This window comes from Rattus rattus, chromosome X (genome assembly GCF_011064425.1).
Source record: "Rattus rattus isolate New Zealand chromosome X, Rrattus_CSIRO_v1, whole genome shotgun sequence".
Classification (NCBI taxonomy): Eukaryota; Metazoa; Chordata; class Mammalia; order Rodentia; family Muridae; genus Rattus; species Rattus rattus.
The window spans coordinates 101,033,826-101,105,914 of record NC_046172.1 but is presented as its reverse complement, the minus strand read 5'-3'; the positions used below and the strand labels follow the sequence as shown (position 1 = coordinate 101,105,914).

Below are 72,089 nucleotides of genomic sequence, written 5' to 3'. Positions count from 1 at the left end.
TTTGTCCTTCCCTGAGTGTTCTGTCTTAGTGTCTTTTTTTTCTCCCCCATTTTGAGTTTCTACCTAGAGGACTCATTTTAACAGTTTGAGCTTACAGAGCAGGCAGAACAATTGAAATGACACAACATTCACTCAGGCACTCCAGCCAAGGCAAGGAAATGCTGTATGAGACCTCCGAGAGAGGAGGGAGAAAGAGCGGACAAAAGAAGCTACAGGTAGAAGTGCAGCCTGACCACCCTCTTGACAGCGAGCCCGTTAGAGAGTTAGAGAGGCAGCAGCCTCGCCAGGTTAAAGTCTGTTCATGCAGTCTAGCATTCGTCTCCTCAGAGGCCTTGCGTTTGATGATTCAGCTGCTTCCCGGCTGCCAGCAGAGGTTTGGCCAACTGTTTGAAAAACACTGTCTGCCTCAGACCACACTTGTTTTTATTCTCTGCCTGTTGTCAGGGGCCTCTTCTGAAACGGAACACCCCGGGAAATCAGCCTCAAACGCCAAGGAGTTTATTCTTTCCGACTCTTCTGCTTCCCTTTCAAAGGCGATTAAAGCAAAAAATAGGCATTGTTTGCGGCCAAGTGCCTTTCTAGTGATGTTGAAAGCAGATAGTGTGCTATCAGGAAGTGATCTCTCATTACGTTGCCTTCAGATCAAATGAGAAATGTGGTGTGCTAGCAGTCTCCTCGGACATGAAAGGCACAGCTGAGGACTGCCGTTGCCGAACTCCCCATAGATCAGCTTGTTCAAAGACGCGGGTTAAAGGGTAATGGAGACAAGCGTTTGGGGGAAGAGATTGAGCAAGAGCCTCAAGTGCAAGCTGGACCCTTGATCTTCACCACCGGCTTCTGAAAAGGCTTGGGGAGCTTTAGGCCTAAGCAGTTACGAAAGAAAGCTGATCCTGAACGTGGACTTCCTGGGGGAGCAATGAACCTGGGACCTTCATGGTAGCATGGCAGTTAAGAGATGTTCTTTGGAGTCAGGCTGCTTGGTTTGTAGTTCAGCGCACTGCCCCTTAGTTCTGTAAAATGAGGTGGCTCAGTGTCTCTTCCGGGGCCCGCTTCTTATTGTAATGCAGGGTCACTTGTACGACCTTCTCTGTGGGGCTGCAAACCCGAGAGGACGAATGAGTTGGTAAAAGTGTTTCAGATGGTGTCTATGATATGCCTATGTCTGTGATAAGCCTTTAACAATAGTTTCATTTGCCAGGCCAGTAAGAGGGCTCAGTGGGGAAAGATGCTTGCCACTGTACCTGACAACCTGAAGTCAATCACAGGGGCTCAAATGGCAGAAGGAGAAAGCCGATTCTCCCTAGTTGTCCTTGAGCTTCCCACATGCTGCTGTGGTGCTTGGCGTGCTTTTACACACACACACACACACACACACACACACACAGAGAGGGGGGGAGGAGACAGGATAAATGAATGTAATAAAAAATTAAAAAATAACATCAACTACTATTATTGTCACCCTCTGAAAGGCATTATAGCCAACATCTCTCCTATGCCCTATGGCAAAGTGATTGGGACTCTAGCACTTACTAGCTATTTGGTCTTGGATAAGCTATCTACCTTCTGCTAGCCTAATTTCCCGATTTGTAAAATGGGGGGGGGGTAATAACTTTCCACATTGCAGAAGGTTGCTGTAAAGATTAATAACCTATGGGATAACCAGGTACCATGACTATGCCCGGAGTCATGCACTTAGGGAGACTGAAGCAGGAAAACTGCTTGTTTATAACCAGCCTGGGAAACTGAGTAAGACTTCATCTCGAGATTGAATGTAAAGCAGGTCTTGACAATATAGCTCAGTGATAGAACACTTGCTTAGCGAGGGCAAATGGCCTGGGTTCAATTCTACTGCCTGAAACAACGTGAGGAACTATGTACAATTATTAGTGCAGTGACTGGTTGCTGGTAAGCGTTAAATATATGCTAACTAATAATATCGCATGCCCAGGACTCACTGTGACTCCAGAAGCCCTGTGCCTGTTGTTTGCTTGGCCTTTTGTTGCTGTGGTTGCTGGCAATGACTCTGTTTCAATGCCATATCGTATTTGAAAGATTCATACTGTTTTGATATCCATTACTAAAAGTGCAGGCTGAAAAGCCATTATCTTTATACATCAAAGCAACTCAGAAGCATAGAAAATGTCCTCATTAACACTGCATTCGGTCAAAACCAAATCTCACTGAAAAAAGCCAAGAAATGGAAACTGGAGCTCCCTTCTGTTTAACTCTTTGATGCTTATTTGATCTCAGCAGTTATTTGAGTCGGTCGGTCAACTTGGGAAGGAAACTCATTGGCAGCAAAACCTAGTAAAGTAGCAGCTGGTAGATGCTTTCTTGGTAATGAAAATGTTTGGTTATTTGTCATGCATTTGTCCCACTTCATATTTCTCTGTTTTCGTTTTAATTCAATTAATCCATTCTTACTGTGGAGGTTTCTCATCATGAAATTTAGGCTTGTCTTGAGCGTGTAATCCTCCTGCTTCAGCCTCTTGAGTTGCTGGATTACTGGCTCATAGCATTGTACCCAGGCCAAAATCCTTTTTTATTCCTAATACAATGAAGTGTTCAGGTGAAAGGAATTAGAAGGAAGAGACTCCCCAGCCACTGTCACCTGTTTAAGGCAGGGTGCTCGGGCAGGTCTATTGTATTCTATTCTCAGAAGGCTGAGAAAGAAAAATTGTTTGACCCATGGATCTCCAGACAGCCCAGGTAATATGGAGAATTTATGTGAAAACCAAACCAAACCAAATCAAACCAAACACTCCTACCTGTTTCCCAGCATCAAGTGTGGTCTTGTCTTTACAGATAAGATACTACTTCCCATTGAAAAGAGAACCCAGTCCACTGCATACCTATGTATTCTCCCAGGAAGCAGACTCAGGAAAATGTGAAGCTGCAGGCTACTCACGGCTATGTACCAAGCTCCTAGCTAGCCTGTGCTACCAAGTGAGTCTCTGTCTCAAGTTGGAGGAGGAGGAAGAAGAGAAAAGGAAGAAGAAAGGGAATAAGAATATGTGGAGTTGCCATACCACACAATTCCACTGGCGCTCGCACTCCAGCCTGAGTCAGCTGAGAAACACTGTGGTTTAGAAATAAGCACTCTCCCTGCCCTCCCTGTACTTGGTCTGCAAGCATGTAGAAGAGCCCAGGGCAGCACTGATCTACCTCCATCCTGGGACCCGGAGAAGCTGGGTCCTAGTCTACAGAATTTTTAAGAAGTGACTAAGTTGTTGGAGAATTTGTCTCCATAATATAGCAACCGTGTTGTCTTTGTTACATTTCTGTTGCTGTGATGAGACACCATGACCGAAGCAACTTATAAAAGAGATAATTTAATTTTGAGACTCACAATTCCAGAGGGTAGAGAAGTCCATAACCATCAGGGCCAGGAGCATAGCAGCACCATGCAAACATGGTGTTGTGGAAGGAACGGAGGAGGAAGAAGGAAGCTGACTGGAAAATGCCATGAGACATCTCAAAGCCCACACACCCTCTGACAAGGACACATACTCCTAATCCTTTCCAAACAGCCCACAAAATCCAGACGAAACATTCAAATATATGACCCTCCTGAGACCATTCTCATTCAAACCACCACACTGACCTTTTCATCAAATTTCTAGCCTTACACTTGTCAAGGAACTCCCTGTTCTGTGGCAGTGAAACTGTAAAGTCCACATTGATGCATTCCTTTTTTTGCTAATGATCTTTAGAATGGTTTTGAAGCTGCTTCAGTCATAGCTCAGTCATAGAAGGCTGCCTAGTACAAGAGACTGTAGTGGCAAAGAAATGTTAGCAACCCCCCGCCCCGGAAAAAAAAAAACCTAGACAGGAGTTGATCTGATGCAACTCACAGCAGGGTCTTTATTCTAATTGAGCTAGCTCAGGTCCCTCAACTCACCACCAACATGCAGGATGGTTTTTAGTGGAAAGAGGAGCCTAGAATATCTATTGGGGTAAGGCTTTATACTAAGCAGCAAGCAGGGGCGTGCACACAGCGGGGTGGTGAGGGTGTAAGTGTGAAATCATCTAATTGGAAAGCTACTATGGCCTTTAGCATAATTGGCTGGTGCTGGCAATCAAATTGTAAACTTAATTTCTATTTCCCTCTGCATAGATGGTCGTTAGGCAGGGGGTGGGCTGGTAACCTGGGGGTGCAGATCTGTTGGGGTAATAACCTGCCAAGCTGTTCTTGTTAGGGGTGCAACCTGGAGACAGCAGGTCTTGTTGGGGGTGAGCCTAGAGACTGGAGGGTAACTTGGAAATTAATGCACCAGCCTGTTAGTTTGCTTGAGTTTAAGTTCGCTAAAATGGAGTCTGAATTGAAAAGATTTGGCCCCTCAACCCTTTAACTCACTTGTTCTCACTTCTCTCATAGCAGCGTCTTGGCCAGTTCTGAGAGCATAGGTGCAATTAAATCCCTTCCACGTAGCCTTGTCTTCTTTCCTGCAGACACTAATTAGCTAATTGCTCTCTCTCTCTCTCTCTTTTTTTCATTTTAAGAGGAAAACATGCATTTGTGCAAGAGCAATTTTGTGCTGTTACTACTTAGAATGGCAGAATACTATTAAGCCTTCTCACTTGTGGTGGAGGAGGTTAGATTTGGAACATTTTAATAGTTAAAAAGCATCCAACGTTACTTGCTTGGTCACTGCAAAGAGGAGCCCATTAGGCTGTTTTTTATTTTTATTTTTTTTTCATTGCCATTTGCTGTACACAACAGAATATGGGAGAGAGTACTCTGGGAGAAAGATGTCTATGACTTAACTTCTGTTGTGCCAGGTCCGTAAACCCCAAATGACCACCAGGGAGCCGATTCCTATGAAATCACATTAGGGCCTCTTTATTCAAGCTCGAGCTTGGGCTCCCTACCTACCCTGACACAGCAGGAAGGTGGAGCCCCGAGCCTAGTTTAAGGCATACATTTATAGAGGCTAAAAGGGGGTATCTAGCCTGATACATATCTGATTGGGGGAGCATTATGGCTTTTAACATTATGGCTGGTGCTGGGAGGCAAACCATAAACTTAACTTCTGTTTTCCTCCTGATTGGTGGTTGCTAGGAAGTGGAGTGTCAGAGGCGGGCTTGTAACCTTTGGGTGCAGATTTGTCGGGAGGTAACCTGGAAACCGGTGCTAGGTACAAGCCTGTTAGTGAACTTGAGTTCAACCTTAGGTCAGTTTCTCTAAGATGGAGTCTGAACCCAAACGATTTGTTCTCTCACTTCAGTGGTCTGTGATGTATGGTCTATGAGTCAACCTGAGATGCCATTAAACGCTTGCTGGACCGCAGTGGAAATGGCATATGCAGGCTGTGGTGCCAAGGTATGTATGGCCTGGGCAGAGGCTTCTCAAGGACGCATGGGGAAGGAAAAGACCAAAAGATCTCAAAGGTAAAGTGTCTTTCAGCTCTGTGATTCCCAAATCCTGAAAGTGTGTTTACTCGAGGCTGATTTATCCCCAGAATAGCTTCCAGTGACTCCAATCTATGTTCTACCAACCCCTGTGTTGCACTCCACTGTCCATTGCTCTCTGCTCAGACCAGCTCTTTGGTCAGGATGTCGATCCACAGAAACGCATACATAGTTCCATGTGCTACTGTGGTATGTATATTTGACTGATAGGAGATCAGGAGAAAATAGCTCAGGTGGCCATAAGAGATCATTTCAGCTCTACTACTTGAACATTTCTAGAGCCATATCCACTGACCTGAACTCGGAATATCCTCTCCCCAGGAAATGCTTGAGACGCTTAATAGAAACAGACCTATAATAACTGTATTTTCTGCCTTCCTTGCCAGCAATGTTTAGTAGAGACATCCACAACCCATATAACTAAGTACAGATATGTTCTCCACAACAATTCACCAAATTTTCTAAATCAGAAAAAAGTCCATGAGAGCAGGCATTGCTGCAGTTGGAAGCCAGGCTCTCTGCTTACACTCAGCATGTGAGTTACCGTTGATCTGTACATTCCAGCTCGCAATTCTCCGATAAAAGTTAGATGCCCTTGTTTTCATGTAACCCAATCAGGACAAGTGTGGACCTCCTATGGGAAGTCCTTCCAGTTGCCACTAATCCTTCCATAATGCCTGAAAAATCCATGTTCCAGCGAAGCAAAGGATCTCTTTCTTAAGCTAGGTGCCTGTGGCATCTTGGGGACTAAATAACAATGAAAGCAACAGTTAGGACTTGAGAGCAACAGCTTTGGAAGAGGGATTTAGAAGTGGGCAGCCTGAGTGGTAGACCATCCAAGAGGTCTGGGTGGGGGGGTCTGGCCAGTCAGTTGACTATTAATTCTGTTCTAAGCCATTTCTTTTTTTTTTTAATCTTTATTAACTTGAGTATTTCTTATTTACATTTCGATTGTTATTCCCTTTCCCAACATCCCCCAACTTCCCCCTCCCCTTCTCTATGGGTGTTCCCCTCCCCACCCTCCCCCCATTGCCGCCCTCCCCCCAACAATCACGTTCACTGGGGGTTCAGTCTTAGCAGGACCAAGGGCTTCCCCTTCCACTGGTGCCCTTACTAGGATATTCATTGCTACCTATGTGGTTGGAGCCCAGGGTCAGTCCATGTATAGTCTTTGGGTAGTGTCTAAGCCATTTCTATCCCAAGCACACATCACTCGCCTTATCTTTCATCAGCCCTCCCTTCCTTGGGTACTTTTCGACAATATTGCTCTAGTAATGTGGTAAGGTTAGTACTGTTCCACTTACCCATTAGTAACTTCAGAGCATATAGCATTTTTCTTCCTCTCTCCAACTCTGTGTATCACAGTCTGCACACTAATTATTTTCCCTTCACAGTGCTTCTCCAAAAGCCATTCAAGGAAATTTACCTGTACTCCAGTGCAACTTCTCAAGATAGGAAACTCATGCTCTTCAAAATAGATTTTATGAATGTCTTGATATCACAGCTACATGAATTTCTGATCATGGGTGTGTAAAATGTACCTCATTGAAATATCAAGTCTTTAGGCAGCATCATTAAGCGGTGGGTGATGGTCCAATCAGTGATGTGCTTGTCGTGCAAGCATGCAACATGAATTTGGATGCACATTACCCATTTGAAAAAGCAGGGTGTGGTAGCACGTACCTGCAATCCTAGCCCTGGAGAGATGGAGACAAGTCTAGCCACATTAGTGATCTACAGGTTCAGTGAGAGACCCTGCCTCAAAAATATGAGGTAAAGAGCAACTGAGGAAGACAATGTACATTGACCAATGGCCTCCACATCCACACACATGCATGTTTGTATATTCAATAAGGAACTCTAATAACTATATGAAATCGGAAAGATAAACAAATTATGTAATTTACAGGGAGGGGGCACAATATTTCTCTGTTTTAGGAGCCTTATGTGATGGAAAAAGAACTAAATGAGCAAGAATGTGTGTGTGTGTGTGTGTGTGTGTGTGTGTGTGTGTGTTTGTGTATGATGTTTCATGTCACGTATTTTCCACAAGAAGCCTAACATTTGGCCGTTTAGTGATTGTGCACCACTGTGGTCAATAAGATTGTTTTCAGTGGTGCTGCATGGATTGGCCCATGTTTATACCTCTATTAAAAACTTGTATCATCATTTTCAACCATATTAAGTATATAAAGTAGGTGATATGCCTGCAGGATCCTTGGTTTTGTCTACATGCCACAGAGAAGCCTAATAAAGTGAAGTGACCCCTTTGTGCATGGTCTCAGTGTGTAGCTCATGCTAGACATGAGTTCACTATGTCTCTCAGGCTGGCTTTGAATTCCTGACCATCTTCTAACTTCAAAAATAACAGACATGAGCTAACAGCATGTGGAAGCTGGTAATCTCCTTCCACATGGGGGACTCAAGGCTCTTTCTCAGCTCCAAAGGCTTGGGAGTTACCCACTGAGATAGCTCACTGGCCTGAGTTCCCTTCTCTTCAGCTCTTATTCTTTAAATCTAGGAGCTTTAGGCTTATCAAGTGACATATAATAGTGCCAGAATTCCCCCTTTCCCTCCTTCTGATTTATTTCATTTTCCTGGTGCTAGGGATTAAATCCAGGGCCTTGCAAGGGTTAGCATTGTGAACTATATACCCACAACCCATCTAATGAATCCCATTCAAGCTATAGAATAATGCCACAGAAATAAGTATTTGATACTTCAGTGATTAAAAACATGATTTGTATTTAAAATAGATTTCGATGGAAATCTTACACTAAAGATGAATATGCACATTGAAACAAAATTTAACATCCCATGTTGAAGCAAAATGGGTATGTCTGTTTTCTACAGGTTCTGTTTCAAACACTCATAGCATCTCTGGAATATCCTGCTCAAGATCTAGCATCCATTGGATACAGTGCTCGAAAATAATTTCTAATGTATAATCTACACCCTCACAGACAGATGGTCCTGAGTCATGGAGAATGATATCAATTTGCCTCATCATAGAGGGAGAATTGGGATTAGAAGGCACACAACTTTCACACAGTACAGTAATCTCTCATCCCTGCTTTCAGTAGAGACGTGCTATGCTTAACATATAGTGTCTGAATACTTTGGATTCATGTGTTTTGATGTGAGGGGATACAAGTCTAGGCAGTCTAACTTCTGAAATTCTGTCCTTCATGTTGTAAAAGCACATGCCATAGTATCATTTACACAGTAGATGTTAAATATATGCCAATTCTTTTCTGGTCTTCCTAGAAGTGAGAAATATTTTAAGTCGGGGAAGTAAAGGAACCAGAAAGAGGAAACTAAACATTTGGCCACAGAATCAGAACAGATGGAGAGGCAAACATGGAGTTACTATTCCTACTCGTAATCACCTCCTCTATTTCCTTCTTAGCATCTCCCCCCACCCCGGAAAATCATCCAGTTGGATCTTCCAGTCAATGTACTAGAGAGCTGGCTACCTTCCCACCCAGGACTTCATCCAAACCTACACCCACACAAACCATGTGTCTACTCCCTCCTGTATCTCATTAACGGCAATGTTGATGATCCAAACAGAGTGGGGAAATGATGTTTAAGAAGACACTGGATGCCTGGATGCACTTGGCTCAGGCCGAATTTGCCTGTCTGCAGAAGTTCTCTCAGATGAAAGCGTGAAGTCCTCCTGCCTTCTCAGGGCACACCCTGTAATAAAGTGACGTTTGTGCTGAACGGTATCCTCTCTAAAGGGCTTCTGCAGATGATATCATTGGAGATCCTTACATGGCACTTGTGAATGTGGCAGAGCTGGTTCATTTAGTATTCAGTGCATCCTACTGTATGCCCGACCTTCAGCTCTCCCTGGATTAAGAATCTGAATAAAGTGAATACGTCTTCCTTCCAGCTCAAATCAAACCTCGCTCCACCCCCAGAATGTAGCACCACCACTCACTGATTTGTTTTTTTTTAATGTATGTGTTCTGTGTCTAAGTGTGAATGAATATATTCGTGCACGCTTTGGGGCCAGAAACAACATGGCAAACATCTTCCTCAGTAACTTTCCATCTTGTTATTTGGAGATGAAATCTCTCACTGAATCTTCAGCTCACCAGTCCAGCTTGACTGGCTGGTCAACAAGTGCCAGGAGTCTTCCTTTCTTCACCTGTCCAACCCTAGGATTTTAGGTGCACCCAGGACCACAGCACACAGCTTTCTATATAAGTTCTGGGAGTTGACCACATGTCCTCATATTTGTGCCACAAGCGCCTTACTGAACGGTCTCACCAGGTCCTCTGATTCTACTCCTCACAGGCCTTTGTTATAGTACAATTCTATTGCAGATTTTTTTTTTTTTTTTTTTTGGAGCTGGGGACCGAACCCAGGGCCTTGCACTTGCTAGGCAAGCGTTCTACCACTGAGCTAAATCCCCAACCCCCTCTATTGCAGATTTATTTATTGGTTGTCTGGCTCTTCTGTTTGCATTGTAAGCTTCAAGAGGGTGAGGATTTCACAGTCTGCTAAAGGGCAACAGACAGGCACACCCAGAAAAATAATAAACTTGTCCTGATGTCTTGGCAAAAGTCTGTTTAGAGCAGGGGCCTAACAGCAGAAGGAAGAAATTTTCTTGCTCTTTGTCAGAAACAGCCTCCCTGTGGGGGTTAATCTGATTTGATTCATTAAGTTCTTATAGGCGGAAGACTCATAAAAAGAAAAAGCAACGCAGAATCATAAGGAGTAATGAGACAACAGTCTACATTCTGGACATTTTGGACTTTTCTTGAATGTGTAAGATTATAGTATGTGAATTAGTGAGAGAGGAATTTGAAGAAAACACCTAGTCTGGGTATAGTGTGTGATGCATACTACCAATATTTGGGAAACCAAGGCAGGAAGATCACTTAGATCTTGAGTCCAGGCCCAGTCCAGTGAGTTCTGGGACAGCCTGTGTTACAGAGTAAGACCTTATCTTTTTTTTTAATTGGACATTTTTTTGTATTTTCATTTCAAATGTTATTCCCTTTCTCAGTTTCCTGGACATAAGCCGCTATCTCATCCCCTCCCCTTTTTCTATAGGGGTGTTCCCCTCCCCATCCGCTACACCTTTCCGCCCCCTGACATTCCCCTAAACTGGGGTTCCAACCTTAGCAGGACCATGAGCTTCTCCTTCCATTGGTGCCCAACAAGGCTCTCCTCTGCTACATATGCAGTAGAAGCCATAGGTCAGTCCATGGGTAGTCTTTGGGTAGGAGTTTAGTCCCTGGGAGCTCTGGCTGGTTGGCGTTGTTGTGCTTAAGGGGTTGCAAGCCCCTTCAGCTCTTTCAATCCTTTCTCTAATTCCTCCAATGGGAGTCCTGTTCTCAGTTCAGTGGTTTGCTGCTAGCATTCGCCTCTGTATTCGACATGCTCTGGCTGTGTCTCCCAGTAGACATCTATATCCAGTTCTTGTCAGCATGCACTTCTTAGCTTCATCAATCTTACATAGTTTTGGTGGCTGTATATATATTGGCCACATGGAGCAGGCTCTGAATGGCCGTTCCTCCAGTCTTTGCTCCAAACTTTGCCTCCATATCCCCTCTTATGGATATTTTGTTCCCCCTTTTAAGAGGGAGTGAAGCATCCTCATTTTTGTCATCTTTCTTCTTGAGCTTCCTGTGGTCTGTGGATTGTATCTTGGTTAATTCGAGCTTTGGGGCTAATATCCACTTATCAATGAGTGCATACCATGTGTGTTTTTCTGTGATTGGGTTACCTCACTCAGGATGATATTTTCCAGTTCCATCCATTTGCCTATGACTTTCATTAAGTCATTGTTTTTGATAGCTGAGTAATATTCCCTTGTGTAGATGTACCACATTTTCTGTCCATTCCTCTGTTGAAGGGCATCTGGGTTCTTTCCAGCTTCTGGCTTTTTATAAATAAGGCTGCTATGAACATAGCGGAGCATGTGTCTTTGTCGTATGTTGGAGAATCTTTTGGGTATATACCCAGGAGTGGTATAGCTGGGTCCTCAGGTAGTGCAATAGTGAGACTGTATCTTAACCAGCCATAAAAACTTTGACCTACAGTTTCTCCTGCCTGCAGTGTTCTGGGACCACTGGAGCCTAGCAGAATCATCATCAGAGAGATCAACGAGACTCCACCCAGCAAACAATGGGAGCAGATGCAGAGTACCACAGCCAAATAGTAGGCTCTGGGAGTCCCAGAAGTGTGAGAAAAAGGATTGTAAGAACTAACGGTCTCTGAGATACTACAAGAACATGACCCACAAAATCAACGGACTGGGACTCAAGGGAACTCACAGAGATCAGGGAGCCTATAAAGGTCTGACCTAAGTACTTTCCATACATGTTGTAGCTGAATCATCTAGTGTTCTCTAACTCCTTTGCCTCTTTTCCTCCTCCTGGACAAGCCTTGATGTGGTGGTATATGCCTGGTCTTATTATAATTAATCGATGTTCCTGGAAGGCCTGCTCTTTTCTGTAAAGATGTGAATGTTGTATATTCTAGAAGGAGAGGGGAAGTCAAGCTGTAAAATATGAAAGAAGAAAGAAAAGTTTTTTTTAAAGACAGTTTCTAGAAGGTTTCCACTGACACTAAATGACTCCCTTACTTCCTGTCTGTGTCTGGCATTTTTGGTAATAACATTATTTCTATATTTGAAGTGGATGCTTACGAAAAGTAGAAGGAAACCTATAAGATCCATTATGTGTTGTTTGTGAGCCCACAAGATACTGCGCAGGAACAGCCTTGACACAGGCTCTTTGCCCTCAGGCTTCCTCTGTCTGGTGAAGTAACTACACTGGTGCCAGTTGATCCATTTGTTATTTTCTCTTGGGCTCAGCTGCAGATCAAGCATTGTCCACAGCTCTTTCTGAGTTTTCTCAATGGATGCTTCTGGTCATTGTTGATTCATAGTGGTCAATGATGGTACATGGATAGGAAGTGGTCCTCAGCTTGTCCTTGCTCCTGATCTCTCACCTCCATTGGGGTGGGGGAGTTCTTCTCATGTTTCCTCTTTATAATAGCTTATGGACGTGCTCCCTTTATTTAGAAAAAAAAGAACAAAAACACAAAAAAGGAACGAGATTCCCAGGCCTTTGAATGTTGTGCTTTTCAATGTAAACTGTACTTTTCTTTTTCACACTGATAGGAACCAATAATGGGGAATTTTCATTGCAAATACAATTAATCATGGGTAACAACTAATAACTTTATCTCCAAACTTTGAATAGATTTTCTTCTTTAAATCTTTTATTTTAAAAATATGTACATATATGTAAATGTGGGGAAAAGTCTATGATGAGTTTAGTTGTAGTCATTATTCAGCCTCGACAGCCATCATATGCAACTCTCAATGCATGCCAGTTATTTTCATGTCTTTGTCTCTATTTTCCATTACTAATTCTTTTTTGTTTGTTTGTTCATTTGTTTGGCTTTGGATATCTGACTTAGGGCCATGCTACGTGCCTAAGTTTTACAGCCACCTCTCATTTCTGTTAATAGTTCACCCAGTAACATAAAGACTGGGTAAATTAAAAGTCAAGAGGTTCAGTTTGACTCCTTGTTGTGTTAATTAATTAATTCATTAGTTTTGCCATGCTGGATAGTGAAGCTAATGTCATGCAATTGACAGGTAAGGTCCCTGGCTTGAACTGTATTCCCAGTCATTCATCAGTCTTTCTTTCTTCTCTCATTCTTTAGTGAAAAACAATTTGTTTTATTTTGAGTTGAGCTCACTACATGGTCTGGTAGTTCTTGAACTTGTGATCCTCCTGCTTCAGCCTCCTGGGTAGTTAGTACTATATGTTTGTATCTCCAGGCTGAGGAGTTTATGGCCTTCTTGCTAGAAGACTTCCAAGACAACCTGATTAGAGCCAAAAGCTCATATGGGATATGGGACCTAACAAAACAAGATTTTATAGAAGACCATTTATTCAGGAATAAATTAATCCATGCTAGTGGTAGAATCCTGAACACCTTTTTTTCCCAGAAAATTTTTTTATTTATTCACTTTACATCCAGATCATAGCCCCCTCCTCTCAGGCTTTCCTCATACATCCCCTACCCCATCACCCTTCCTCTTCGAGTTTGAAAAGGAGGAGGCCCCTTAGGGTACCAATCCACCCTGGCACTTCTAGTCTCTGCAGGACTAGGCATCTCCCACTGAGGCCTCTCCACAATCAGGCGATAAAGTCAAGGTAAGGCCCCAACTCCAATTGTTGGGGGAACTGCATAAAGACCAAGTTCCACATCTGCTACATATGTGGAGGGGACTTATATAGAGTCCATGCATGCTTTTTGGTTGGTGGCTCAGTCTCAGGGAGCACCCAAGGGCCCAGATTAATTGACTCTATTGGCCTTAGTCCCTATCCTGTTTGAGTCCCACAATACTTCCCTTAACTCTTCCACAAGACTTTCAGAGTGATTGTTTAATGTTTGGCTGTGGGTCTTTGTATCTGTTTCAGTCAGCTGTTGGGTGGAGCCTCTCAGGAACAGTTAATCTGGAGGCTCCACTCTACTAGGCAGAGTATTATTAATAGTGTCAGGGATTGGTTCTTGTTCATGGGATGCGTCTTAATTTGGGCTGGTGATTGGTCAGCCATTCCCTCAGTCTCTGCTCCATCTTCGCCCCAGTACCTCCTGCAAGCAGGACACACTTTGGGTTGAAGAATTTATGGGTGGGTTGGTGTCCTTATCCATCCACTGGGGGTCCTTCCTGGCTATAAGGACGTTGCCACTCCAGGCTACATATCTGCCATGGCTAGGAGTCTCAGCTAGAGTCACCCTCATAGCCTTCCTGAAGCCTCTCCCATCACAAGTCTCTGGCACATCCTAGAGATACACCCCCCCCCCAGCGCCACACATAGCCTTGAACAAGTTGGTACAGGAGGTAACATCCTGATCAGAACAGCAAAATACAGAGACTAAGATCAACAATTAATAAATGGTATTTCATGAATCTGAAAAGCTTCTTTAAGGCAAAAGATACTATCAATAGGACAAAACAACATCATACAGAATGGGAAAAGATCTTCACCAATCCTATAACTGACAGAGTGCTAATATCCAAAATATATCAAGAAGATAACCCCAACCATCCAAATAACTCAATTACAGAGAATTCTCAACAGAGGAATCTTGAATGGCTGAGAAGCACCTAAAGAAATATTCAAAGTTCCAAGTTATCAGGGAAATGAAAGTCAAAACAACCCTGAGATTCCATCTCACACCAGTCAGAATGACAACTATAAAAAACACACGTATTGTTGGGGGGAGGGAGGTAGTGGAGGGAGGATGGGGAGGGGAACACCCATAGAGAAGGGAAAAGGGGAGGGGGAGGGGTGAGGGGATGTTGACCTGGAAACCGGGAAAGGGAATAACAATCGAAATGTAAATAAGAAATACTCAAGTTAATAAAGATGGAAAAAAAAAAACCACACATGATAGCAGATGCTGGCAAGGATGCAGAGAACAAGGAACACTCCTCCATTGAATGGTGGGATTGCAAACTGGTACAACCATTCTGGAAATCAGTCTGGAGGTTCCTCAGAAAATTGGACATTGAACTGCCTGAGGATCCAGCTATATCACTCCTGGGCATATACTCAAAGGATGCTCCAACATATAACAAGGACACATGCTCCACTATGTTCATAGCAGCCTTATTTATAATAGCCAGAAGCTGGAAAGAACCCAGATGCCCTTCAACAGAGGAATGGATACAGAAAATGTGGTACATCTACACAATGGAATACTACTCAGCTATCAAAAACAATGACTTCATGATTTTTGCAAGCAAATGGATGGAACTAGAAAATATCTAGTAACCCCCCACCCAAAAGACATGCATGATATGTACTCACTTATAAGTGGATATTAGCCATAAAGCACAGGGTACCAAAGAAGCTATAAATAACAAGGAAGGCCCAAAGGATGCCTGAGGAGTCCTCTTAAAGGGACTCCCTTCTCTGCCTCTTCCTGTCAATAGGCATGAAATCTCCATGTGTTTCCGAGAAGACTGTATTCACAACCAGCTGGGACTGCATTGCCTAAGAAAAGATATCCTCCCAAACTTAATGAAATAAAACCAACATAACATAAAAATAAAACCAACATAGCTTGTGATCTGGTGAGCTAAAATAGGAAGTTCTGATCCCTAGCACCGTCTCAGGCTATTCTATTGATAGGTGGGTTGGCCTGGAGGCCCAAAGAGCTCCATTTTCAATTCCATGGGTTGATGGAAATAGAATATCTAAATGGAGGACTTTGGCATAGTAGTCTCTACACAGACTTCTTATGGTTTCTTTCTGAACAGGATCCCAAGAGCACTCAGTGGGAGTTCCAAGACCTGATCTGCCCCTGTTTTAGAAGACACACAACATACATCCTCTTCCACGGATTATGAGTTATTTCTATTCTTAGACTTTTAACCATTCATGCATGTCTCTTCTATACTCTCTTCATCTCCAGGGATTGTTCACAACTGAATAGTGTATATCACCTTTCTGTCAAACTTCCTGAAAATACGGATTTACTTAATCATCGTCCCATTCTTAAAAGTCCAGAATTTTAATCAACCTTCTATAAATGAGGGAACAGAAACCATGATATTTGGTTTCACTTGTCAAAAACCACAAGACCAGCAGGGCATGGTGGCCCATTCCTATAAAATTGGCATTTTGGAGGTGGAATCAGGAGGATCAAAAGTTCAAAGCCAAGTTTGGCTACACTAGGTTCCATTTTTATTGTTTTATTTATTTAAGTCACAAAACTAATATGTGTTTCAGACATGACCTGATTTACAGACTATGCCCTTTTCATATTTCAGTTTTATAATGGGGGTTCCTAGGGAACTATAAATAGTGAAATATATAGGCATTGCTTATTGAAAAGAATTTCCTAGCTGTAATGTAGAAGGAAGGCATATTGGAAAGGGCCAGAATGGACACAAAATCAACTCAAAGGCTGTAATTAGTCTAGGTAAGTCCTTCTAAAATTTTAATGTGCAGATGAATCACCCAGAGATCTTGTTAAAATTCAGATTCTGATTCCAGAGGGCTGGAATGACGCCCAAGATCCTTTCTCTAACAAGCTGCTGTTTGGCTGAAAGCCACATTCTGCAGAGTATGGGTGTAAGCGGGGGATGATGGAAAAACAGACTGAAAAGACAGGATGTATAGGAATGGTATGCCAAGACATTGTACCACTCTCAGTTTTCAATGGATTCATAGGGAGCGTTACAGGAGTTCGGATAATTATACTCCTAGCTAGTGACTGTGTAGCTTCATTTTGACTGGATTGAGAAACACGTAGGAGATAAAGCACAGTATTGATCAGAGCATTTCCAGGAGGACTGACTAAGAGGGAAGACCCGCCCTGAATAGGAACCACACCTTCCATGGGCTTGGTGGGAAAGAAATAGATTGAAAAGGAAGAGGAGGAGATTGCCATGGTGGGGTGTTCTCGCACAGCTACTCAGGCCACCAGTAGTGGGAAGAAGACACTCTTCTAGGCGCCAGTCCCACCCCTTAGCTGAGCCTAAACACATAGGGCTCAGTGACTCAGCACTGAACTCTCTGAAACCTTAATTCAAGACAAATCCTTCCTTCAAGCGTGTAACAACAGAGGCACATACACTTAACTAAGGACAACTAAACTAGGGCTAGAACCCAAACCTGTCAACTTTTCATCCAGCTCATCTGACATTGAGGGAATCCTACAGTGCAGTCACAAATTTCCTAAACATATATTTCCCTATTACAACCCAACAACAAACATCTTGCACCTCACATGTTTTAATGTGCATTTGTTCTGTTTAAAGCTTGGTGACCTTATGTATAAATTTTTTGATTTTTCTAATTGGCACCATTTCTCTAGCATAAAGTTGACCATTCAATGAAAAGTCATTTGTTTTATTATATAAAGTTAAAAGTTAAGTAAAGAGGTATTTTCACACACACTCCTCCATTGTTGGTGGGATTGCAGACTGGTACAACTATTCTGGAAATCAGTCTGGAGGTTCCTCAGAAAATTGGACATTGCACTACCTGAGGATCCAGCTATACCTCTCTTGGGCATATACCCAAAAGATGCCCCAACATATAACAAAGACACATGCTCCACTATGTTCATAGCAGCCTTATTTATAATAGCCAGAAGCTGGAAAGAACCCAGATGCCCTTCAACAGAAGAATGGATACAGAAAATGTGGTACATCTACACAATGGAATATTACTCAGATATCAAAAACAATGACTTTATGAAATTCGTAGGCAAATGGAGGCAACTGGAAAATATCATCCTGTGTGAGGTAACCCAATCACAGAAAAACACACATGGTATGCACTCATTGATAAGTGGCTATTAGCCCAAATGCTTGAATTACCCAAATGCACAACAAATGAAACTCTAGACGGATGATCAAAATGTGAATGCTTCACTCCTTCTTTAAAAAGGGAAGAAGAGGAGGGTGGGAGCTAGAATAAAAAAAGGGGAACAAGATTTACCTTTGGCAGGGAATAGGGAGGCAAAAGTTTAGAACAGAGGCAGAAGGAACACCCATTCAGAGCCTGCCCCACATGTGGCCCCATGCATATACAATACCCATTAGACAAGATGGATGAAGCAAGGAGGTGCAGGCAGACAGGGAGCCGGATGTAGATCGCTCCTGAGACACAGCCAGAATACAGCAAATGCAGAAGATACCAGCAGCAAACCACTGAACTGAGAACAGGACCCCCGTTGAAGGAATCAGAAAGGACTGGAAGAGCTTGAAGGGGCTCAAGAGACCCCCTATGTACAACAATAATGCCAACCAACCAGAGCTTCAAGGAATGACCACTACCCAAAGACTATACATGGACTGACCTGAGCCAACCTCATAGGTAGCAATGAATATCCTAGTAAGAGCACCAGTGGAAGGGAAGCCCTTGGTCCTGCTAGACTGAACCCCCCAGTGAACATGATTGTTGGGGGGAGGGTGGTAATGGGTGGAGGATGGGGAGGGGAACACCCATTCTTAAGGGGAGGGGGAGGGTTAGGGGGATGTTGGCCCAGAAACCCGGAAAGGGAATAACAATCGAAATATAAATAAGAAATACTCAAGTTAATAAAGAAAAAAATGTTAATATGATCCCCACCTTACAACCTCGCCTATCTCCCAGGAGACCTGCTCTACCCAGGGATACAGAGATACAAGTGATACCTCTGCCTGGATATTCCCATCTGCTGGGACCACACAGAGTCTTGCGGACATGGGCTCTGCCCTGCCCTGTTGGAGCTCCATCTGCCTACTTGTCCATACCTCCACCTGCACTAGATGCAGATGTGAGACCAAGGAAGCATTGCAAAGCTTGCTGTGTAAGCCAGCCATCACCGTCTGTGCTGTGATAAAGAAATCCTCTTTAGACTCCCCCCAAGCATCACATGTCCTTCCGTGGGTTTTGCCTCAGCAGAACACCACGTGAGTCTGTATCCGCTGACATATCTGGAAACTTCCACTTCATTCTGCCAATCAGCTCAAGTCTGAGGAAGTCACAAGAAGCCACCAGAACACCACCAAAATTTTTTTGGTGTTTCTTTCTATGAAGTCACAAGAATAACCACGGAGGAATGGCAAGGTGTACCAATACCATCCAGTGTCATCCACCGTCTGTTGGGTTATATTTATATCCTTCTTAAAGTCATGTGTCCTCTTATGGGCTTCCTTTAGCAGAACAGCCTTCCACCTGTCTGCCCCAGTGAAACATTCCTTCACGAGTCTGCTTTAGCAAAACATCCTTTCACCTATGTGCCCCAGCAAAACATTCTTTGACATAATTGTCTTTCCAAGGAAACCAGAAGTATCCACTACAGATGATGGTTGCCTATGAAGAGGATATAAATAATTCCTTTAGAGATACAGGAAAACACAATCAAACAGATAGAAGCCCTTAAAGACATACAGGAAAATACAGTCAAACAAGTGAGGGAAAGGAGCAAGGGCTCCAAGAACTAAAAATAGAAATAGAAGCAATAAAGAAACCACATATGGAGTTAACCCTGAAGATGGGAAACCTAGGAAAGAGAACAATAGCAACAGATGCAAACATCATCAACAGAATACAAGAGACGGAAGAGAGAATCTTAGGTATAGACGATACCGTAGAAGGAAGTCTCAATTCTGAACATCTATGCCCCAAATTCATAAAAGAAACACATTCATAAAAGAAACTTTACAAAAGCTCAGAAAACACAGTGAATCTCATACAATAATAGTAAAAGACTTCAATACCCCACTCTCACCAATGGACAGGCCATTGAAACAGAAACTAGACAAAACCACAGTGAAACTAACAGAAGTTATGAGACAAATGGATTTAATAGATAACAACAGAACCTTCCATCCAAAAAAAATAAAAGAATATACCTTCTTAGCACCTCACAGAACCTTCTCCAAAATTGACTTCATCAACAACAGAAACACTGGAAAGACTACAGCATTCACGGAAACTGAACAACTCTCTACTCAATGATAACTTAATCAGGGAACAAAGAAAGAATTAAAAGTCTTTCTAGAATTAAACGAAAATAAAGACACAGCATACATAAACTTATGAATGATAAAGAAAGCAGTGCTAAGAGGAACATTCCTAGCACTAAGTGTCCCCATAAAGAAATTGGAGAGATCTCCTATTAGAAATTTAACAGTTCACCTATAAGCTCTAGAACAAAAAGAAGCAAACACACACAATAGGAGTAGATGGCAAAAAGTAGTCAAACTCGGGCTGAAACCAATCAATTAGATTCAAAGAGAAAACAAGAATCAACAAAACCAAGAGCTGGTTCTTTGATAAAATCAATAAGATAGACAAACCCTTAGCCAAACTCACTAAAAGGCACAGAAACAGTATTCAAATTTACAAAATCAGAAATGAAAAGGGAGACATAACATCAGAAAATGAGGAAATTAAAAAATCATCAGGTCTTACTTCAAAAGCCTGTAGTCGACAAAACTGAAAAATTGGAATGAAATGGCTGATTGTCTAGACAGATACCACATACAGAAGTTAAATCAGGAACAGACAAACCATTTAAACAACCCCATAACTCCTAAAGAAATAAAGGCAGGCACTAAAAGTCTCCCACCCAAAAAGAGCCCACGTCCAGATGGGTTCAGTGCAGAATTCTATCAGACCTTCATAGAAGACCTCATAGCAATACTGTCCAAACTATTCCACAAAATTGAAACAGACAGAGCGCTACCAAATTCCTTCTATGAAGCCACATTTACTCTTATACCTAAACCACACAAAGACCCAACAAAGAAAGAGAACTTCAGAACAATTTCCCTTATAAATATCGATGTAGAAATACTCAATAAAATTCTTGCAAATTGAATCCGAGAACACTTCAAAATGATCATCCATCATGATCAAGTAGGCTTCATCCCAGGGATGGGGATGGTTCAATACAGGGAAATCAATCAACGTAATCCATTATATAAACAAACTCAAACGTAAGAACCACATGATCATCTCATTAGATCCTGAGAAAGCATTTGAAAAAATTCAAGTCTTCTTCATGATAAAAGTCCTGGAAAGATCAGGAATTTAAAGCCCACACCTAACCACAGTACAAGCCAAATACAGCAAACCAGTAGCCAGCATCAAACTAAATGGAGAGAAACTTGAAGCAATTCCATTAAAATCAGAGACTAGACAAGGCTACCCACTCTCTCCCTACCTATTCAATATAGTTTTCGAAGTCCTAGCCAGAGCAATCAGACAACCAAAGGAGATCAAAGGGATCCAAACTGGAGAGGAAGAAGTCAAAATATCAACATTTGCAGATGATATGATAGTATATATAAGCAATCCCCAACATTCTACCAGAGAAATCCTACAGCTGATAAACACCTTCAGCAAAGTGGCTGGACACAAATTAACTAAAAAAACAAGAACAAGAACAAGAACAATAAGAACAACAAGAACAAGAACAAGAGCAACAACAACAACAACAACAACAACAACAACAACAACAGTCCTCCTTTATACAAATGATAAATGAGCTGAGAAAGCAATTAAGGAAAACAGCTCCTTTCCAATAGCCATGAATAATATAAAAAATATCTTGGTTGGTGAAAGACCTGTATGTCAAGTTGTTATTGCTAAACACAAATGACCGTGCAGCCCCCAGAGCCCCGGAGGTAAGAGAGGAGGCCTGGATTTACTTAGTTCAACTGCTTGCTAGCCTTTGAGTCAGGGATAAGTTATTAAACTCCTTAGCTTCAGACTTCTTTCCAAAACAACATAAATCCCAGACATTTTATTACTTTTCAAAATTAAAATTCTATGACCATTCATTCCTTTTGTCCTAGGGATATGTCAAATTTAAAAGGGAACAAATGTTTGATATTCCCCACTTATCTGACAAGGGAAAGTGGCTTGGGGGAGCATTAGTTAGACCTGTGGGGGCAGAAGTATTGTTTAGGGGTCTGAATTACCCCCGCCCCTCTTTGAGCAGCTGCCAAACATATTCTCTAAAGGCTGCTCTTGAGGACAACTGTCAAATGTGGCTCTGAGAAATGCCATTAATGCTACCATTCTTCTTGTTTACAAAGTGTCAAAAGACAAATTAAACAGCCCCAAGATCATCTGCCTAGATGAAACTGGGGAACAGCCCTGAAGAGCAGCTACTTTACAGTTTCCTTCTATTGTCCACTTTTGTAGTATCCAATGTTTAATGATAAAAGGACTATTATTATTATTATTATTATTATTATTATTATTATTATTATTATATTATTCACTTAAAGATTTTCATCATTAGGTTCTAAGTTAGGGCCAGGCTAATTTTTTTGGAGGTCGAATGCCGCCCTCTGCTGGCACTCTTTCAGACACAACAAAATGCAAACCCCACACAGCCACGTGCTCAGAAGTGAAAGCCAGAGTTAACATAATTTTACCCACAAAAATGATTACTTCTTTTATGATGTAAGTAAAATACGATTCTTTTAGAAAAGTATAAAATGCGAATAAGGAAACCTATAAATTTCCCATCACTCTTCAGTCCTACACCTTGTTGAATTTTTTCTTTTCTTCTTTCCCTCTTTCTTTTCTTTGTCCCCCCCCTCTGTGTGTGTATGTGTGTGTGTGTGTGTGTGTGTGTGTGTGTGTGTGTGTGTTGTTTTGTTTGCTCGCTTGTTTATTTTGAAGTAGAACTTTCTATATAGCTGAGGCTGACCTTGAAACTGTCCTTTCTCCTGTGTCGGTCGGCTTCAGAGTACTGGGGTATCAGGACATCACCACTCCCTGCCACGCAATCTTTATGTGCTCATTGAACTCAGTAGATGCTGAAATAGTACTTCACTATTAAACCCACCTGTTTTTTTTTTATTTTTTAGATTCTAAGACAAAAAGCATAACTTTTCTTGGTGGTCATGACATCTCATAGCTCTAAGCACTCAGGAGGTAGGGGCAGGAGGATTGCCATAATTTCCTCATCTCATGGCAAGTTTGAGGCCGGACAGACACACATAGGGAAAAGGCGTATCAAAGCAAAAGCAAACTCCACTATGAACGTAGAAATGAGTGGAAGAGCGCTTGATACATTGTTAGCTTACAACCTCCTGCAACTTCAGCTCTAGGGACTCAACACTCCTCCATTCCCATATCCACACGCACCAACATCATTCAAAATAAAGCTGTTCTTTATCATTAGACATGAACAGATTGAGACAGAGGGAGGACACAGAGCCCCACAAAGAGACTTTAACGTCTACCATCCCAGGCACACTCTCAGTTGCTAATCATAATCATTGCAGTGTGTCATCTGAGAGATTAAGTTGTTTTTTTTTTTTTAATGTGGGATTCTGAGGCCTGTAACTGGAGTCTCTTATTCAAGACATAGGAAGTGGTGCTTTGGAACGTGCAAGTTCCCACGTGATGCTGTCAATACTGCCTTGATGACCATCCTTGGAACATTACGTTCAAATGAGACAAGCATCGGAAATCGAGTTACTGTTGCTTTGTTCATGTACAGACAAGTGGAAGAATGCTTGGCTCTTTGGACTGTTCAATATTATGCTTTGTATTCCCTTGCTACTGTGTTAGTCAAGGCAAATAAGGAGAGACTTGTAAGTGAGTGACGCGGCTGAGGTTTAATCACTCATTGGTAGCAAAATCTACCCTTTTTAGAAGTAGAGCTGTCTGTTAAATAGGTCAATCTTTCAGAGCTGCCATTTATTATAATATATAGCATTGTACACATCCACCATTTGGTCTAGCCGTCTTCTAGAAACTAACCATATAAAATGAACTAAACATGTGTTGCAAATATATAGTAATGGAACTTCTCTATGAGCATAATTTAGCAAAAATCACTCTGGAAACAGCTTTGCAGTCCAGCAATGGGAAATTGGATACATGCAATGGAGAACTTCATTGTGAAAGAAACCTCAGTGACAAGAAAAGAAAGGCGAAAGTAGAGACAGCAAGTGGTAGATACTGTCCCCTTCCTTCCTCACTGCTCCCACATCCTGTGATGCCATAGGCAATCACTAGTTGTACACAGTACACAAGAGTGGCAATGGGAAAAATTGTAAATTGGTGGTATGCTGTTTCTTACTCAGTGCTGCCATTCGTGTTTGATGCTCTCCTGCCCCCAAAACAGATTTTACTTGTGGGAAATTAGATGCATTATATTGTGGATTCAAGTACTCTAGGAACTAAAATGTAAGAGAACATTATGCTGGAAAACAGGAAGGGCTGTACAGTTTGCAGATATCAACTATGTCCTTACTAAAGAAAATGGTAGAATGAGTACCAGGCTGGTGGCTGTCACACTGCTGGAACATGGAGATAGGGAGATAGCTATGACATATTTAATGAAAAGGTCCCTATTACTTCTGGGTTTGCATAAATATTTAGTTTGGTGATCTTTGAATTATGGTTTAAATTTCAAACTTGTTACTCCCCTCTCATACATAACAGAGGAAACTTTTGTTTTACAAGTCAGACTGTTAAAGGAAAACCTTTGGAGATGTGTTTTGTGGACTGCTGTTGGATCTCATTCTGCAGGCCAACAAGGTCGAGCCACAACTCTTCCATCTATGAGACAGAAATTGCCCAGCAAGAACTCTTTACCTGCATCCCAGAGATGTTATCCTGTTTGAATCCTGGCGTAATCTAATGATGCTTCCCAGGTATGATACTCAAGGTGAGAGGATGGAGACTTGACATACATAAACCCTGGGTTTGATCCCCAGAATTTTACAAGTGTGTGTGATCTTGCAGACCTGTATTCACAATGGCAGTAGGAGGTAGTAGCAGGAAAATCAGAAGGCCATCTGTGGATACATAGCAAATTCATAGCTACAGGGGAAGGAGAGAACCTGAGCTAGGCATGCCCCTGCACCCTCACTCACACTTGTCAATACAACACCCCAAAGCATGACAACATCATTTTTTTTTAACAGTGAGAAGGGGCCAGTGAGATGGCTCAGGGCTTAAAGAATGTGTCAGGCAAACCTGGAGACTTGAAGTCAATCTCCAGAACCCAATAAAGGTAGAAGGAGATTAACTGGATCTGCCAAGTTGTCTTTTGCTCTCCCATGTGAGTCCCGGAAGTATTCACACTCTTGAGAATATGCAATCCCCCCCACACAAATAATAACAATTTCAACATTTTAAAAGTGTTAAAATTTCAGTTTGAAATCTTTGCATCTTGCAGGAGAAAGTCTGAAGGACTTCATGCACTGGTCAATTATCAGTATTAATAAAGAAAAATAGACACAAAGTCCAGACGCGGAGAAAATGTCGTCAGGGGTCGAAGCGGCAGCCGAAGTGGCAGTGACAGAGCCCAAAATGGAGGAAGAGAGCGGCGCGCCCTGTGTGCTGAGCGGCAACGGAGTTCCGGGCCTGAAGGGTGAAGAACGACCTACTCAGAAAGAGAAGAGGAAGGAGAAAAACCTAAAAAGAGGAGGCAATCGCTTTGAGCCGTATGCCAACCCAACTAAAAGATACAGCGCCTTCATTACAAACATACCTTTTGATGCGAAATGGCAGTCACTTACAGACCTGGTTAAAGAAAAAGTTGGTGAGGTAACATACGTGGAGCTCTTAATGCATGCAGAAGGAAAGTTAAGGGGATGTGCTGTTGTTGAGTTCAAGATGGAGGAGAGCAGGAAAAAAGCTGCCGAAGTTCTAAACAAGCAAAGTCTGAGCGGGAGGGAGGCCACTGAAAGTCGAAGAAGATCCTGATGGTGAACATGCAAGGAGAGCAATGCAAAGGGGCTGGGAGACTTGGAAGCACAGTATTTGTAGCAAATCTGGGTTAGAAAGTTGGCTGGAAGAAACTGAAAGAACTATTTAGTATGGCTGGTGCGGTGGTCCGAGCAGACATTCTGGAAGATAAAGATTTGAAAAGTCGTGGAAGATGCACGGTGACGTTTGAACAGTCCATTGAAGCTGTGCAAGCTGTATCTATGTTTAATGGCCAGTGGCTGTTTGATAGACCGATGCTCGTCAAGATGGATGAGAAGCCTTTACCAAAGGGAGACTTTTTTTCCTCCTGAATGCCCACAGCAACTTCCTCATGGACTTGGTGGTATCGGTGTGGGGTTAGGACCCGGGAGGCAGCCTGTTGATGCAACCACCTGAACAAAAAGGCATTGGAATGGGGACCGACCTGCAGGAATGGGGAATGGAAGGCACAGGGATTGGGAATAAAATCGTGGAAGGACCCTTTGGTGGTGGTATGGAAAACATGGGGCGATTTGGATCCGGGATGAACATGGGCCGGATAAATGAAATCCTAAGAAATGCACTGAAGAGAGGAGAGATCATTGCAGAGCAAGGAGGAGTGGAGCTGGAGGCAGTGTCCCTGGGGTCGAAAGGATGGGCCCTGGCATTTGACCGCATTAGCAGTGCTGGCATGGAGCACATGGGCGAAGGCTTAGGCCATGGCATGGATCGAGTGGGCTGCGGCATCAAGCGCGTGGGCCCACTAGGCCTTCACCACATGGCCTCCAGTATTGAGCGCATGGGCCAGACCATGGAGCACATTGGTTCTGGTGTGGAGCGCATGGGTGCCGGTATGCACTTCGGCCTGAAGCGCATGGCTGCACCCACTGACCATGGGCCTTGAGCGCATGGGCCTGGAACGAATGGGCGCCAACAGCCTGGAATGTATGGACCCTGTCGTGGGCCCAGCATTGGCCGCTGGTATTGAGCGAATGGACCTGGCCATGGGTGGCACCGACGGTGCTGGTTTTGACCGAGCCATTGAGATGGAGTGGGGAAACTTTGGAGGAAGCTTCGCAGGTTCCTTTGGCGGAGCTGCAGGCCATGCACCTGGAACAGCCAGGAAGGCCTGACAGATATTCGTGAGAAATCTCCCATTTGATTTTTCATGGAAGATGCTATAGGACAAATTCAATGAATGTGGCCACGTGCTGTGTGCCGACATCAAGATGGAGAACGGAAAGTCCAAGGGGTGCGGTGTGGTTAAGTTTGAGTCTCCAGAGGTGGCTGAGCGAGCCTGCCAGATGATGAATGGCATGAAGCTTGAGTGGTCGAGAGATTGATGTTCGAATTGATAGAAACGCTCAAGCAGTTGCCTTTTTTAAACATCAATACCAGACCTCTGAATTTGTATTTTTTCATGTTAACCATTTTAATTTGTTGGCTGGATATATAAAGATGTTTAAAAAATTCAGTTGCTTTTTGGGGTAATTTGAATTAATTTTTTAATGATTGGGGTTCCATTTGTTTGCATTGAGATTGCAATTGCACAAGTTATTTTTTTCTTGTAGTTGTGGCATCTTATTGACATCGAATATGACTTTGATAATAAATACCAGTTCTGAAAAAAATAGCTTATTTTTCATAATTCAGCAGGCATATGAGGCCTAGTTTCTGTGGCCTAAAAGGAACTGTCTAAATGTAAATACATGCATAGACACCATACTCTCCATTTTATTTCTTTTTCTTGTTCCTCTTGAATAAGGAGGCACTATCAACATCTAGGCCCAGATAGTTATCATGAAAGATTTTCCTGTACATTCTAGCATGTTTTAGCAGCATCTCTGGCCTGTACTCTCTAGATGTTCCCTCATCTATCTTGGCAATTAAAAAATCCTGCCAACACTGTTACTTACTTGCTCCCTGGGAAGCAACTGTACACCTGATTCACAGATAATCCATTTCCTTGAATGTAAGTCCAATGTTTTGTTTAACCAGGAACATTTGCATACACCCACAACCCCAGCAACTTGGAGGTCGAAGCAGGATGATCTACCATTCAAATCTAGCTAAACAGCAAGGTTGAGTTCAGTCTGGCCTTTTTGAAGTGCTGTTTCAAAACAGTTGCTTTAAACTGTTTTGTTTTTACCCCTTTATTTCAGTCCCCTAACAGAGCAAAGGACAAAGCATGACTTAGTAGATATTTAGGTGCACAGGAGGACAACTCTTTAGACCTGAGTGCCAATCAGAATAGTGTGGCTGAAAACTGTCTTTGAAATGATGAAACCTGGTTGACTGTTTTTATTCTGTCACTAACCTCTTAAAACACACACACACATACACACACACACACACCGCGTGTGATTGTTTCAAAAGCTAGCTGAGCATAAAAGACAGCTAGAGAGCCAGTAAGCAGCCTTCCTCCATTTTTTGCTCTATTTTCTGATTATATTCTAGCCCCAACTTCCTCCAATGAAGGATTGTAGGCTGGAAGTATAAGATAAATATTCCCTTTCCTCCCCAACTTGCTATTAGTCATGTTTGAATCACAACATCATAAAACAAACTAGAACAAGGTGCAATATAGATGTTTGAATGCTATGATTCATATATTTACTTTTAGTAACCTTCTTACTATGGTCTATTGAGTTTTAATTTATTAATTATTATTATTCATTAATATAATTATCAATAGAAATATCTTAGTAAAATAGCTTGTTTCTTTTAATGTCAAATCATAGTGTAGACATTTCAATTAGTCAGAAAGTTGTAGGGTTATGGGTCCTGGGTTCACTTTAGCCACAGGGTATGGCCACTCGGAGAGGCAGGACTCAGGGAGTTTGACTGTGTTTATCCCATGCCGCACCAGGCCGGGCAGATGCTAGACTGTAGGGAGGTGCCAATGGGTGAGAAAGTGTAGTCTGAAGTGCAGGACAGCCAGAGGTAGTTGGGGGTCCACAGGCCTGCAATGAGGTTCTCAGGCTCTTGGACATACAGGTGCCCTGGTAGCCTCACAAGAGTTGAGAATGGAGTTTGGGGCCTGTGGGCTGGGTCTAGCTCCTGGCCAGGGGTTGGGGGAGCTCAGACTGATCCCACAGTGAGTCCTTGGTTTGGCTGGTGGTAGGCAGTGCAGAGAGGCCTTCTACATTAGACAGAAACTCTGTGACAAGACCTTTCCACCAGCTCCCCACAGGGATCAGATAATAAAATAGACAGTCTATGATTTCCAACCATTTATTGCCATGATGGGAAGTAAGTGTAAAAAACCATACACACCCATTTCTCAGGCGCTTGAGATTAAATGCCTTTTACAGGGAGGGGAGTGGCTGGGAAGGAAAGTTCATTGGCTAAGCCTCCAGGCCTCTAAGTATCTCATTAGAATGGAGATCTCTGTCTTGAGCCTACATGACCACAGGTCTGTCTTCTTTCCTATCATTAGATGTTAGAGAGGCCTCATCTCCATGTGAGGGGGCTTGGGGCATTGCTCTTATGTGACTGATGCCACAAATCTATGGGGGCAGCTAGTGACAGGGGCTTGGTTCTGGGGAGCAGGCAAAGCTCCTACTGTCTCCAGGGCTTCAAAGAAAGCCTTTAGCTCAACAGAGGACTAGGCTACCTTTCAATGTCCACTTCCCCACAGAGAGTGAGAACATTTTTCAACTCCTAGGAACACATTGCTAAGTGCAGTTTGCCAATAGGAAGCACTACAAGAATCACTTGGGTGTAGTCCTCTCACTACAGCCTTTTTAGCTTCGTGCAGAATTATTTAAAGATTTTTAAATAGGAACAAAATTGTGCTTTTTCTATGCTGAGATTCAACAGTCCAATTGCTACATGTGGGTATTTATGCTTTTTCAAATTTCTCTAATGACCATGTATTAATTTTGTATCATAAGAAATATTCTTGGGCTGAAGAGTCAGCTCATTTGGGAGAGTGCTTAGTTACCATGCAGAAAACTGTAGGCATCTATAACCCCAGTACTCGGTAGGTGGAGGCGAGAAGCCCGGAAGTTCAGTTATCCTTGGCATCATAGCAAGCAGGAGGCCAGCCTGCGACACATGAGTCCCTGTCCCCCAAAATGAAAATACATACAAATCTGTCCCAATTCAAAATCATTTTTGAAAGGGGAAGAAATATTTTCTCTCAAAGCAATTTTTCATACAAATGGTATTAGGGCAGGGTCAGGCAAGGCAGGGCAAGGCAGGGCACATCTATTTCCTTGGATCTGGGAGGCCGTGGCAGAATAGGCACAAATTTGAGGCCAGCCTGGTCTCTACACATTATCTTTGGAGTAAGGATCAGGTCTTTGTAATATAAAGATAGCCAATGCTTTTGATGTTAAATCAAATGAATGATCACTTCGTATTTCAACCCAATAATATAAATAATTGTCAGTTATTACTGTTAATTTAGTTAAGGAAATAGTGTCAAAGTATAGAGTTGATTTTTTTCTTGTATTGCCACAGTATATCTAATTGTCCACGCAGAAACTACTCCATGTGAGGACAGAACTTGTTATGTAAATCTTAAAAGTAGTGGCTGCTTATTTACATTTCATGTCATTGTGCTTTTACCCAGGTAAAAGCAACTCAGGGAAGAAAGAAAGAGGTACTGTAGCTCACTTTTAAGGTTAGACTGCCAGGGGGATGAAATCACAGCAATAGGAACTTAGGGGACTTTTTCTCCTTTTCATACAGTTAACATTCACAGCCCAGGGAATGGTGCCACCCACAGTGGGTGGATCTTCCTAACTTAGTAGACCTAACCAAGACCATCCCCCAGAAGCATATAGAGAGATCCTCTCCCAATTGACTCTAGATCTCATCAAGTTAAGAACTGAGATTAATCATCATACAAGCCTTTAGAATGTCTAACTAGGGGCTGAGGTCCAAATCATATTTTGGTAATTCATCCATGTCAAGAATATTATTACTTAGTCCAAGTATTAATGGTCAGGAAAGGAATGGCATTTATATTTAAATGTTATTTGAGCTGGAGAGATAGCACAACAGTAAATAAAGCATTACCTACCATGCTTAAGGCCCTGGTTCTTTTTAAAATTATGTTGTCTTTAGTATGTGTGTGTACATGTGAAGGAAGTTAGATGATAATTTGTAGGAGCCAGTTCTCAGATTTAGTCAGGCTTCGTGGCAACAGTACTGTCTCACTGTCCCAAAGCGCTGCCTGCACTCTAGTCCGAGCACTGAGACAAAACAAACAAATAACAATGCTCAGTACTTTATTATCTTTCACGTGTTTGTAAAACCAACAATAAAAGAAGTTACATTTAGAATTATGACAAAAGTAAAAAAAAATTAAGCTGCTTTTCATGTTACAGTGTACATGTCTATACAATGTAAAAGCAAAAATGCTTCCTATTGCAATCCTCACACAGTTAAAGTCACTCACATGGACTGGTTTGTGCATGAAACCTTCTTATTGCTTGTATAGGTTCCGAGCTTAAGGATTACAGTAAGGATTACACACAGGTTCTCTAACATTGAAAAAAAATCCATGTATTTCTGATAATAGCTGATTTCTTAAAATAACCCCATGGAAACCAGCTTTCTTCTTGCTCATCTCCTTGTTGATTTATGCAAACAGTGCTAAGCACGCTTATTCTTCAAATTGCTTAGTACGAACAGAATCCTGACATCTAAATCTATCTAAGAAAGAACATTAAGAAGAACAGTCAGAAGTCTAACATTGTATGACTGTATGTATGTTCTCAACTGTGGTTCCATGCAATTAGCTAGCAGCCAATGCCTGACAGGAAAAGGCAGTTTACTCTCCAGGTCTTCATATCCTATTGTTCATTCTGGCTTCTCTCAGATTCCTTAGTATGGTGAATCTAGCATGGAGCGACAGATCAGTCTGTAAAAGAGAGAAAATGCTTTAAGTTTGGGAGCTTAAAACTTAGTGAATACTCTTGAAATTTGGTTACTAAAAGTAGACTAGAGAGCCCACTGTAGCACACACACCGGAATCTAGTACTTGAAGGTGAAGGCAGGAGGGCCAGGAATTCAACATCATCCTTTGCTACAATACTGAGTTAGATAGAAGTCAGCCTGAGCTACCTGTGACTCAAAAACCAAAAACAGAAAACACAAGAAAGAAGGAAGGAAAGCAACCAAGCAGGCAGGTAGGCCTGTTGGTACATACCTATACATCCAGATAATGGACGTTTGAAATTTGTTTGGCCACAGAGAGTTGAAGGTACCAGAAAAAAGCAAAGGAACATACTAGGATGGTTTGAGAAGACTGAGAAGGGCTGACATCTGTTTAGGTTTGGAGAATGTACGCCAACTCTCCTTGAGACTCTAGAATCTTGGGTAGTTTGCCTGACCCTTGGTCTACCCCTGAGGCTAATATTTAGTTCATTCATGCAAAAGAGCAGACTCCTAAACCTTTAATGGAAGAGCATATTACTACAAAGACCAAGCAGTGATATCTTTCACAGTGGAATGAATGGCAGGCTTAATTCTACATGCTCGAATTAAAATGTCTGCCCTATAATCAGAAGTTTTATAATCTATTGTGTGAGAGCACTCCCCAGGTTTAGAGTCTTCTATTGTCTTTCTAGTATACAGCTGACTCTAAATACCTCAAAGATTGCCTAAGTCAGACTTAATTCCAGTTTCATTTTAAATACATGACTACAAAGCCCAAGTTCTTTCCCCCATATTTCAGACCTTCCCTTTTCAACATCATTTAAAACCCAAGTCAGAAAGGATTAGTATTGTAGTTTGTATGTTTTCTGTTTTCCACTTATGAAACATAAAATTCATTCATTCATTCATTCATTCTCTCTCTCCCTCCCTCCCCCCCTCACACACACACACACACAGTGCGAGAGATAGAGATAGATAGATAGACAGACAGACAGATGATACAAAGACAGACAGGCTGACTGAGAAAGAAACAGAGATAGAGACTCAGAGACGGATGTACAGAGACAGAGAGGCAGACAAAGATAGATCAAATACACATAAAGATAACTGAGGTTGGCTTATTTTCCTAATTTTTCTGTCTTTCACAAAGGCAGTGAACAGGAAAAGGTTCTTTAGTGTATTACAGGGTTCTCATTTTTTCTTTATATAGAAGATAACCTTATTGAGTTCAAGTTGACCTAAACTAAACATGGCTTCTTTAATATCTAGTGAACAAGCAATTCTACAATTCTATCATAAGTACCCGATTACTCTGTGCTCCAACATCGAAGTTCAGTCTCACTCCTTTCGGATGACGTGTCAGAGTCTTAATGGCAGTGTATGTACCATCAACAAATTCAGCATCAACTTCAGGTCTCCAGCAACTGTCAATTACAGCATAATAATTACTAAGTCATTATAGTGACCTCTAATCAGATGAGCAACTTTGGGGCCTTCAACTTAGTGTCTGTAAGTTTCTTTTTTAGAGGTCTAAAAGAAGATACATTCAAGTATCATCGATGCTCCCTTTAGAATCCATGGTCTAAATCAGGGAGTATGTCTACAGAATGCATTAGTATGGCTTTCCCCTGCTGTTGAGAAAACTCAGCGCTCTAATGGACTAAGTGTGTGCTTTCCCACTCAATTATACTCCTAACTCTAGGTGGTATTATTATTAATTTATTTTACATCTTTAAGTGAGTTTTCACCTGTTAGGGATACAGTTTTTAAGTATAGTATAAAGTATAGTATAGTATATTTTGGGACAAAAGTAATAACAACTTGCATAGGAAGAAAATGGATTTGTGAGTGCCTTGCACTGGGTTGCGGAGAACAGGGGAAAGAATGGTCTGAATGAGGAGCATGGCATTTTTGAGACCAACGGTGAAAATATTCAAAAGTTGGATCATGATGAAGACTGCACATCTCTTAACCTACTAAAAGCCACAGACTTGAGTTGTCTAACTATATAATATACAAATTGTAGCTTAGAGAAATTGTTTGAAGCTGTGCCTATAATCGTAGAACTCGGTAGGTAGAGGCAGGTTGATAAGGATTTCATGAATATCCTTGGAAACAGAAAGCTTGAGGCCAGCCTTGGCTGTGAGACCCTCTTAAGAACAAAAGAAAGAAAGAAACAAAGCAGCTACTTGCTGATATGCACCTACCTACTTGCCTGAGTCCTAACTTCAAAAGTGTCACGTTCCCTTTCCCCACTTCTATCACTTTTTAAATAGTGGTTAAGTCCTAAGCTTGTTCTGACAGTCTGGGTATTCTTATTCTTTCTCTGCAGTCTACTCTTCCCCATGAAGATGATTAATGTGTTTGCTTTCTTGTGACTTCCTCTCTTTTGTTTCTCCATCTCCCTCCTCCTGGAAGCTGCTGATTTTTACAACTTGTCTGCCCTGTCTATGTCTTTTTTTCCAACTCATAAAATTATTCTTAAAGTTAAACAAAAAAGAAATAAAAAAGGAAAAAAATTACAAAAATGTTAGCTGGAGGGTCAAGGGTCCAGAAAAGTGGTAGAACACTTGCTTAGCCTGTGTAAAACCAGACTCCCATTCTTAGCACCATAAATATTCCAAATGAAAATAGGACCAAAAAGTCAATGTGGGAGGACATATGTAGAATCCCCTAAAATCTGGAGACTGAGGCAGGAGGATTTGTATTTAAGAGCTACCTGATTACATAGAAGGTTGAAACTCTCTTATGATATCAAGACCTTGATGCCTCCCACCCAACAAAGAGACAATGGAAAACAATGTGGTAACACATACCAAGAATCCCCCAAACCAAGATTTAGGGCAAGAGAATCTTGACTTTAAGGGCAGCTTGGTTATATAGGAAATACTACAAAAGCCAGATTGGCTTACTTCATTATTTGTTGCAAAGGACCTCATTCATGTATGGCTGCTATTGAGTCTGGTTTGTGTTTTATTAGAATAGCTCTTCATGTAAGTAAACAGTACAGAAAAAACGAGATAGCATCTCATGTAGCCAAGGCTAACCTTGAACTTTGAAGATAACCTTGAACTTTGGATACTTTTGCCTCTACCTCCTGAGTGCTGGGATTTCAGACATAGGCCAGTAAACTTGGTATGCATTTCTGGATAATGACTTAAGAGATTCATACATGTTAGTCTACCATCTGGACTATATCCCTAGTCTAAGAAGAAATTTTTAACTGGGTAGCTAAAATAATATCAGGGAATAGGTTTATCATATGCAGTCTTACACTGCTATAAAACAACAAATGTCCAAAGGCTGCATAATTATTTTGATATTATTATTTGAGTCCTTGTAGTCAGTAGTTCCGCATAAGCAAGATACTTTCTATAACGACTTTCTGTCTTGTTATGAATATTGTTCCCTTTAGGCTTTGAATAGCTAAACACTGTATGAGGAAGGGGATGTCTTCAATGTATAATTAGATCAATAATATTTCCTTTCTCCCCTCCTTCCTCCATCTCTTCCTCCGTCCTTGCTTCCCTCCCTCCCTTTTGCAGTGAGTGCTAGGCATGGAACTCAGGGCTATAAAATTCTAGGCAAACACTCTACTGAGTATTTTCATGGTAGTTTCCTCATAAATTTTCTGTTATATTTTCTCTGACTAACCTTTCCTTCCTTCTTTCCTTTCTTTCTCTTTTCTTTAACAATATACCTCTAGGCAGTGGTGCCACAGGCCTTTAATCCCAGCATGCAGGAGACAGACAGATCTCTGAATTCATGGCCAGCCTGGTCTACAGAGTGAATTCCAAGACAGTCAGGCCTACATCGAGAAACCCTGTCTTAAAAACCAAAAACTGAAAACCAAACCAAAAACAAAACAAAACACCCCCCCAAAACCCCCAAAAACCAAAAACTCACCAACTCCCCCCCAAAAAGAACCTCAAAAAACAAACCAGACCAAAACCCCAACATATACCTTGGTTAGCCTAATGCAATCATAGGACAAAGGTAGAAGTGGAAGCCAGGATTACTGACTGACAGTGAGAAGGATGTGTGGGTTGTGCTGGAGATGAAACTGGTCTCTTTACAAGATGGAGTGGGGGGTAGTTCAAGTTTTGTTTTTGGAAGAACGGATTCTAACAAGCAGCAAGAAACAAGATTCTGTCCACAGCCAGAATGATCTAGGAAGTAGACACTTCCCCAGAACCTTCTAATAAGAGGGGACCCAGGGCAAAACCACAATTTCAGGCACGTGAGTCTCTAGCAGACAACTGGCAAGCAAACTTGGACAAATTGGGACAAAAAAAAATACCTGGACAAAAAAACCCTGGACGAACCTACGAAACTGGGAGATGATATATGGGGTCCTGTACTAAGGTATGGGGTGGTGAAAGGGCTACTAATGTTTTGAATGTCTTTTAAAATAACCCTAGCTTTCAAATCTATTGAGCGACTGTTTGAGCTGAAGCCTTTGAAAAAATTTTGAGTCTATGACTCATTCACTTCAGTTGACCCTGAGTACATTTTTTACATTGTACTAAATTCTCCACCTAGAGACATTGTGACAGCATTTTTGTTTTGTATTTTAACATAAGGTATAAGATCTCTGAGCATGTTGTATAATATGCTAGGTTCCAAAGCAGCAGGTCTAAGAATGTCCTTTCTGGAGGCCAAGGACATCAGGAGAATTCTATTTCTTGGCTTAGTATCTCTTCATTGTGCCTGGAAGCTCTGCAGGAAGAAGTGACTTGAGACAGAGGATTTGCCAGACACCACCTACTGGACTGACTTTCCCTCCCTAACCTCACATCAGCTTTTGTCCTAAGTTCTTAAAATAATCCCCAGAGTAGGACCTCAATGGTCCCCTGTCCCTGGAGACCCATCCTTCCTCTAGAGGAACCATGCCTTCTTTCTTTTAAGCTCGCTACAACATGCTTCTTCCTAAAACTCACCCCCCCCGCCCCTCTGGCCCAGGAAGGTCATTCTTCAAATGTGCAAGACAAGAATTAGAAAACAATTGTCCTTATTGGATACTGAGTTTTCCAAGAGTCTACCTCTCTAATGCTGAGCTCACCAAGAACTGAGAAAGGCTGCATACTCTCAAAGATACATGCCCCCACAACATTTCCCACATCACTTACTTGTTCAAATAATAAACCTCTTTCCACTCCTGTTTCCTGGTTGTGGTTATCCTTTTCCTACTCACCAAGACTGAATCCAATGCCTACAGCTATAGTAATTATTTAAGCAACAAAAGGTAACGAATATTCTAGTATTGCAAGAATCGCACCTCCTTTGTACTTCTTGTTGTGGAAAGACAATACTGACAGTAAAAACCCATATGGGCTTTGTAGAATCACAAACTGTATTTGACTATACCTTTTAGCTTTTATTAGCTAGATGATTTGGGTGAAGTTACAAAACAAAACAACACAAAACAAAATATCCCCTTCCTTGGCTGGAGCAGAAGTCCATGGCACAGTGGTATATCTTCTCACTTAGTGTGTGCACGTGATCCTAGGTTTGATTCCCAGTAGTGCCAGAATAAAAAACAACAACCACCCCTTCTTCAGTTTCAATCCATCATTGTAATATGGAAATGAAGTTCTAAGGCTAGATTAAACCCTGAATATAAAAGTACTTATTTAGAGCTTTCAATTATTTCAACAAGTACCTTTGCTTAGGTCCATTTCAAAGCTAGTATAGCAACATATTTCTCTTTCCCGTTTGTATAAATTCTCCTGGTATCTTTGGTAGAAAGATACCAGTGTATGAGGCCAAAATATATCATCCATCAACTAGCCTTTTCCCTGTAACAAGTTAATCATTTTGAGAAACACAAGACACATAAGCAGTTGTGGAAACTAAAGGAAAAAGTAAAAGTTGCCCTTTTATGACAGCTAGTCTCCAGTTATAAGCGTTTCTCTTCCTGCTGTATGAAGCGGAAGATAAGCAATAAAGGCAGCCCTTGTTTTCCCTTCTTTTCCTGACCATCTCCCTGAACAGGCCTTTCCCTGTATTTCTGTTGCTTCAGCGCATGTTCAGCTCTGCTCTCGTGGTGTACTTGTGGTGAGCCTCACTGTCTCCCACATGTAGAGCAGGCAGTCATGTTACAGAACTTCAGCTTTTCTTATGTTTGCATTTCTTCCTGGTTTTGCTACAGGGGTTGATATCAACTGAGATATAAGAAAGTGTAAATAAACACAGAATTCTTGCCTCTCCAATGTCATCACAGGCTAAAACCTTGCTACTATCGCTACTAAAAGGTATGTTGCTATTCAAACAGACTAAAATGCATGTTGTCATTCATTTAGCTTGTCTAGCACACACTGTTATTGGACAGAAGAGTTTTAAATCTTATGATTGAAATGAAGAAACAATAACCAAAGAGCATTAATTTTACCAGTGATAATTCCTGCAGAGCCATCCAGTTTAAATGCAAAATTATGATATTTTAGATGTGGTATCAGAATATGATATATAAAATCCCAGAAGTAAAAATAAAGCTAATCCAGGCAGTTATAATTAAAGCTTTTCTAACGTGAGTAGGATTATTTACACAAATTGTTAAGGAGTTTCCAAAGTCAGATTGTAAGTCTATGTGCTGATTTTATATCTGATGCCAGTTTTTATATTTTCCTCTAAGAACTACGCAAAGTCTGTCTAAAACTACCTGTCAATACTTTCATCACTCTCTTCAGCGCTGCTGTAGCCGTCTTCTATCTAAATGGAAAAAGTTGAGATCAATTATTGAAATTACATCTTTAATCAACACAAGGTGATTTTTTACAAATCTAAATTGCAAGTCTTAGCATTTAAATGACAATATTTCCTCCTTTTCCTTGGTTTTTAATATTGTTAACTATGATCTTGGACATTTATTTATTTATTTATTTATTTATTTATTTATTTTCACACTCCAGATTTTATTCCCCTCCCACTCCCCCCACCACCAAGGGTTCCCCATTCCATATGTCCTCCCCACACCCACCCACCTCCATCTCCTCTCGTTCTTAATAGCTGTGTAGCACTCCTTTGTGTAAAGTAACCACATTTTCTGTATCCATTCTTCTGTTGTGGGACATCTAACTTGTTTCCAGCTTCTGACTATCACAAATAAGGCCATTATGAACATAGTGGAACATGTGCCCCTGTGGCATGGTGGGGCATCTTTTGGGTATACTCCCAAGAGTGGTATTTTTGGATCTTTAGGTAGGTCTACTTCCAATTTTCTGAGGAACGTCCACATTGATTTCCAGAGTGGTCTTGGCCATTTTGTAAAGCTTTCACATCTTGGTTAACCATGCAAATTCCCAAAATTAAGTGATTTTATTCCTATAACTATAGTAAACCGTTTTTCCAGATTCCTGCCTCTTTTACTGTTTGTGCTCCCTAGTTATGGTTAGTCAAGTCATATTGATCCTTGATATTCTTTAACTGAACACTGACTGGCTACTCTTAGCAATGACCAAGGTCCAGTCAAAAAGGAAGATTTCTGTCCCCTTCTCCCTTTCACCTTCTAACTACTCTTGTGTCTAAGAGGGCTACTGGCTCTCTAGTTTCTTGAACTAGAGATCTCTCCACTACACATCTTTCCCCAAATAAAGCCTATGCTGTTATAGAGTGCCTCAGTCCTGTGTCTGTCTTTCATTCTTGCTAATCTTACGAGTGTAACATTTAATTTGATAGTGTACACACATGCAAGACTTTCAAAGGCAGTGTGCTCTTAGAGATAAATCAGCCTATGACTCCTTAACATGTCAGAAAACTGCAGCTTAGAAGGTGACTTCCTCAAGTCACAATCATGAATATAAATAAATACTAAAATTTTGAAGCAAAACAAACAAACAAAAAAACAAAAGACGCAAAAGGAAAGCCTATTAAAAAGAAAACACCACATGGAACCATGTAGCATTTTGAGGTGGAAAGTAGAAAGTATTGCACTTACCCCTGCGTTCAGATTAAGTATTTCATTTCTTCGCCGTTCCTGTGCCCATAAGTATTCAGTTCTTTCTCTTATTGTAGAAAGTCTGGTATTTGTTATGAAAAATTAGACAAACATTAAAAAATCCATATCATTGACAGATTAGTCAGTATATGCAAAGGATTTATTTAATTTCTTGTATGCATGCATGCTTCTCTGTGAGAGTATACATATGTGTTGATGCATGTTCTTATACACACATGCAGATTCCAGACGAAGGCAGCATGTTTCCTCCATTATCAATCCCCACCTATTGTTTGAGGTGGGTTTCTCCTTGACAGTGGGTTTGCATTTTCTTGGCTAGTCTGGAATCTAGTAAGCCCCAGTGACTATCTTGTCTTTCCCTATTTCAGCAATTGGGCTACAGATTTGTGTAGGAACCCTGGTTCTTTGTATGGGTATACTCTCCATGGTATATCAAGTGCTCTAACTGCTAAGCCCCTATTTAACACTTTAAAGGAGAACATTGCAAATTATTTCTCTTTGCAATATTTATATGCAATCAGTTACTATCTGTATGCTACATCTATGAGTTTTGCAAGGAAATACACCAAGTGAGGTAACCCAGACTCAGAAAGACAAATGCTGCATGTTCTACCTTTGCGGATTATCTGAATCCTTAGATATGAATATATAACCTCAGAAACCAGGAAAGTACAAGGGAACCTAGCAGGATGAGGAAGTCTATAAAACAGGACAAAGGTGCTATGAAGGAATAATGAGAAAACAGGGGAGGGATTTAACTGAAAACAGGGAAGGAAATACAGAGGAAGAAAGGAACCCTAAATAGCACCAAGAATGGTTAACAAAGCCATAGGAAAACCTCAATTTTGTTTACTTAAAATACATACGTGTGTGCAGGTTGAAACAGATGTATGTAGTTGGAATGAAGTTACAATTTTAAGTGCCAATTCTCCCCATGAGGATCATAGACTACCCAAGAAAAACCGTGTGCTAGGTATGGGAACCTCCTCTTCAATTGTTAGTCATAGGAATAGAAGAGACTTCCAAAATAATATAGGCTATTGCTGTTGCCCTGTTTGGCTCATGTAACTTGAAGGTAAGACCGTACAGCTGAAGATAGCTTACACTTCGCAAGGTGGGTTTGGAGGAACTGCTCAAAGATATACCTGGGCTGAGCTTGTGGCTTAGACATAAATCACTTGCCTAATGTGCACAAGCTCTGTCATGATTTCAACAACAACAACAACAACAACAACAACAACAACAACAACAACAACACATACATGCACACTGTCTCTCTCCAATACACACACATACACACATACACTCACACATATACACATACACTCTCACATACACACAAACACACACAGAGGGGGAATCATCTGTCTGATAAAGACTTTTACGACTCTTTAAGAAAGGATATAAAGGTAAGAAACAGATTGATTACCCTTACTTATATCCTATCATATCAATTTAGCATAATTTTTGATATATTATCTTGCCCACCAGCTTGGAAGATGCAAAAGCAATAGCTACTCTGAGTAGCAGATAGGCTTATTAGGAAGGGCCAGAAACTGGGAAACAAATTTAGGCAATTGCATGTGCATGTGAGTTTATATCATGAGCCACATAATTGTTCCAATGCTTGTCTGAATTGGAACAGGGTCCGGTTATAATACAAATTTGCTTATTAAGATATAGAAATGGGCCTTTCTGCTGGGACAGACTGCTAGCTACTCTGCTCCCTGGAAGAGGCTATATCCTGAGGCATACCAGAGGAGCTCCTGCACTCAGCATTTGGTAAGAACCACACTCGCCCAGTCCCACAGCTGCCACTGGGGGCTAGTGGACTCAGGGACCCAACATCCTCCCACCTGCCCAATCCCAATCCCCTTCCACCTGTTCCTGCTGAGACAGACTGCTAGTAAGTCTGCTCTCTGGAAGAGGCTCCACCCTCAGACATACCAGTGGACCCGCTACACTTAGAACATTTGACATCATACCCTGAATCATACCAGAAGAACCACTGTAAGCAAAACATTTGATAGCACATCCTGAGGCATCCCAAGAGATCTGCTGCACCCAGGGCATCTGATATCACAACTGGAGACATTCCAGGAGAACCACTGTACTCAGGACACCACAGCTTGAAGGCATCCCAGGAGTTCCTCTGTACACAGGGCAACTGGGCAATTGATACCACAGACTGAAGACCTTCCAGGGGGCTCTGAGGCAAGCAGGGCAACTGACCCAAAAGACTGAAAGCCTCTGTGAGTGTGGCTACACACAAGGGAACAGAAACCACACTCTATTGACTCCTCCCAAACTCCCTCCCCCAAGAACAGCTTCTCACAGTACAACAGTGTAACTGTTCCTCTGAAGACTCAACAGTCTGAAGGCCTCCCAGGAGATCTACTGCAGTCAGTGCAACAAATCAGCAGCTTCTCTGCCACTCTGAAGACCCTCCAGTTGGAAGGTACCACAGGAGGTCTTCTACAGCCAGGACCACAGGCCTAACAGGAGACTGGTGCAACCCAGGGAAAAAAGAGGCAGACTCCAGACAAAGTCACCCACACCAGCAAACAGTAGGGATAACCAGATGTCAAGAGGTAAGGGCAAGACTATACGCAACAGAAGCCAATATACGTGGTCATCATTAGAACCCAGTTCTCCCACCACAGCAAGCCCTGAATACACCAACACCCTGAAAATCAGGAGGCTGACCTAAAATCCTATCTCACGAAGATAAGAGTCCTTTAAGAAGGATATAAATAACTCAATGAAAGAAATACAGGAAAACACGGGTAAACAGGTACAAGCCCTTGAAGAGGAAATAAACAAATCCCTTAAAGAAATGCAGGTAACTAGATTGTTGGAGGGAGGGCAGCAAGGGGGAGGATGGGAGGAACACCCATAAAGAAGGGAGGGGGGGGGATGTTTGCCCGAAACCGGAAAGGGAATAACACTTTCGAAATGTATATAAGAAATACTCAAGTTAATTAAAAAAAAAAGAAAAGAAAAGAAATGCAGGTAAACACAATCAAACAGGTGAAGGAATTGCATAACGTGGTCCAAGACCTAAAAGTGGAAGTATAAACAACACAGAAAACACAAATGGAGGCAAACAAGGAAATGGAAAATTTAGGAAAGAGGTCAGGAATTACAAATGTTAAGTATCAACAGCAGAATACAAGAGATAGAAGAGAGAATCTCAGGTGTAGAAGATAGGGTAGAAGAAATGGGCACAACAATCAAAGAAAATTCAAAACATAAAAAACTCCGATCCAAAACATCCAGGAAATTCAGGACACAATGAAAAGAACAAATCTAAGAATGATAGGAATAGAGGAGAATGAAGATTCCCAGCGCAAAGGACCTGAAAGCATTTTCAACAAAATCATAGAAGAAAACTTCCTTAACCTAAAGAAAGAGATGGCTGACCCAAATTCCATAGGGGAGTGCTGAACACTCAGAAGTGCAGACACTCCTGAAAACTCAGAGGAGACTACTCTCTGCCCACATTCCCAACCCAAGAGGATATCGCCTAGTGCCATCTGGCCCCCTGGGCACAGGGACCTAGGAGCAGTCAGGGGCAGAACCTTTCTGGTTTCTGACTGTGCCGAGAGCTGAAAGCCAGTTGCCAGGAATAACTGCACACCTGAAACAGAGGTAAACCCAACTTTTCTGCTACAAGTGACCTGCCTGGTGGACTCAGGACACAAAAAGGCAGAAGTCTTCTGGGACAGGGCACTTCCAGTTTCTGACTGTGCCTGGAACTGAGCTGAACTGATTCAACAGTTCCCCACATCCAAATCCTGTGGGGGAGAGAGCTGGACGCCCCGAAGTTTGGATAATCCTGAGACCACAGGACAGTCCACCACTTCTGCCCACCTCTCCCACATCCCTGGCACAAGGGGAACCTGAATAGTGCCCCTGAATTGAGGAATATAGGAGCAGTTAGTGGCAGGAACCTGTAGGGTCCGGCCTGCGCCCAGAACTGAACTGAACCTGTCAAACAGCTCCCTGAACCCAAATCCTTTGTAGGAGAGAGCTGGTTCCTCAGAAGTGCAGACATTCCTAGGAACTCAGAGGAGACTACTCTCTGCCCACAAGAGGAAATCGCCTAGTGCCATCTGTGCCCCCTGGGCAAAGGGAGCCAGGAGCAGTCAGGGACAGGACCCTTCAGGTTTCTGCCTGTGCCTAAAACTGAAAGCCAGCTGCCATGCACGCCTACACACCAGAGTAGCACAGCTTTCTGTTCCTAGATCTAGCTGAAAGAAAACAGGTCTACTGGAGTGCTGACACACAGGCCTACAGGAGGGTGAAGTCACTGTCAGAGACAGCAAGACAAGCTAACACCAGAGACAACCTGATGGCGAGAGGCAAGCACAGTAAACTAAACAACAGAAACCAAGACTACTTAGCATCATCAAAGTCCTCCCACCAAAGAAAATACTGGATATTCACACACCCCAGATAAAAAGACTTAGTTATAAAATCGCATTTTATGATGATGATGGAGGACTTTAAGAAGGACATAAATAACTCCCTTAAGGAAAATACAGGACAACAGAGTAAATAAGTGAAAGCCAAAAGAGGAAACAAAAAAATCCCTTAAAAATTACAGGAAAACACAACCAAACAGGTGAAAGGAATTGAACAAAACCATCAGGGAGACAACCCTGGAGATGAAAACCAAGGAAGAGACAAGGAGAAATAGATACAAGCATCTCCAATAGAATATAAGAGATAGAAGAGAGAATCTCAGGGGCAGAAGATACAATAGAAAACATTAACACAACCATCAAAGATAATGTAAAACGCAAAAAGCTCCTAGCCCAAAACATAGAGGAAATCCAGGACACAATGAGCAGATCAAACCTAAGGATAATAGGTATAGAAGAGAGTGAAGACTCCCAACTTAAAGGGCCAGTGAATATCTTCAACAAAATCATAGAAGAAAACTTCCTTAACCTAAAGAAAGAGATGCCCATAAACATACAAGAAGCCTACAGAATTCCACATAGATTGGACCAGAAAAGAAACTCCTCCTGTCACATAGTAGTCAAAACAACAAATGCACAAAAGAAAGAAAGAATATTAAAAGAAGTAAGGGAAAAAGGTCAAATAACACATAAAGGCAGACCTATAAGAAACACACCAGACTTGTCGCCAGAGACTATGAAAGCCAGAAGATCCGGGACAGATGTCATACAGACCCAAGAGAACACAAATTCCAGCCCAGGTTACTGTATCCAGCAAAACTCTCAATTAACATAGATGGAGAAACCAAGATGTTCCATGCAAAAAACCAAATTTACACAGTACCTTTCTACAAATCCAGCCCTACGAAGGAAAATAGATGGAAAACTCCAACACAAGGAAGGAAACCACACTCTAGAAAAAGCAAGAAAGTAATCTTCTTGCAAGGACACAAAAAGAAGAGAAACACAAATATAATTGTACCTCTAACAACAAAAATAACAGGAAACAACAATCACTATTCCTTACTATCTCTTACCATCAAAGGACTCAATTCCCCAATAAAAAGACATAGACTAACAGACTGGATACGTAAACGGAACCCAGAGGAAATAGAGATGGATTGAAAGAGCTGAAGTGGCTTGCAACCCCATAATAACAATGCCAACCAACCAATGCTCCCAGAGACTAAACCACTACCCAAAGACATGGACTGACCCATGGTTCCAGCTGCATATGTAACAGAGGATGGCCTTGTTGGGCACCAATGGTCCTGCCAAGGTTGGAATCCCAGTATAGAGGAATGTCTGGGGGAGGATGGGAAGGAAGGGTCAATGAGGAGGGGAACACCCTTATAGAAGAAGAGAAGGGGGATAGGTTATGGGGCTTATGTCCGGGAAACCGGGAAAGGGAATATCATTTGCAATGTAAATAAAAATATCCAATAAAAATTTTATATGCATAAAAATTCACATGATCATATCCTTAGATGCAGAAAAATATTTAACAGAATACAACACCCCTTCATGTTAAAAGTATTGGAGAGATCAGAAATTCAAGGCCCATACCTAAACATAATAAAAGCAATTTACTGCAAACCAACAGCCAATATCAGACTAAATGGAGAGATACTTGAAGCTATCCCACTAAAATCTGGGACAAGACAAGGATGTCCATTCTCCTCTTATCTATTCAATATAGTACTCGAACTGCTAGCTAGAACAACAAGGCAACAAACAGAGATCAAGTGGATACGAACTTGCAAAGAAGAATTAATGGTATCACTATTTGCAGATGATATGATAGTATATATAAGTGACCCCAAAACTTCTACCATAGAATTTCTCCAGCTGATAAACAACTTCAGCAAAGTGGCTGGATATAAAACTAACTCAAGTAAATCAGTAGCCTTCCTTTATACGAATGATAAACAGGCTGAGAAAGAAATTATGGAAACAATTCCCTTCATAGCAGTCACATATAATTATAAAATATCTTGCGGTAACTCTAACCAAACAACTGAAAGACCTTTATGATAAGAACTTCAAGTCTCTCAAGAAAGAAACTGAAGATGATCTTGGAAAATGGAGAGATCTCCCATGCTCACGAATTGGCAGAATTAACATAGTACACAGATGGCCATCCTACCAAAGGCAAGCTACAGATTCAATGCAGTCGCCATCAAAATCTCAACTCAATTCCTCAAAGACATGAAAAGAGCAATTCTCAAATTCATCTGGAAAGGCAAAAAACCCAGAATAGAGAAACAATTCTTAACAATAAAATGGCTGGGGAATCACCATCTCTGATCTCAAGCTCTATCATAGAGCAATAGTGATTAAAAAAACCTGCATGGTTTTGGTACAGAGACAGGCAGGTCGATCAAGGGAATAGAATTAAAATAAATTCTAGAAATAAACACACACTTGATCTTTGACAATGAAGCCAAAGATATACAATGGAAAAAGAAAGCATCTTCAATAAATGGTGCTGATCTAACTGGATGTCTGTACGTAGAATATTTACCCATGTTTGTCACCATGCACAAAGCTCAAGTTCAAGTGGATCAAGGACCACAACATAAAACCAGATACCCTGAATCTAATAGAAAAGAAAGTGGGAAAGATCCTTGAACTCATTGGCACAGGCAGAAATTTCCTAAACAGAAATTTCAATGACGCACACTCTAAGATCAAGAGTTGATAAATGAGGCCTCATGAAACTGGAAAGCTTCTGTAAGGCCAAAGATATCTTCAATAGGGCAAATCAGCAAATCGCAGACTAGGAAAAAAATCTTCACTAACCCTACATGCAACTGAGGGCTAATATCCAAAACATATAAAGAACTCAAGAAGTTTACCATCAAAAAACCAAACAACCCAACCAAAAAATGGGGTATAGAACTAAACCAAGAATTCATAATAGAGGGATCTGGAATGGCTGAGAAGTTCCTAAAGAAATGACCAAAGTCCTTAGTGATCATGGAAATGCAAATCAAAATGACCCTGAGATTCCGCCTTACATCAGTCAGAATGGCTAAGATCCAAACCTTAGATGTTAATAACACATGTTGGCAAGGATGTGGAGAAAAAGCAACAGTCCTCCATTTCTGTTGAGATTGTAAACTGGTACAATCACTCTGGAAATCAATTTAGATGTTCCTCAGAAAATCGGAAATAGACCTACCTAAAGATCCAGAAATATCCCAATATGCCCCACCATGCCACAGGGGCACATGTTCCACTATGTTCATAGTAGCCCTATTTGTGATAGCTGGAAACAACCCAGATGTCCCATGACAGAAAAATGGATACAGAAAATGTGGTTCATTTACACAATGGAATACTACTCACCTATTAATATTGAGGACATCCTGAGTTTTGCAGGCAAATGAATGGAACTAAAAAATATCATCTTGAGTGAGGTGTGTGCATGGCATGTTCACACTAATAAGTGATATTAGCCAGAAAAGTACAGAATACCCAAGATACAGTCCACAGAACTCAAAAAGGTGTACAATCTGAAGGGTCCAAGTGAGGATGCCTCAGTTCCACTTGGGAGGGAGAAGAAAGCGACCACATGGGGAGAGGGAGAGAGGGACAGAGGACAGAAAGGGGATGGCGGTAGGGGAAGAGGGAAACATGATCTGGTATTGGGTGGATGGAAAGGACTGAGGCCCTGAGGGCCAGCAGAAAGAATGGAAACAGGTCACCTTGGGAGGAAGGAGGTTGGGGAGGACCCTTAGAATGTACCAGAGATCTGGAGAGCAAAGAGATTCTCAGGACTCAAGGAGGGGGCCCTAAATGAAGGCCTTACACTGGGTAGAGGAACACTGGATCCACCTCAGCAGAAAGACAGGACATCAAGTGAGGCATGGGGTTTGCTATCCCACAGCCAAAGCTCGACCTATAATTCCTCCTGTCTGAAAGAAATGCATTGATGGAAATGGAAAGATTCAGAAAAAAAAAATCCAGTTACCTGCCCAAATTGGGATCCAGCTCAAGGGTAGACCCCAAGACCTGACACCATTACTGAGGCTATGAGTCACTCACAAAAAGGGACCTATCATGACTGTCTCCACAAGACCCAACAAGCAACTGAAAGTGTCATATGCAGATATGTGCACCCAGCCAATGAACAGAAGCTGCTGACCCCTCTGGCTGTATTAGGGAAAAGCTGGAGGAAGGCCACCATGTGGGAGGACCAGCAGTCTCAATTAACCTGGACCCCTGAGATCTCTTAGACACTGGATCACCAACCAAGAAGCATACACCAGCTGAGATAAGGCCGCCAACATGTATACAGCAGAGGACTCTTGGGTCTGGGTTCAGTTAGAGAAACCCTCCAGTGACTGGGGGCCCCAGGAAATTTAGAGGTCTGGTGGGGTGGGAGGGGTGGGAACATCCTTGTGGAGATGGGGAGTATGGGATGTGGAACCCTTGGGCAGTAGAGGGGAATAAAATCTGGAGTGTAAAAACAAACAAACAAACAAACAAACAAACAAAAGACAGCAAAAAAAAGACACAGAAATAGAAAGCATGCTTATATGTTTCTGTATCATTCAAAACATTGTACTAACATTGATAAAGTACTAATTTTGTTTCTACCTGTCAGTTTCAGACTCAGATTCTGGTGGTGATGCATCCCATGCTCCAATTCTTCCTCTTCGACCATGGTATCTTTCTGCTTGATTATGAACCACCCATGACAGGTTGCTACCAGCTCTCCATGAGCGGTCATAACGATCTCTTTGTGACTGGTTGTTCCGATCTCTCCGTGACTGGTTGTTCCGATCTCTCCGTGACTGTTGTTCCGATCTCTCCGTGGACTTCTGTTCCGATCTCTCCGTGATCTGTTCCGATCTCTCCGTGACCAGTTGTTCGATCCTCTCAGTGACGGGTTGTTCCACGTCTCTCAGTGACGGGTTGTTCCGATCTCTCAGTGATGGGTTGTTCCGATCTCTCTCAGTGATGGGTTGTTTGATCTCTCTCAGTGACAGGTGTTCCGATCTCTCAGTGACGGTTGTTCCGATCTCTCAGTGATGGGTTGTTCCGATCTCTCAGTGATGGGTTGTTTCGATCTCTCAGTGACAGGTCGTTCCGATCTCTCAGTGACAGGTTGTTCCGATCTCTCAGTGACAGGTTGTTCCGATCTCTCAGTGACAGGTTGTTATGAGCTCTCCATGACTGGGTATTATGAGCTCTCTGTGACTGGTTGTTTGATCTCTCTGTGACTGGTTGTTAGGCTCTCATGATTTGGGTGTTCGATTTCAGTGTTTTTGGTTGTTATGAGCTCTCCATGACTGGTAGTTTTGAGCTCTCCCTGCATGGCCATGATAAGCTCTCCCTGAGTGGTCATGATGAGATCTGTTATCAAGGTTGTGATGAGCTAGCACTGTGTGGTTATCATGAGCTCTCCCTCTGTGGGCTTGATTATCTCTCTCTGTGTGGCCATGATGAGCTGTCCCTGAGTGTCTAGGAAAAGCTCTCTCTGTAGGGCTAAGATGAAACCTATTTGAGTGGCCATGGTGAAACCTACCTGCACGGTCATAATGTGGTCTACCTGAGTGGTTATGAAGTGGTCTAACTGAGAGGTTACGGTGTGGTCTATCTGAGTGGTCATGATTTGCTCTATTTGAGTGGTCATGATATGGTCTTACTGAGAGGTCATGATTTGGTCTACCTGAGTGCTCAGGGTGTGATCTACCTGGGTGATCATGAGGTTGTCTAGCTGAGTGGTCATTAGGTGGTCTACCTAAGTAGTCATGATGTGGTCTACCTGAGTGGTTATGATGTACTCTAACTGAGAGGTCATGATGTGGTCTATCTGAGTGGTCATGAGGTGGTCTACCTGAGTGGTCATGAGGTGGTCTACCTGAGTTGTCAAGATGTGGTCTACCTGAGTTGTCATGAGGTGGTCTACCTAAGTAGTCATGAGGTGGTCTACCTGAGTGGTCATGAGGTGGTCTACCTTCATTAAGTTGCCTACCTGAGTGGTCATGAGGTGGTCTACCTAAGTAGTCATGAAGTGGTCTACCTGAGTGTTCATGAGGTGGTCTACCTCAGTAGTCATGAGGTGGTCTACCTGAGAGGTCATGATGTGGTCTAACTGAGAGGTCATGATGCGGTCTATCTGAGAAGTCATGATGCGGTCTATCTGAGAAGTCATGATGCGGTCTATCTGAGAAGTCATGATGCGGTCTATCTGAGAATTCATGGTGTAGTCCATTTGAATTGTCATGTTGTAGTCTAACTGAGTGGTCATGGTATGATCCATTTGAATTGTCATGTTGTGGTCTAACTAAGTGGTCATGTTGTGGTCTAACTGAATTCAGGTCATGGTAAGATCCATCTGAATGGTCATGTTGTGGTTCAACTGAGAGGTCATGGTGTGGTCTATCTGTATGGTTATCAGTTCTACCTGAGTAGACATGAGATCTATCTGAGTGAACAGGAGGTCTCCTGAATCGGCTATGTGACCTTCTGGAGTAGTGGCCATGAGATCTGCTAATGTGGTGGTCATTGGATTGGGAGAGGCCATGGAGTCTCCTGAAGAAAAATTGGTTTCTTTGTAGTTGTCTCTCTTCTGATTGGTTTCTATTCCTTCTTGTTCGATGGTCTCTGCTGACTTGTCTTAACTGCAAAGGATCCCAGTTATAGATTATAAATGAGACAGTCTATGATTTGATTAAGTGATATGGATATTTTTAAAACCTTTTCCTTCCTTCTTTTCCTTCCTTCTTCCATTCCTCCCCCTCCCTTTTTTTTTTTTCCTCAGGATCTTCATTATACTGTTTAGGTCAGCTTGATACTTTTGACTCTCATGAAAATTGGAATTATAGGCTTGTGCCATCACATCAGCTTCTCAAGACTACTTCTATCAGTGATTTTCACCTAGAATGACACTATACCTACTTTTTATGTACTAGTTTATAGAACTAACCTATAGACCTAAGTCTGATGTACCATGTCACTTTCACAAGGATAATGTAACATAAAATGCATGTAACATAAAAATATATTAAATTAGCTGTCTTGTAATTTTACCAGTAAGAAACAAAACCATGACTTCCCTAATTGAGGAGAGAGAGACATTGGGAGGGTGGTGTTACAGGGTTGTATGACAGTCAGTAAGTCATGCACATACATCCAATTGTGAACGAACCTCTAACCTCCTGCTTCAACTACTTTCAATGCTGGATTAAGGATGCCTAACTACATATGATACTATATGATAACGATGATTAAACCTAGGGCTTCATGCATGCTAGTCAAGTACTCTACCAACTGAGCTACATCTACATTTAATAATGTTTTGTAATAACTCCTTAAGATCAAAGGAAAACATTCCAAATTATTTAATTGACAATTTCCCTTCCCAGTCATCATTAAAAATTTACATTTGAATACAAATACTTAATTCTTTTTTTCAAATACTTAATTCTAAGGAGAAAAACTGAGTGGAAAAGGAATGGTATAAAGGTAGCAAAGAGTTGGCTTTCAAATAAATGGATCTGGTAATAACTCTTAAATCAAAAAGGCAATAAGGTAAGCCACTCAAAAGGAAACAGTAGAAACTTTGACAAATGTCTGATATCCATAAGAGTAAATGAATAACATCATATGGACAGTGCTAAGAAAGCTAGCTTTATACTAGTATATGTTGCCTAGCAAGCAAAACTTCCCCTGTATTTAGCATTACCATGACCTGCTACAACACTGCTAAATAGTCAAAGTAACTGATATTAGGAGGAAGGTACTAGCACAAAGAATATTATAAGCACATACCTTGAATACAATTATAATCATACTTATGTAAGGAATATTTCCAGGGCTGAGATTGTAGCTCAGGTGTACAGTGCATACTCAGCATGACCAAGGCTATAGTTCCCGTGAGAAATAATTTACATCAATATAGGTGCTATAAGATTTATAAACTTAAGAAAAGAAATACTTATTTTCTTTTAAGAGTGAAAAATTATTGTGTGTATATTCATCTATGATATGTGTGGGTGTGTATGCCGTGGTGTGCATACAGAATTCAGAAGTCACCTTTGCATGAACCTACATTTTCCATCCACTTCTACCAGGATCCCAGAGATCCAAATGAATTGGCTAGGCTTGTGGGTCAAGAACATTTACCGTTTTCAAACCTATCAAAAATTATATATAGTCAGGGTATAATAGCTCATGCCTATAATCCCAGTGCTTGCCTTAGTGCTACCAGAACTTGGTTTGCATGCATGGACCACTATCCCCACTTTTGATTTCTTTACTTTTTTTTCAATGATTTCTGGTATGAAACCCTTGAATGTTTGAAAACTATTTGCAATGATAGATGATTTCAATTTCAATATACTTTATAATATTTTTAGTTGGGCTACAGTAAAAGGAAACACATGTTTTTCTTTCTAAACTTATCAATTGTACTCTAAACCTTGGGCTGAGGATACAGTTTAATTGGTAGAGTCCTTGTCTATAATACTTATCTCCCTGGGCTGGAGCCTCTGCACTCCATAAACCTAGGGGTAGTGGTACAGAGTCTGCAATTCCAGCAGATGGAAAGGAGAGAATCTGGAGTTAATGTCATCCATACATAGGAAGTGCAAGACCAGCTTGGCTTCCATGAGACATTGCAAACAAACGAAGACAAAAATCAAGAGAGCCTTTAAGGAGCACGCATGTTGCTCAGTGGTAGAACACTTGCTTAGCATGTTTAAAGCCCTGGTTCCAATTCATGAAAATAAACAAAACAAAGAAAGAAAGAAAAATCGAAACCTAAACCAAACCAAATGAAAAGCAGCAACACAAATCTCATCCTACAAGATCTAGACCACTTTCCATCAACCTCTCAATTCTTCCAAATAGAAGGAAAATATTTCATCTCTGCAACACAGAATGCAGACTGTGCTTAAAATTGTAACTTGTTCTTTGCCAAAATAATGTTCCCAGAATCACCAGTGTGTGTGTGTGTGTCTCTGTGTGTCTGTGTGTGTGTGTGTGTGTGTGTCTGAGAGAGAGAGAGAGAGAGAGAGAGAGAGAGAGAGAGAGAGAGAGAGAGAGAGGGAGGGACCAAGCTTTGCTTTTTGTTTGGGTTCCAGGTCCTCATTCTTTTGTTGCAAGTGATCTTACCCAGTAAGCAATTTTCCTGTTTAACCACTGTTTATCACTAAAATGCTCATATCATGGCTTATGATAACTAGTCTACTGATAAAGTTGAACAACTGATACCTTTCAAATTTTTGCCCAAGGACCCATTTACCCAAGCAAGTTGAAATGTAAAGGGCAATAAATTTTTCCCCGGTGGTTCCTCTGGGAGGTTTACATCCCATTTCAATTATTTCATTTTTTTTTATATGTATGTGTGTGTGTGTGTGTGTGTGTGTGTGTGTGTGTGTGTGTGCTGTGGTAAAGGTTATGTGAGTTTAGGCCATGGGGGTGCTCACAGAAAATCTTAGAGGAGGGATTAAAGTCCTGAATTCAAGTTATAGGGACATTGTGAGCTGCCTGATGGGGGTGTTGGGAACTGAACTTGGATCGTCTGGAAGAGCAGCAAGGGCTCTTAACCACTAATATATCTCTCTAGTCCTGATTTCTGGTACATCCAATTCATTTTTAAGGGTAGTAAACTATTTTCACACTATAGCTTAAGATAAAAATTTATGAGGACAAAAACAGAATAATTATTTATGATGAATGACAATCACCTACTATCTATTTTTTGCAATTTATAAATTCAAAATTCCTGATGATTAACATAAAAGATGTTCATTGAAATAGTTGTAGAGGCCTGCTTCCCTGCTGCCATACACTGCCCATGATTATCATGGACTCTAACCCTCTGGCTTTGGTAAACTCGTTTGTTTATAAATTGCCTTGATTATGGTGTTTTGTTATATGGAAAAGTAATTATGATACCTAACATACAACACATGCTTTTAGTTTCAGCACTCTGGAAGACTGAGGCAGGAGGAAGATCAGAAGTTCCTTGCCAGCCTCAGCTACCCAGTAAATAATATACTACCTTATTCTATATAGCTTTTTGCAAGACCTTGTCCTCAAACAAATGAACACATGCATCTTAAAAAGAACTATGTTATATTTCAGACTCAATTTCTGTTAACTTACCAGATGAATTAGAGGATGATTTGCTGGATATCTTTGTCTGAAAAAATTACCATTTCTTCCCCTACTGCCACGTCTGTGTCCTGCATATTATTTGACAAAAATTATTTTTCCATATTTGCATTAGTGAATTTAGAATCTTTCAGAAACTGTTTTTCAATGCTAGGCCTTGTTTCAGAAAACATATCGATTTCATCACAATGACAGTGTTCAAGGTTGGTTCCAACCTAAGTACTGCACAACAGTGTTTGCCCATCCCATCTATAATAATCAGCACTTCAAAGGGCAATTTTCAGTTTATACAGTATTCAAGATTTGCTGTATATAGCACTAAACTTGAGACCCATTAGAATTAATATAAAGATTATGCCAACATAAAAATTATATTAAAAATATGTTCACTGTCCCAAGCAATGCTGTTAAGGTTTAAGATATTTTTCACATTTGACCTCATTCCCTTCACCCAATGACATTTCTTTCTAACAAAATGTCTTTGCTATAGTGCTTAGGCTATTGATCATGCACTTAGCATTCCTGTATTGCCTCCCAGAAGTGGAGCAGCCAGGCAAATTGAAAACAATTACCTCCATTGTTAATTTCTCACTCTGCTCTCCATTAGAAAAGCAGCTCTTATCAATTAAACATTTCTTTCATCTGAACTGGAATAAACTCTTACCAACCTTGTACAAGTCCGTGTCTGAAAAAAATGAAGCATGTAACATAATATAACGTTAGAACAGTGCAAGTTCTAAAATCTGCATGTTCCTTTTTACCACATGTGCTGTTTAATGTACTTTACCTCTGCTCTGCGGACACCTAGGAGCTTGCCCTCTGGAGCTTTCTGACTGTGTGCCACTCTCCACATTGTGTTCTTCTTCCGTGTTAGTGGTTTCTAGATGTCTAAGCTGTCTAATTTCATCTGCACCAGATTATAGGAAAAAATAAAGAAAATGAAAAGTCAAATGACAATAATGCCTTCTTAGCCACCAATCTACATCATAATTCATCAAATTAAAGAATATATAGAACTGTTAACCCTTAAAGAGTCCTAACACAATATAGTTATAGGAATAATAATTTGTGATTGTAATAAATTTGAAACTACAGCAAAGCAAACAATATAGAGCTTTTGTCCCCCTGTCTGTCTGTCTCTCTGTGTCTCTCTGTGTCTCTGTCTCTCTCTGTCTCTCTCTCTCTCTCTCTCTCTCTCACACACACACACACACACACACACACACACACACACACACACACACACAACACGTAAGGATAGAAGAACATGTTAGATCTCTTCTCCCGGAGCTGGAGCTGGAGTTATAGGCAGGTGTTAAGCACCCGGCTTAGATGTAGGAACTGAACTCCGGTCCTCTGAAAGAACAAACACTCTTATAAAACCAGTTAAACATTTTTTTCAAAAATGAATTCTTTGAGAATTTCATAGATCTATTTTTTGATCATATTCACCCCTTACCTCCCAGATCTACCTTCCTTCCCTACCCACTGACTGTGAGTCCTCCTATTTTGAAAACTCATTGTCCAATCTGTGGTTTATATACCCTTGGACATGTATATCCACCTGAGGTGGGTAACATGCTAGCCACCACACCCTTAAAGAAAATTGACTCTCTCTCCATCCAAGCAGCTATCAGTTGCCAAGAGAAATTGCCCACCTCTCCTCAACATGCCAGGAGTTTGTTTGGCCTGAGGTACTGGGCATTCTGGCACTACCATTTCTCCAGCTTCATGAGATTTGGCAAGTTATTGTAAAGTATTTAACAGTTTCCACACTTATTTTAAATTCAAATAATAAGCGTTGTTCATTTATTTGGTCAATTGACAATGATCCTGTCCTACGCATCCCTACAACACAGAAAATTTCAAGAATCACCAAATGAATTCAGCAATATTCAGCATTTCTACAGGTTATAGAATCAACTAGGACATTTCAGTAGCTTTTCTATACACCAACAATAAACCTACAGATAATAAATGTCTTGTATATGTACATTATGCAATATTACTCTGCTGTGAAGAAAAATGAAATCATGAAAACTTTGAAGGCTGATGGCTGAAGATTTAAAGAAAGATCATTTTGAGTGAAGTAACTCAGACTCAGAAAGATCAGTGGTGCATACTGTTCCCCTCTCTTCTGAGGTTCCTAGCTCTAAATATTCAGATGTGAGTATATATCCTAGAGTAACTACAGAAACTAGGAAAGAAAAAGTCACCCTTGCTGGGGTGGGAGCGTAGGGGAGCTACAGAGAGGTGGCTCTAGTATATAAATAATCTGGTCAGGCAAATACATAAGAGACCTCTAATTACCCAAAAGTGAGTGAGATAAATATAGAAGGGGTACAATAACAGTAAAGATGTTTAGGAAAGGCATGAGGAATAACTTGAATCTATCTATGTAAAGAAACACTTATAACACATACAATTCTCTAGACAAATGCACATATATAATTTAAATGACAAATTTTCATCTTTGCTGAAAATGCTTCTTACAAGAGCCAAAGGCAACCTAACAAACTTACCAATGCCCACGGAAGACATGCCCTTTTTGAGTTATTTGTCAGGGCTGTTCAGGAGACTTCTAAACATTGGCGTTTTTCATTTTATTGCCCCTTAATGCCACCAGAGTGAAAACAAGTCCATATTGGGAAGAGACCATGTACATCAGATGCTGGGCAGAGACCTCTGCTGAAACAGACCTAAAAGCAGCCTCCCTGAGGCCTAGCACTCATGGTACCATAAGAACATGCAAGTTTCCAATGGATAGAAGCAGCCAACAGTCCTACCCATTTATGATACCTAAAATCCACACCAATCAGCATGGCGTGGTAACTCTAAGGGTATAGTTTTAGTACCAATCCTTGCAGTAACTGACTGCTCTTTAATCAGACTTAAAGACTCACTCAACAAGTGGGAAATTGTGCCTGGTACTTTATTTTTTTTGAACAGTTAAAAATTCCTTAATATTTTATTCCTGGTACCACTACCACAATTTACGGGTAACATACCTGATGTAATGAAAAGAAAAGAAAAAGACAAAGCTACAAAGATAAAAAGACCCCAGGAATGTACATCTAATTGACACTATATTGCATTAATCGACATAGCTGCACTTTTTGCAACTGTGGCTGGAGCGTCCTGAAGTAAGAAGGGCTTCCTGTTTGCTGCAGTGACTTCTCTGACTGGGGGATCATCGCTCCTTCAGGCAGATTTTTACAGTTCCTCTAATGCATGACAACTGTCTCAAAGTAACCTGCAGCTTTCCTGACAACCTCGCTTGCTCTCTCTCCTGTTAAGAACTGTAGCCGTTTGTTTGTTTTATTTTAAAACCTTCTGCCACCACAGCCACCACTTCCACCTCCTCCAGATCCATAGAAGGCCACCACCACAGGGACTGCCGGAGCTTCTTCCACCAAAACTGCCCCTTCATGGGTTCATATAGATTGTTAAAGGTCCACTATAATCTTCCAAAAGTCATTATAGTTCCCACCACCATCATAGCTACCTCCATCAAAATTTCCTCCTTCATTATAACCATCATATCCTCCTCCTCCACCACCATATCCACAACCTTGGTTTCCATATCCTGGTCCACCACCTCCATAACCTCCTCTACTACTGTAACCAGGACCACCACCATAGTTGCCACCATCACCTCCAAATCCATGATATCCACCATCACCACCTCCATAACTGCCTCTGCTGCCACCACCTCCACCACCATAGCGTCTTCTTCCACCAAAGTTTCCTCCACGACCAAAGTTTCCTCCGCCACTACCAAAGTTTCCTCCACGTCCCATAAAGTCACCAGATCCACCTCCACGACCTCTCTGTGACCCAGCAGACGGCATCTCTTGTTTAGAAAGGGCCTTTCTCACTTCACAATAATGCCCCTTAATAGTGTGGTATTTCTGAACAACAATTTTATCAACTGTGTCATGATCATCAAAAGTCAAAAAAGCAAATCCTCTCTTTTTCCCACTCTGCCTGTCTTCCATAACTCTATGGTTTAAGATTGCACAACTTTTCAAAGTAGTCTCCCCTGATTATATTCTTCGTATCCCCTTTAATACCACCAACAAAAAATCTTTTTCACCATTAAATGGGCACCAGGTTTATGGAGAATTTAGAAACAGCCTTTGGTTCCACTATTATCGTCCATCAACCTGTGTGGTTTATACATCATTGCAGCATCCACCCTTCCACACAAGAGTAGTCACAAACCAAAGCCTCTGAACGTTCTGTTTGAGGATCTCATTACCACAGTCTATAAGGTGTCCCATTTTCAAAAAATGTTCTTCTTGGCTGGTCATCTGTGGTTTTCAAAGCTTAGACCACCAATAAACAGCTTCCTCGGCTGCTCTGGTTCCTCTGGATCATGGCCCTCCATTTTGAGACCAGACTCGCCTCTTCCAATAATATATGACTGGTACTTTAAATCTAGCCAAATACCAACATCTAATGAAGCCATGGATCATGAAGAAGAATCTACGACTACTATATTACTTAATCAGACTAATCTCTAATTTCTTTTTGAATGTTTCTTTTTATAATCCCCAGATAAATACGATCCATATCAAGAAAAATTCTCTTTGTAAAAGATTGAGACAATTACAGAAAACTAAAAGTAATCCAAAGATTTGTGGATCCTAGTTAATGCATTAAATGCACCAATAAAAACAGAGAGCATACTTGAAATATTAAGCAAACATCAGGGAAGAGAAGGATGAGATTTTTAAGAGTCAGAGGAATAGGAGTTTGCTGGGTTGCACATATCTGCCCAGAATGCTGAAGCTAAACTCTTTACTCTCTCTGCTTATGAGAACTGAACAAGAAATGTCGATAACGCCATGTTATTATGGACAGTGAACACTCAAGGGGACTCAACACTATATAAAGAGCTTCAAGGCAACTGAAGAACACTGAGAGGAAGAGAAATTCTCTTCTCCAGGGAAGAGCACAATTTGTTTATCACAAAGCAAACTTCAACATAGAAGGAATATTAAAAACACTTCTCATGTTGTATTTATATTTTAGGAATGCACATTAACATATATATATACATGATGGGAGGTTTGGGACAATTCAATGAGTAAAGAGGACAACATATTTGAAAAAAGAAAGAGGGTAATATGGTAGGTTTAGAAAAAAGGGAGAAATAGTGTAAAATATTATTATATCAAATATTAAGAAAGGTACATAGAAAAAATAGTAATGTAAAAGTAAAACAAGTAAAACTAAATTGCTGGATGAGCTAAATACTTATGTACTGTCTCAGCACTTGAAGGCTAAGGTAGGGCTTCCTTCCAGGCTAGCCAGGCTGCAGAGTGTGTTTTAGGTCAGCCTCATCTGCACGAAAATAACCTATCTCAAAAAGAAAAAGAAATCCAGCAATATTTAAACTGAACTGTAATGAAAAATGATTATTAAAAAGTGATATATATGTTCTACATTAGAAAATGTGTAATGAAACTAAAAAGAAACATTTTAAATTGCTTCATGAAAATATATCAAATATTTTAACAGTGACAGCCCTTTAAATGTATAAAATAATTTATTTTCTAGATCCTTTAGCTAGACAACAAACTAGAAGTGGAGGGAATACTTGTTTCTTATACATTCTGTTGGAGGGACATATGTCATAGTTAAAAACATTGCCAGGCAAGATTTAGGGACCAACTGGATCGCCACAATCTCCAACCTTCCCCAGGAGGACTCTGTGATAGTTTAGTGGGTAACACATTTTTTCCTGCCTGACCAATTTATATTGGATTCTTGGGACCTCCATGTTGAAAGGAGAAGAGCAACTACTCCAAGTTGATCTCTGACCACCACATGTACACCGCAGCATGACACACAAGCCCTGAACCCACACAAAGTAAACTAATAGGAACCTTAAAAGGTTTCAGCCATAGGGTAAATAAATTGTAGACTACTAGGATAGAAAAAGACAGGAGAATCCCTGAGACTCACTGGACAGTCAACCTAGCCTAATCAATAAACTGCAAGTCCCAGGGAGAAGCTTCTTTTAAAAGAAACCGAAACATGTGCATGGCTCCAGGGGAGTAACACTCAAGGTTGGCCTCTAGTTTGTTTTCAAACTTTTACAAGAATTCCTACAAATAACATTTAGTTTGTATGCACACACATGCTCAAATACATGTACAGACAGACTACAAATGCACATGTATACACGCCCACACACACTAAATTCTGTTAGGAAAAAAGCAAAAGAAAATTTCTCAAGTTACACAGTATTTGATCACAACATTAAATGGGATTGGTATGTGATATTTTTTAAAAAATTGTTTTCTTAAGTGTCTCCATATGGCATGTCAAAAATACTGTATATTATTTGTGTCCCTGGAACAGCACACATTTCAGAGCAGGAAAAAGTAACACAAAGCCCCAATCAATCCTGCCTGGTTTGGTGGTGTACTGTAATAAATTCCAACACTAGAGGGCAGCAAAGACAATAGGAAAATAAGGGGGAGCCTGTGTTATACAGCCCGATACTGTCTGTCTAAAATAGGACATCCAGGATCACAGCTCAAGTCTGGGTGGATCAAGGACCTCCACATAAATCAAATACACTGAACCTAACAGAAGAGAAAGTGGGGAAGAGCCTCCAACACACGGGTTCAGAGAAAAATGTCCTGAACAGAACACCAGGAGTTCATGTTCTAAGAGCAACAAACATTGAAAAGCTTCTATAAACAGCTGGGGCTGTCCCACAGTCCTCAGACACAAAACCTGCCCGAAGAGATCTTGTCCTCTAGGAGTACTCTTCATCCTAAGCTCATGGCCCAACTTTCTCTCTATTAACTGTCAAAAGACATTACTAGAGAAAGTGCTGGCTCAAGAGCCAATGGAGGGGCTTGGGGCCAAGACTTGGTCTCTATCTGTGCAGATTGGGGCATCCCACAGCCCCTCAGACAAAAAAACCTACTTACAGACAGCTGGTTTGTCTGAGCACTCCTCACCCAAATATCATAGGTTCACAGGCCCACAGAAGGGACAAGATCCAGTCAGAGGCAGCAAGACCAACAAACATCAGAGATAACCAGATGGAGAGAGGCAAGGGCAAGAACATAAACAACAGAAACAAAAACTACCTGGCATCAAAAGAACCCAGTAATCCCATCACAGCAAATACTGGATATCCCATCACACTGGAAAAGCAAAATTTGGATTTGCAATCACATCTCATAAAGAAAGAGGACTTTAAGTAGTACATAAATAACTCCCTTAAAGAAATACAGGACAACACAGGTAAACAAGAAGAAGCCCTTAAAGAGGAAACACAAAAATCCCTTAAAGAATTACAGGAAAACACAACCAAACAGGCGAAGGAATTGAATAAACTATCCAGGATTTAAAAAATGGAAACAGAAACAATAAAGTAATCACGTCTGAGAGAACCCTGGAGATAGAAAACCTGGGGAAGAGATCAGGAGTCAGGATGACATCACTTACAGAATACAAGAGATTGGAAGACAGAATCTCAGGGCAGGAGATACAAAAACACTCACACTATAGTCAAAAAATGCAAAAACACAAAAGCTCCTAATCCAAAAACATCCAGAGACCCAGGACACAATGAGAACAACAAGACTAAGAATAATAATGGTAAAAAGACAAAGAAGATTCCCCCTTAAAGGCCAGTAAATATCTTAAAAAAAATTATTGAACCATCTGGAAACTCTGGGTGCAATAGAAGTCCAGGAAAGGTGGCACAGATCTTCCTGGTTGCCTGCCGCTCTGGAGAGAATCATAAGAACACCCCAAGAGCAAACTTGAGCCTCGACCTGGTAACAATTAACCTTTTCTGCAAGTGACCTGTCACCTGGTGAAATCGGGACACACAGAGGCAGAATTCCTCTAGGACCCGGGCACTTCCTGTGTTTACCGGGAGTCCACACCCCCGGATCGGTCAGCAGCAACTCTGCTCCCAGACCCCCGTGGAAGACCTCACCGCCCTGGTCAGCTGGGCACTCCTGAGGCTGCAGAGCAGAAGAGACCACCAACACTGCCCACCCCTGCCCACATCCCTGGCCCAAGAGGAAACTGTATGAGGCCTCTGGGTTCCCGTGGGGGAGGGCCCAGGAGCGGTAGGACCCCTGCGCCTGAGACACCTCCAGAACCTGAAGGAACAGATCGGATAAACAGTTCTCTGCACCCAAATCCCATGGGAGGGAGAGATAAACCTTCAGAGAGGCAGACACGCCTGGGAAACCAGAAGAGACTGCACTCTGCACACATCTCGGACGCCACAGGAAAACACCAAATGCCATCTGGAACCCTGGTGCACGGAAGCTCCCGGAAAGGGCAGCACAGATCTTCCTGGTTGCTGACCACTGCGGAGAGCTCATAAGCAACACCCCACGAGAAAACTTGAGCCTCGGGACCACAGGTAAGACAAACCTTCCTGCTCCAAATGACCTGCCTGGTAAACTCAAGACACAGGCCCACAGGAAATGCTGAAGACCTGTGAGAGAGGAAAACTTCATCACCAAAAAGCAGGAACACTCTGTCCCCTATAACTGGCTGAAAGAAAACAGGAAAACAGGTCTACAAGCACTCCCCTGACATACAGGCTTATATAAGACGGGTCAGCCAATGTCAGAAAATAAGCAGAAACAAAATAACACTAGATGATAATCTGATGGCCAGAAATAGCGAGGAACCCAAGCAACAGAAACCAAGACCCATGGCATCAATGTACAACAATGCCAAGCAACCAGAGCTTCAAGGGACCAAGCCACTACCCAAAGACTATACATGGACTGACCCGGACTCTGACCTCCTGGAAATAGGCACAATGAATATCCTATTAAGAGCAAATTAGTGGAAGGGGGCCCTGGGTCCTGCTAAGATTGAAACCCCGAGTGAACTAGACTGTTGGGGGAGGAGCGGCCAATGGGGGAGGGTGGGGGAGGGAACACCCAAGGAAGGGGGAGGGGGAGGGGGAGGGTTAGGAGGATGTTGGCCACTGAAACCGGGAAGAGGAATAACATTTGAAATGTAAATAACAACACCATTTTAATAAAATGGAGGAAAAAAGGATAAGCAAATTGGGATTCTTCAGACCTTCTTAGAAGGGGATCATACATATTCATAGGAAGAAATTCAGAGACAAAAGTTTAGATGAGAGACTGGAAGGGGTTCCAGAGTCTCCCTAGGCTGAGGTTCAGCCCATATACATACAGCCACCAAACTGAAACACTATTGCTGATGACAAGAAGTGCATGCTGATAAGAACCTGACATAGCTGTCTCCTGGAGAGGCTCAACCAGAGCATGTTAATCAAGGTGAAATGCTCACAGCCAACCATTGAACTGAGAATGGGGTCTGCTTTGGAGAAAATGAGAAAGGACTGAAGGAGCTGATGGGTTGCAAGCCCCATACCAACCAACCAGAGCTCCGGAGATAAACCACTACCCAAAAGTACACTTGGACAGACCCATGTTTCCAGCTGCATATGTAGCAGAGGATGGCCTTGTTGGGCATCAGTGGGAGCTGAAGCCCTCGTTCCTGTAAAGCTGTATCCCCCAGTGTGGGGGAATGTAAGGGTGGGGAGGCAGGAAGGGCAGGAAGGGTGGGTGGGTGGGTTGGGGATCACCCTCCTAGAAGCAGGGTAAAGGAGGATGGGATAAGGTTTCATGGACGGGAAACAAAGAAATGGGATAACATTTTAAATGTAAATAAAAAATATAATAAAAATGAAAAAAGATAAAAAATCCATGTATGGCATTCTAAATACATTTTAAAAAGACCAGTTTTTTTTTTAACCTCTTTCCATGGATCTTAGGACCTGAATTGAGATGCCCAGATTCCCTGCACAATCCACACAGTTTTGGCCCAGTGAGATGGTTCAGTGATTACATGTACTTGCTGTTATTCCTATCACCTAAGTTGGATCCCTGGGAATTGCATGGTAAAAAGGAATGAACCAACTCCGGCACTTTATCGTCTAACCTAAATATATGCACCGTAGCATGCTATATGACAACTGACACCATAGCAACAGAAACAATAAATGGACAGAATATGTGGAGCATGGTGGTTTGCAGGCAGTAATCCCAGGTTGGAAAAGCAGAAAATGAGAGATCCTGGGGAAAGTAGTGGACAGGCAACCTGGCCATTCTGCTAGGCCCCAGTCCCTCTAAGTCTAGTCTCAGCAGACCTGAGGAGGAATCCTGGGAACCACAGACAAAAGTTAACCGCTTCCATATGTAAGTACATACACATAAAAAACAAACCTACAAAGACACTTGTGCACAGAGAAACATAACCACACAGAGATATCACCCACACCTCCATGAGTATCGACACAAGAAATTCTGGCAGAGAAAAAAAAAGAAATTACGTTAGGTTCACAATGGGCATGGAAATTATTTCTTAAAAAGTCTTGTTAAGGAATAATTTGAGACATAAAAATGCTTTATCATATTTCTCCACGTGGCCTGTAAAAGTACTTAGTAACTGACTGTATCCATTATCCTAGATATAGCGACAACTCATTCATCGGCACGAGGAACAAATCAAGAGTGAACAACAAAGCTGGGATGGGGGCTATGCTAAAATCTTGCACTAGAGACAGACAAAAAGCAATACAGGAAATTGAGGGCCTGTACTATATATTCAGAACACACACACACACACACACACACACACACACACAACACACACATATATATATCTACATACATACACACATACTACATAGACATATATAAACAGTCAAAGGTCTTAGCTTGTTCAGAAGTGAGGAGGGTAACTTTTAGGCAGAGTGTTTGACTAGATTGCATAGAGCACTGAATTTGATCCAGGACAACCTCCAGTCAGCAAAAGACAGCATCGGCCTTGATGGAGGACAAATTAGGGGTGAGACCCTGTTTCAAAAGCAGTATCATGGTCTAAAAAATTAAATTTTACTTTTTTGGCACATAGCTTTGGTGACAAGAATATTTGTTGCTGTTCAGATTTCAACTTTAGCTTCTTTTCTCATCTCTAGCCCAGCCTCTGTTCTCATTGATCTGAATCCTCTATACTTACCTTTTTTTTTTTTTTTTTTTTTTGGTTTTTTGGTTTAAGTTTTCATTTTGGTTTTTAATGTGACAGGGTTTCTCTGGGTAAAATCCCCCCAGTGGCCTTATACACACAAATATGCACACACAGACTCTACAATGCTGAGACTCTGTCCTGCAGCTAACATGCCCTAGCAACCTCTCCTCATTTCTGTTTGTGCTCCTTTCTGTGTCTACCTTTTTGGAGTTCTGTGCCTACATATATTCTGAATTCTGTGATTTCAGTGATTTGGGACTCACTTCTCACCCATGTGCAGATCTACCTGTTTCTGTAGCCTGTCTTTCTTGCTACTCTTTTACCACATATTTACATTCAAGCACTCATACCCATACATACATGCAACGCATTACGCACTCACAAACACGTGCATGCAGCGGCTTTGCGCCACTGACCATGGCTGGAGAAAAAAAAATTGGAGTCTATGTCCCAGACTTGGGATAATAATGGTTTCTAAAACAACGAAAGAAACCCACCAAACAAATATCCATGCTCTATTTTTCTGGCATTTTAATTCGCAGATACCTAGAAAGCTAGCCCGAGGCTCCAGCTATGTGATCCTGTGGTTAGGAACTCAGAAAGCCCCTTGACTTCACTCGAAAATAAGGGCCGTTTTACTCCCTGCCCCTTTCAACAACCATCAATCCCCACGACATTTTAAAGTTTCCCTTCTAGAACTTAGGGATGGACGTGGTAGAGGGGCGCTGGTCCAGAAAGGCTGAAAGCTCCTCCTGGAGTGAGGAACTCGGAGACGCAGAGTGAGAGTCCTCCCCGGGAAGCTCTACACCACCAGGCGCCATTTTGTGAGACTCGCGTCACGCCGAGGTCTCCCAGTCAACTTCCTTTCTGACCTGGGGGGACCCCGAGGAGGGACAGGGGTCAAACTGCTACTTTCAAATTGGAAAGGACTGATTACCTTCATGGTTTGTCATCATGTTGCCACCTCCTGTGGGATTCCCAGCCACCTCAAAGCACGGTGAGCCCCATGCTGAGGTGTCTCTTCCCTGGACTGGTCTGGCGTTCTCAACACGTCCCTAAAGCCATCCTCAATCACTGTACTTCCCTACACTGTTGCCAAGGCTCAGTGGGTAGAGTTCAGTTTATGCCCGCGCCATGCCTCCAATCAAAATGGAGGGGCGGGAAAGCAACCATCACATGCCGTGACTCTGCTCCGAGGTTATTTTCAAAACTATCAACGGCTGGAAAACGTCCTAGAACCGAATCATGCCACAAGCTTTTCTACTACCAGCTCCTTAAATGTATTCTCTGTTGCATACTAGGAAATTAACGTGATCATTACTATTGGGCCTTATATGTCACTGTTCACTTTGATCTGAATTTGTTTTATTTCTTTTAATTTTCCATTTTCAGTTCACAGTTTTGGTTATTTTGCCTCTGTGTTGCCTGTGACTCAAGTGCGTACCTGATCTTCTACAGTCCAGAAGAGGGCTCGACTCTGTTGGAAGCTGGACATGTACATGGTTGTGAGCCATGTGCCTGGAATCAATCTGTATTGTCTGGGAAACAGCCCAATGTTATTAATCACTGAACTAATAATCCACCCAGTGTTTTCTTTTCTGGGAGTGTGTGTGTGCATATGTGTGTGTGTGTGTGTGTGTGTGTGTGTGTGTGTGTGTGTGTGTGTGTGTGCGCGTGTGCACTCGTGCGCATACTCATGTGCAGGCACCCAAAAAAGGGCGCATGTGCACACAAGCCCACACGCACGCGTGTGTGTTTGTAGACACAAGCAGGCCTCTGCACACAAGTCCACAGGCACAAGCAAGAGAGCTCACATTCATGTGGATCTCCGAAGTCTGTACTCATTGTCCATTTCCACTATGTGGAATCTAGGTTGTTAGGCAAGTCTCTAGGTGCCTTAACCACTGACTTGTCTCATTTGTCCAGTGTTCTGTTTTGTTTTGTCATTATATCAAATATCTCCATATGGTGTCACAATCAGAATAAATAGCATATAACTAAATGCTTCCATCAAGTCGCATAGAATCCAGACTATGGTTTTATAATTGTAAGCCCTAATTAAAACCAAACGAGGAGGAACTTTTAATGTTTAACATACTTCACATTCACCATGGAAGGAAAAATATATTTGACGTTGGTTAGTTATTTATGTTTTTATTTGTAGCCTATTCTGCCCTTGAACTTGTGCTATAGTGGGATTCTCTAAAATGTAATCTTCCTGCTAGACACATTACATTTTTGAACCACCAAATCTTCCATGACACTATGTTTTTGTGCATTTTCCTGTGGATTAAACTCCCATTTCGCATGCTTGCTAAGCATGCACTATGTCCCAGAGCTCAGCCTAGACAACATCCATTGAATGTTCCATTACATTACATAAGCCTGGTACTTGTGATTTTTTTTAAAACAATCGCACCACATTGATGGAGACTCCAGGTAGCATGGTGCATAGCTAAAATGCCAGCAGTTGTTAAGAGCAGATTGAGCAATTTATTCTCATCCTCTGCCATAGTGTGTATCTGTAGCCAGTGTGTTTTAAAGGAGACCCCTTCTTTTGAAAACACCCCAAACAAATGAAATTCTTACATTTGTAAATGAGCTTTGCATGGTGGCTTATATTTCTAATCATAGGCCTTAAAATGCTGAAGCAGAAGGACTGCATTTTGAGGCCAGGCTCAGGACCTACTGGGTTTTAGAACAGCCTAGTCACATCATATTATTTCAAGACAGCTTCAGATACACTATGAGAACTTGGGACCAAAGAAGTAAATAAATTAATTAATGTAGAACTGTCTAACCTGAAGTCTAAGAAAATGGTAAATAGATAACATTTCTTTGCTCCAAAATTATAAATGTACCAATGAAAGAAGAGTAAACTACTTAAATGTATTACCTGAAAATAGAATGATTTACCAAAGATATTCCTCTAATTTTTTTCCTAGTAAGTGGTCATTTTATTTTCTGTGTATATCTTGCTAGCTAGATTGGAAAAAAAAACAGGAAATACTTTTTTTCCTGTTAAATGAACAAGAGAGCCTTCTGGTTTCTGCTTGTGCCATGAGCTGACCCTATGCCTCAGCTCTCTATACCCAGATCCTGAGGTGCGGGGAGAGGTGGTCTCTCCAGAAGCTGACACACTCAATGAGACCACTGTTTCTGCTCACATTCCTGGCCCAAGAGGAACCCATCTGAAGCCCCCAGGACACAGGTAATGAGGAGTAGTCTGGGACAAGGTCCTTCCTTCTTCTGCCAACACCCTGAGCTAACCCAGCTAACACAGCTCTCTGTACTCGGATCCTGCTGTAAGGAAGCTTGTGTCTCATGAATGCTGACACACCTGAGAGCACAGGTGAGACAATCACTTCTGCTCTCAGTGACCAGCATGGAGCCCTCAGGACACAGGAACTGAGGACCAGTCTGGGAGAAGATCATTCCGGTTCTTGTCTGCGAACTGAGCTGACCCTGTGTCACAGATCTTTGTATCCAGATCCCCCTAGGAGAGAGCTGGTCTCCCAGGAGTGCTAAAACACAGACTTACAAGAGGGCCAAGGCACTGTCAGAGAAAGCAAAAACAGCTAACATGGTGAGAGGCAAAGGTAAGAAACTAAGCAACAGAAGACAAGACTGCTTGGCAATATGAGAACCGAGTTCTCCCACCACAGCAAGCCCTGGATACTGCAACACACCAGAAAGCAAGATTTTGGTTTAAGATCACAACTCATGATGATGTTAGAGGACTTTAAGAAGACTTAACAGCCTTAGAGCAGTAAAGGACAACATGTGTAAACAGGAAGACGCCCTTAAGGAGGTAACACAAAAATCCCTTATATAATTACAGAAAATCACAATCAAACAAGTGAAAAGATTGACCAAAACCATCCAGGATCTGAAAATGTAAATTGTTTCTAATCACAAAGGGAGAAAACCATTTGTGACAGAAAACCTAGGAAAGAGATCGGGGGTCATCGATACAAGCATCACCAACAAAATACAAGAGATAGAGGAGGGAATATCAGGGGAAGAACATACCATAGCAAATATCCACAAAACAGTCAAAGATTATGCAAAACACACTTCCGGTTTCTGCCCAGAGCTGAACTGCTACCACAGTTCTCTGTACCCAAATCCTGTTGGGGCTAGAGCTGTACTCTCAGAGGTGGGCAATCTTGAGAACTCAGGGTAGACTGCCACTTCTGCTCACATTCCTGGCCCAAAGGGAACCTATCTACTGCTCTCTGGATACGGGAACCTAGGAGCAGTCAGCAGCAGGAACATGCTAGTTTCTGCCTGAGCCCAGAGCTGAAAGCCAGTCGCCTAGAGCACTGACACACCTGAGAGCAGAGGTTAAGACCAACTCATCTGCTCCAAGAGACCCCCCTGGTAGCCTCAGGACACGCAAAGGTAGAAGTCATCTGGAGAAGGACACTTCTGGTTTCTGCCTGTGCCTGGAGCTGAACCACTCCCACAGAGCTTTGTATCTAAATCCTGTGGGGGAGAGAGCTAGACTCTCAGAAGTGTGGACGATCCTGAGAGCACAGGGGATACAGCCAGTTCTGTGTTTCTCTGGCCCCAGAGAAAATTGCCTAGTGTTCTCTGGATATGGGAACCGAGGAGAAGACAGGGGTCTGCCTGAGCCCAGAGCTGAAAACCAGTCTGCTAGAGCAATGACACACCTGAGAACAGAGGTAAAACCAATTCTTCTGCTCCAAGCAACCTGCCACGAGGCTTCAGGACACACAAAATAGGAGCAGCTCTCTGTTCCCAGCTCCAGCTGAAAGAAAACAGGTCTACAGGAGGGCATATAGGAAACACATCTCAGAGACAAAGACAAAAACTGCCTCAGAGTAGAAGGCTGGAAAACAAGTTTCCAAGCAAATGGTCCCAAGAAACAAGCTGGAGTAGCCATTCTAATGTCAAATAAAATTGACTTTCAACAAAAAGTTATCAAAATAAGCAAGGACACTTCATATTCATCTAAAGAAAAATCCACCAAGACGAACTCTCAATCCTGAATGCCTACGCTCCATATGCAAGGGCACCTACATTCATAAAAGATACCTTACTAAATCTCAAATCACATACTGCTCCTCACCCAATAAGAGTGGGAGACTTCAACATTCCACGCTAAGCAATGGATAGATCATGGAAAGAGAAACTAAATAGAGACAGAGAAACTATCAGAAGTTATGAACCAAATGGATTTAACAGATATCTATAACAAAAGAATATGCCCTCTTCTCAGCACCTCATGGTACCTTCTCCAAAACTGACCAAATATTCGGCCACAAAATAGGTCTCAATAGATACAGGAACATAGAAATAATCCCATGCATTCTATCAGATCACCACGGATTAAAGCTTGTCTTCAATAACAACAAAAACTGACAAAAAGCCCACATAAACATGGAAGTTGAACAATGCTCTACCCAATGATAACTTGGTCAAGAAAGGAATAAAGAAAGAAATTAAAGCCTTTTTATAATTTAATGAAAATGAAGGCACAACATACCCAAACTTATTGGGCACAATGAAAGCAGTGCTAAGAGGAAACCTTGTAGCTCTGAGTGCCTCCAAAATAAATAAATAAATAAATAAATAAATAAATAAATAAATAAAACCTAGAGGGAGCATACAGTACCAGCTTGACAGCACTCCTAAAAGCTCTAGAACAACAACAAAAAAGCAAATACACCTAGGAGGAGCAAATGGCAGGAATAAACAAACTCAGGGCTGAAATCAAGAAAGTAGAAACAAAAAGAAGTATACAAAAAAAAAAAATCAACAAAACCAGGAGCTGGTTTTTGAAAAAACCAGCAAGATGGATAAACCTTTAGTTACACTAAACAGAGGGCAGAGAGAGACAGAGAGAGAGACAGAGAGAGAGAGAGAGAGAGAGAGAGAGAGAGAGAGAATGAATCCAAATTAACAAAATGAGAAATGAAATGGGAGACATAACAATAGAATCTAAGGAAATTAAAAAAATCATGAGATCCTACTACAAAAAGCCATACTCGACAAAACTAGAAAATCTGGAAGAAATGGACAATTTTCTAGACAGACACCAGGTACCAAAGTTAAATCAGGATCAGATAAACCATTTTAACACTTTCAGATCTCCTGAAGAAATCAAAACAGTTATTAAAAGTCTCCCAAACAAAAAAAGCCCAGGACCAGATGGGTTTAGTACAGAATTCAATCAGACCATCACAGAAGACCTAATACCAACACTGTCAAACTATTCCAAAAAATATAAAACAGATGGAGCACTACCCAATTCCTTTCGTGAAGCCACAATTATTCTTATACCTAAACCACACAAAGACCCTACAAAGAAAGAGAACTTCAGACCAATTTCCCTTATGAATACTGATGCAAAAATATTCAATAAAATTCTTGCAAAGCGATTCCAAGAGCACATCAAAACAATCATCCACCATGATCAAGTAGGCTTCATCCCAGGCATGCAGGGATGGTTTAATATACAGAAAACCATCAAAATAATCCACTATATAAACAAACTGAAAGATAAAAACCACATGATCATTTCATTAGATGCTGAGAAAAATTTGACAAAATTCAACACCCCTTCATGATAATAGTCCTAGAAAGAATAGGAATTCAAGGCCCATACATAAACATAGTAAAAGCCATATACAGCAAACCAGTGGCTAACATTAAACTAAATGGAGAGAAACTTAAAACAATCCTACTAAAATCAGGTACTAGACAGAGGCTGCTCACTCTCTCCCTATTTATTCAATATAGTTCTCAAAGTCATAGCCAGAGCAATCAGACAGCAAAAGGAGATCAAAGGGATACAATTTGGAAAGGAAGAAGTCAAAATATCACTATTTGCAGATGATATGATTGTATATTTAAGTGACCCCAAAGTTCCATCAGAGAACTATTAAACCTGATAAACACCTTCAGCAAAGTGGCTGG

At 41.6% G+C, this 72,089-nt stretch overlaps 1 protein-coding gene and 2 pseudogenes across 1 annotated transcript; 1 reads left to right on the top strand and 2 right to left on the bottom strand.

The window, feature by feature from the left end:
- Positions 1–25,199: 25,199 nt before the first annotated feature.
- Positions 25,200–27,253, top strand: LOC116888113 (annotated as a pseudogene).
- A 4,213-nt stretch (positions 27,254–31,466) lies between these two features.
- On the bottom strand, positions 31,467–54,994 carry Luzp4 (leucine zipper protein 4; the record flags this gene model as incomplete). The annotated part of the gene is given in 10 exon segments (XM_032890090.1): positions 31,467–31,503; positions 38,182–38,231; positions 39,457–39,538; positions 48,549–48,758; positions 49,057–49,165; positions 49,168–49,503; positions 50,002–50,079; positions 50,323–50,578; positions 54,069–54,148; positions 54,865–54,994. Coding segments are annotated over 10 exon segments (1,368 nt in total), but the record flags the coding sequence as incomplete, so codon positions are not given.
- Positions 54,995–57,400: 2,406 nt separating this feature from the next.
- On the bottom strand, positions 57,401–58,467 carry LOC116889283 (annotated as a pseudogene).
- Positions 58,468–72,089: the final 13,622 nt, after the last annotated feature.